The 71277-nt window shown below is 38.5% G+C and overlaps 2 protein-coding genes across 5 annotated transcripts; one reads left to right on the top strand and one right to left on the bottom strand.

Annotated features, from left to right (window-relative positions):
• Positions 1-19557: 19557 nt before the first annotated feature.
• Positions 19558-26287, bottom strand: RPS24 (ribosomal protein S24). Of its 3 annotated transcripts, XM_058840781.1 has the most exons (7): positions 26150-26287; positions 24913-24978; positions 24165-24374; positions 23594-23704; positions 22707-22723; positions 20630-20665; positions 19558-19783 (listed from the first exon to the last, which is right to left on the bottom strand). In XM_058840781.1, the coding sequence occupies exons 1-5, from the start codon at positions 26150-26152 to the stop codon at positions 22718-22720; spliced, it is 396 nt and encodes a 131-aa protein (XP_058696764.1). In that variant the 5' UTR covers positions 26153-26287; the 3' UTR covers positions 19558-19783; positions 20630-20665; positions 22707-22717. The 3 variants fall into 3 exon arrangements, with proteins under 3 accessions (XP_058696764.1, XP_058696765.1, XP_058696763.1); XM_058840782.1 differs by lacking the exon at positions 22707-22723; XM_058840780.1 differs by lacking the exons at positions 19558-19783; positions 20630-20665; positions 22707-22723 and adding an exon at positions 22848-23472.
• A 92-nt stretch (positions 26288-26379) lies between these two features.
• Positions 26380-58116, top strand: POLR3A (RNA polymerase III subunit A). Of its 2 annotated transcripts, XM_058840778.1 has the most exons (32): positions 26380-26970; positions 27845-27980; positions 28501-28638; positions 29154-29325; positions 30519-30673; positions 31666-31905; positions 32818-32980; positions 33177-33313; positions 33832-33935; positions 34553-34694; positions 35204-35344; positions 36476-36545; positions 37285-37412; positions 38120-38258; positions 39435-39599; positions 39864-40036; positions 40644-40755; positions 42095-42213; positions 43525-43662; positions 45135-45305; positions 46084-46197; positions 46892-46927; positions 49996-50082; positions 50168-50250; positions 51674-51844; positions 52419-52512; positions 52623-52715; positions 53151-53315; positions 53980-54144; positions 54484-54615; positions 55828-55960; positions 57949-58116. In XM_058840778.1, the coding sequence occupies exons 1-32, from the start codon at positions 26927-26929 to the stop codon at positions 58095-58097; spliced, it is 4209 nt and encodes a 1402-aa protein (XP_058696761.1). In that variant the 5' UTR covers positions 26380-26926; the 3' UTR covers positions 58098-58116. The 2 variants fall into 2 exon arrangements, with proteins under 2 accessions (XP_058696761.1, XP_058696762.1); XM_058840779.1 differs by lacking the exon at positions 46892-46927.
• The last annotated feature ends 13161 nt before the right edge of the window (positions 58117-71277 follow it).

The following is a 71277-nucleotide window of genomic DNA, read 5'->3' on the forward strand; positions in this document are numbered from 1 at the left end:
GCTGGCTAGATCTCTATGATACAAGAAATTAGGACCAGGGAAATATCACCAATAGCAGCAGCTCTGGGTCTATCTAGCACAGCAGTTCATGACCCAGCCTGTAAAATAAGCCCGCCTTTAAACTCTGAGGTGGCTATAAATAGAACCAGCTCTAGCTTGAAAAACAAGTGCTAAAAGCAAAGCTGGCCTTGCCTCCCCTTCACTACAAGTCTGGTAGCAGAACATACTGCTGTATGTACTCCTTTTGCAAAAGATGAAGACCACTGAGCTTGAATACTTTGAAAATATTATAAAATCTCATTAAAAAGCCTTTAAAAACACATTTTTATTAAGATAATTATGTGGATGCTGCATGGAAAACACCATTAAAACACATTTTCCCATGTGCACACACCTAAATTTCTTTGGTAGATGTGAAATACCAGAAGACATTTGTTATCACAGTACAAAGTACTGTATGATCTTCATTTGTATCCTACAGCAGATGGCAGAGGAGCCAAGCTGCAGGAACACAGAACCACACAGAGTCTGACAGTGCTGGGGAGGGTTTCTCTCATGCCTCACAGCAAACCTGTGAGCAGCAGCTGAGCGAGGCAGAGCCAAGGGACAGCAGAGGAGCTCCAAACAGCTGGTTAATGCACCATCTTCCCCATCCCAGGAGAGCAAAGGACACAGCAGCAAAAGCATCACGATGATAATTGACTGCTGGAGCTTCAGGCATTGGCGTGTTCTGCTCCCACTACTTCAACACCAGCCTGCAGCTGGGAGGCACAAGCCAGCTGGAATGGGGCCTGGGGCAAGGTGAAGGGGCCCCACATGACCTACAGCAACTCTCTCATCTAAAAGAAAGCATATATGACATTTCCAAGTCAGGACCTTTGTTCTGGCACCCAGCCAGGGTTGTAGAAAGAAGCCTGGCATATCAGCTTCCACTGACCAATGGCTACAGGCAAACCCCACTGTCTGAGTCTGCCACGAGGGAGGTGAGCACATGGCTCACACTGTGGGCACCAGTTGTGTGCCCACACACACGGACACACACAGACCCACGCCTCCAACAAATGCCTCCTTCCACAAAGCTAAGCACAGACTAAGTGCAGGGGCACAAACAGCAATTACAGGCTAGCAGAAAGGAAGAAATACTGACTGACAACCCAGTTCTCTGACATGCAAAAACATGGAGGTCTGCTGACATGTAATGAAGCTCATGGGGAATGAAGGTCAAGACAAAATAAGTGGGAATCAAACATCATTGGTCAAAAAGCAGTAATCAATCTTCAACACTTGCTTTCAAAAAAGGTAAGGCTCGATTAATCAGGCTCTTCTAACAAGCAAGGCTGGCTGACCTGCATCCTTCATTTGTATTATTAACAAGGATTAAAGCTCATTATTCCATGTGTTCCCCATCCTGGCAACTAGAGCAATGTTTGCCAAGAGTGATATCAGCCAGCTCATCCTGCATCTTAATCCACAGCAAATACCTTTAAGGCCAGACAAGGCTTTCAGAGTCATGGTCCCTTACCCTGTTACATCTGAGTGAAAATCTAAACCAAATAAAAAGGAAGCTATTCACCAATGAAGAATCCAACCAACCACTCAGGCTCAACGTTAGAAGTGCAAGAATCTTCATTTCATAGTTTACTTCATAGTAAAAGTCACATAGAGTCTTTGGTAAGAGAATATTTCAGTTCAGGTCATCAAGAAAAAAACATGATTCATTCAAATACAAAGTGACAGTAGGAAGTAATTGCAAGAGAAAATTAAGTCCACAGTATTCACAGTTGCATTTGCATACTTGCCATTTCCTTCCATTTTTATTTCCAGAAAGTGAGAATTCTTTTTTGATACTCAATAAAAAAATCTATATAAGTGACTTAATTTGAGTAACACAAATAGAAAACCAACAACAATTACAAAGAAATCATCAAGTGTGAGAACAAGCATTAGTGTTTATGATAGGGATCTTTGGAGAAGACAACTCTTACCAAACTCACTCCCATGAAAGTAATTCCATGGAACAGAACTATACTAATCAAATCCCCTCCTCCTGAATACCACTGTTTAAATGGAGGTAGACATCTAAAAAGCTAAAACAAAAAAAATGCACTGTTCTCCCCACACTCACAAGTTCATTAGAGGGTTTTTAAATGCATTTTATAAATCTCTACCAACTTCTATTATTCTCTTCAGGAATATAATAGCAATACCTCATAGCAGGTAATTAGAAAGCAGCACACACAAAAATATTATATTTGCATGTTTCAGTAACTGGAAACAAAGAAGGTGGGAGAAAGAATTACGATTAACAATTTAGTGTGAAACAAGGTAGCTTTCTCCCCCAAATTACTTGAAAATGCATGACAATATTTGGTTTATGTGGCAAGGCTTTGGTCACAGGGAGACTCCAGAGGTGGCTTCTCTAAGAAGCTGAGAGAAGCTTCCCGTACCTGACGGAACCAAGGCCAGGCAGCTCCAAGACATCACCTGGTAGCACCCCTGAGTTAGCATATCCAAAAATAGAGAGGGGGAAATGGACAATGCAGATGGAAAGGGCAGCGAGAGTACATGAGAAAAACAATTTACTTTAGAGGCAGAGGAAATCAGAGGTAACACTGGGCCCAGGAAGATGACAGGTGAGGGAAGGCATTTGAATATTTAGGTTTTATTTTCTCATTACCCTACTCTGATTGCAATAAGTCAGTTTGCCCCAAGCTGGGTCTGTTTTCTCCATGACAGCAGTCACTGAGTGATTATCCCAACCCATGAACTTCTGTTGTATTTTCTCTCCTTTCCAGCAGAGTAGGGAAGAGAGAGCAGCTTTAGAGGGCATTTGCCATTCAGCCAGGATCGATCCACTACAGTACAAAACAAAGTATTGTTAAAAACCAGACTCTGATTAGCACAGAAGTTACCAATTCTACCATATATACATGAAACCCAATAGGTAATTTCCATTCTTAACAGCAGATTCTGTGGTGCACCTTTTCAAGCTGCTGTTTTTCAGCTCAAAAGCACCTCTGTTATATATGACCCTATTTTCATAATTCTTACAACTTTTTAGAGTTGGACAGCATTATGAAGGGTCTTCTAGTGAGTGTAGTGTCATGAACTTCAGGTAAAGAAATCCTTTTAAATCCTAAACCTTTATTCTGGGCTCTGTTCTAGTATGGGTCCTGAAGATGTCAAACTAACAAGTCCTTGCCCACTTCCTTCATATGCATCATTAACAAGGCTTTTTCATCTGACAGTGAGGACCTGGTAAGCTCAGTACCCAGACTGTGGTTTTTGCCTCCTTTGAGATTCAAGTTGTTCAAGGGACAGAGTTCCCCAAGGACCTGACATTTGGGTCCTGGGAAGGAGGGTTTGGAAAGAGACACAGCTTAGGAAACAGGGCAGGGCCCACCAAGAACTTGTGAACTTGTTCCCAGCTGACATGGAGTTACCTGCAGAAAGCCATTCTGCCTTTCTTTACACCGGTATTTCTGTTCCACATGTACTGACACACACCACACAGAACTATGGGATTGGACAGGGATAACTCACATGCCAGCCAGATAAATGCAATTCAGCAGGTTTTGGTCTTTCAGCATTATCCCTGTCAGAGTGAATATGGCAGGTAAACCCAATAAAGTGAGACAACAGGGATGCTGGCTTTCCAAATCACAGCCAGAAACAGCAATGAAGACAGGCTGAACACGAGGCTTATCCTCTCTTATGAGCGGAACTTTTACTGCAAGCCAATCCTGAAACCTCCCAAGATACGAGTTCCTACAGCACGTTTATTTATTTATTTATTTGCTTTCCCCAACCGGGTCTTTCCATAAGAAAAAAAAAAATAATCTTTCCAGACTCCCTTGTCACAATTTTTTCCCCAGCTTATATATTTTTTTAAGCACACATGAGTTGCAGTGGGTTTACCATTGCAAGCTCACAGTTAATAACTCAGGAAGAAGGCAGAAGCTGATGAAAGGAAGCACATATTGAAGCAGAAAGGATGGGATCTAAATTAAACCATTGGATCAGGCACTAGCTTTTCCTGTGGGCCTTCATAAGCCACAATCTTTTTCTGTCCCTGCTCCCTATCAGCAAGATCATTAGCTGAATAAATGATAGTTAAAAACCCATTAACAAAAGTCAGATTTGCTAGGCTTGATCAATTAAGTTTTCCAAGTGTAAAAGGATCCTAACTCACAAGCCTTATGGAGGAACTTGCTTCTGCCAAATGTATTATGCAATTTTGGGTCACTGCTGCACTTTTCCAATCCCTTCCCCATTGCTTCTTTAAAAGCAGAGATTTGGGGCAGGTAAAGATAATAGGTTGTACTTCCTGATATTCATATCAAAGACTTCCTTTGTTTTCAAGTTTAATTAATTTTATTAATTTGATTTTATTTTTTTTTCCTGATCTCCAAGTCTGAGAAGGGAATGAAAAGCAAGATGGATGCTGCTAGATAAACACAACCTGGTACTCATTCCCAGGGTTCATACCAAGACTGCAGTGGTACTGCTGGCTGTAACCATTCAAGCTCAACAGCCCAGTGGGACCAATTACTGCATTTACAGTAAAACATGCAAGGAAATCTATCTCCCTATCTCCATATAACCAGGTTTACTGAAGGATAACCTACTACATTACACAGATTAATACTTCAGTGAGTAAATTAATCCTCAGAATTTCACTCACTATTTGTGGCTTATAAATTTTAATTGGTTCTAAACTGCCACATGAATTTATGTGAGTGTATATTGATGAAGTAGAAGGGATCAAAAATTACTCTATTAACACACAGAGACAACAAGAAATGTTGGGGCAAATTTATAAACACCTATGAATGTTTACAAAGCAGGATCCAACCTTGGTTTAGAGGTGTATCATCATAGCTGACATAGAACTCCAGGAATACAGCAGAAGTATCATTAGCTGAGAATGAAAGGCACCAAAAGTGAAAATTTCAGAAAGAAAAATGTTCCCATTTTGCCAAAGCCAGATGCAAAGCTGAAGGGTAAGCAGTGCTTATACTATATTTGATTGTACCATTATTGATCCCAGTCAGTCAGTACTACCAGTACAGCAATCAGAGCAGCTTTCCAACGCACTAACATGCTGGCACACCTCAGAAATGAATACTTGTACAAGAATGAAACACAGCACCACATTTTCAAGTATTTCAGAAGTGCCTAACAATATAGACTGTCCTCTTTAGAACATCACACAACTTCACAAAGTTTAATCATCAGGATAAATCCTTCCCTCCCATGTATCTGTTTACAAATGTTCAGTTCACTGTTTGAACTTTCCAACTGTGTCGCATGATAGAATTAGTGCTATGAAACATTATAAGAAAAGTGGGTTTTGGGTTTTTTTATGTTAATCCTGAAGCACAGCAATGACTATTTGAACACCAGTAACAGTATCATATTCCTACCCATAAGCACAGAGGCATTCGGTACATATTTCTTTTCATTTTTGTGAAATACAACAGCAGTTAACAATTTAATGAATCAGATACCTGACTTATAATTAATGTCAGACTTGGTAATATGAAAGGTAATATGAAAGGCCAGGTCTTTCTCCAGTCTCCTGCCCCAAAAAAATAAAATAAATAAATAAAATAACTACCCAAAAGCCAGGAAGCAACAGTGTTACCCAAGGATTATCTCCCATCTTTGCACTTCAGTTGTGCATTTTTTCATTTAATGAATGCAGCACAAACAAGTAATTACGACAATACACAATCAATTTTGTACACAACAAATGTAAATAATATATGAAATTATAAGAGGCTGTTTTTTCTCTCATATCTATTTGTGCATCTACCCAAGGTTTCCAGAAATGTTCCTGAGAAGCTTCACAAATTGCTTTAGCTTCCAGTAGCTCGTTATTTGGGATGGCCCATTCAGCATCATTAGCAGTGATGCTGCTGGAGAGCAGCAAAAGGCCCCAAAGCTAAAATAGCCCATTATGCCCAATTCCTCTTAAGGATGGGTCACTGAATTGCTCCAGCAAATATTTCAATAGGAAAATGTGCAGAGCATCCCTTGCTCAGAACACCTTTCAGGTACACTACCAAGCTCTGTGAACAGATTCTTGTACTTATTATAGGGCCTAACCATAACTTTAGTTCCTATGACCACATCATCTCACTAACAAGAATATCCAATGTCTGTCTTCAGGAATCTTGATATCTTTTATTGTTTGAGTAAATCGGGACCAGAAAGCAATGGAAGTTTTCTTCAAGGCAAACTCCTTAAACCATAAGCACTGATACAGAGCAAACCCTGAGATTTCCCTGGAATTCACAACACTTCTTGAAACACTGAGGAAAAATTAAAAAAGGAAAGAACCAGTAATTTTATAGTCACATGTGCACTAAAACATCAATTCTTACACGTCTTCAGTTTATACCCTACAGCTGTGCAGGGCATCACCAAGTAAAACAACTTGAAAGAAGCAGAGCTATACAGCCTCCAAATTGTGAGATATGCTCACAATTAAATAACAACTTACTAAAGAAATTTTACTAACTCAAATTTTAGTTTTCAATACTGACTGAACCAAGGAAGACCTTTTTATAAAGCCACCTTTTGAGTAAAAAACTAAGGGATGAATAAGTAGAAACAATGACAAAAAAAAGCAGCCTTACTTACAAATATTTTTTCTTAATGTATTTGCTTTACCCATTTAACAGCAAGTCCTTTTTACTTTACTACCTCCTGATTTACTAGTTTTTGACATTGCAAAGGACAACTTGAAGTTTAGAGGCAAGGCAAGCTGCCTCTTTTAATTTAAAAGGAGAGACACTATTGTACTGACACATTTAACTTTTTTTTGCTCTTTCTTTTAAGCATTTCCAACTTCTGAATACAAGCAATGAAGCTCTTGCAGTCTTAAACAGAAATCCCAAAGTTTTACTACATTTGCACTCAAGGATTCTTAGGGCTGCTCACCTTGAATTTCAGGGTAAGTGATCGATCCCCAGAGCACTCAGATCTCAGTTAAGCAGTCACTCTTCCACCTTCTCATCCAGAAGAAGTGAACTGGTGAATGTTCAGCCACCCACTCCTGCTCCTGCTCTTCCTTTGGGCTTGCAGGATCTGAGCAGCCACCGGGGTAGGAAGGCCAGGCCCCCCAGCTGGCAGCAGGAAAAGCTCCCTGTCCCCCTGGCTCTGATGCAAAGCAGCTGAGCTCTCACTGCCCTCCCAAGCCCTGGGGCACAGGGAAGGGGCAGCAGCTGGGCCTGGACAGAACCAGCACCTGCAGCTGCATGGAGTTACCACCCCTCTCCTTAGGGCTGATACTGACCAACCTGTGAGGCTCTTCAGCCTGCTGAGAGGAGGAGGAGGAGGAGGAGGAGGAAGCTTTTGATAAAATACCTACCTTTTCTTTTCATAGAACAAATTGGGAGGGAAAAAAAAGGTGCAATTGAATTTGTTGTTCTACTTGTTAAGAGACAGTATGAGGTACTCTAGTTTCATTATCACAGTTTTTCTCATTGTTTCCATACGCAGAGCATGTGTCTTGATATGAGCTCCTTTTGGTAAGATCTCAGCACTTTCAAGTAGATAATAAATTATACAACTAACATCTATTAAGCATTAATTCTTTTATTCCATTTGGAGAAAGATGAGCATATAGTAAAGCATTTTATGATTCTTGGTATACATTCAATGGTGCTGTCCTCCACTTCTGCTGTTGCATGCCATGTATCATCTGGAAATCAAAAGATGGCTCTATATTTTAGTTTCTCTCTCAGGTGTAATCCAACACATGCAGATTGCCCTACATGAAGGGATTCTGAGTTGTCTGGTTGGGAGTTTAGAAGACTAAGAATATCATCTTTTCTAGGGGAATTTATTGTTTTGACATCCTTTAGGAAAACAGATGCAGAATGTAGCCCATTCTTTATTTTCCAAAAAGTGCTAAGCCAAAATAGAAAAGTTCATCAGAAGAGACTTGGCTAGACACATTGCACAGATAGACCTAGCATGTTACATCAAGGCCAATAAACTAATTAGATAGTAAATATCAGAAGACCTACTTGTTCATTAGACTAATTGAGCTAATACTGTCCAGACATTAAAATATGAGGAATGAAAGCTATATGCAAACAAAACAGCTGTAATGACTTTCTGATAAATACTGCCTGGCTGCATAAGGCTGGGGGATATTACTCAAGGGGAGTAAAAAGATTTCCTTTGCACAGCAGCAATAATCTGTATATCCACAGAGAATTTAAACACATGTTTGAGATCTACAGCACACCATACTCACTGCAGGGATAGAGGTGATGTTGCAGCTAAGCTTGCATTAGAACCAGCATCCCCGAATTTCCATCTCATCTTCACAAAGATATTTTATATTAAATTTTTGGAGAAATCAACAAAGGATGTAGAACTAAAAGGTTGCCAAGAATAAGAAAAAGAATCAGTCATTGGTGTTGTCAAATTTAACTGTTACTGTCTCAACAAAACAGTCCAAAAAAACCAGAAGATTGAGCTTCTGGGTCTTATATACTTAGAAGATTAATGTAACACATGCTTTTAAAGTTCAAATTTTAGAATTATCATAGAATAGTTTGGGTTGGAACGAACTTTAAACATCATCTTATTCCAGCACCCCTGCCATGGAGAGGGACACCTTCCACTAGACCAGGTTGCTTAGATCCCCCACCCAGCCTGGCCTTGAACACTTCCAGTGATGGGACATCCACAACTTCTTTAAGCAACTTGTTTCACTGAGATTGTGTGACTGCCACAAAAGTTTGGTTCAGCTCTCTCAAATTAATATTAAGAATCCACATTCTCAAATGGAATGCATATCTCACAGTGCTTCTTCCTTTTTAACAGTTAGAGAAAGTAATATTTATATCAGTGCCTTCAAACCTCTCAATGGCAATTAACTTACCTGGGCTGAAAGAGAAAACTATTCCAAGGATCATTTTCAAATGGGCTGTCCTGAAGCTGAGGGTTTCTTTTGGTGCTGGCTGTTTATACTCCTCCACCTCTATCCAAGTGATAGAAATTCAATCACTCATTTATGAGATATCCTCTAATTTGATATGAAACTGTAAAAATGTTTTGGGAAATAGATCTTAGCAGAACTTACTGCAGATGCCCTACAAGTCTCTTACAGCAAAATCATTTATCAAATATGTGAGAACCTGTCAGGACTGAGGATTTCTGAACCTTGTCCTAGATTGCTTTTTATATATGGATTAATGAATGAAGTAATAAATCAAGAAAGACTGCTGTGCTCTGATTATTCTCAATTCCTTGTATACAGATTTTTTTTAATGTCCTACCTGCAAGGCAGTGGGGAGAAATAGTACAGAAAAAGACAGGACTGGAGAGAATCAGCTTTTATTTTTCCAGTGATTCTACCTAGTGCAGCTTACCTTTTTGATTGTTTGCTCTGTGATGTCTAAAGCCTGGGTGGGAAACAGAATTCTTACCTCCCTAAAAACACCCATGAGATCTGAGGGAATGGGTTTCCTCATACATAGCATAATAACTGACAGTATTTCAGAAAACAGTATAGGTTTTACAGCATATTTGTTCTTGTCTACAGTAAAGCATGAAAATACATGGAACAAATTTAGACATTATTACATCTTTTAGTCTCACAAAACAGTCAAGTGCAGCCTTACTACAACTGTCAGTTATAGTCCTGAAGGTCAATTATTACAGAAAACAGTGTTGATTTAACTGTCTAATCTAGCTAAGAGAACTTGTTAGAAGTTGATCTGAAAGCAAGTGAGAGCACCAACATGGTGCTGCAACTCTCCACCAATTTATTAATTTTTTCAACTATGTGCCAAATTATTTATTTTTTTAATAATGCCAATTTGCCATATATACAAACCCAAAATGTCTTGGAAATTCATGAACTTTCATAGTCTACACAAGAGAGTTCCTGGCAGGTAGTACACAGCAGGGTCCAAGAGTCACTTCTAAGACTTTCAAAAGCAGATCTTCCTTCTGTAGCTTGTGGAATCTGTCTAGATTTATTTTCTTTCAGGCATTATAAAGTCTTTGGGAAGAAGTGTAAATGAGGAGGAGACATTTCTGGCTCCCAACCGTGGAGGGCTATATGACTTGTAATCACAAGTGTTCTGACAGTGTTTGCTATTCTGTTGCTGGAAAATTCCCCTTGCCTATCCTGAAGCTTTTATTTTCTCCTTATCCCTCATTTGCATTCTCTCTTTCATCCAAACAACAACACAAGTTCAGCATTTTGACAGGTTGTCATCAGTACCATTCCTATCCTGAGGGCTGGATCCATGGTGTACAGTTGTTCTCCATGGCCTCTTTCATCTTTCCTGCCGAGCGCAAAGGAGGATGCAGAAATATTCCAATGTTTTAACATGCAGACTACTGTAGAAAAGGGGGGATAACGCATTTTAGCATTCAAAGGGGTGGGTGCCAGATTAATATGACAAACCTGGAAGAAGCTGGATAGATAGCCAGGAAGAGATGACATAAGGTGCAGGAGGATGAGTTTTAAATTGGTGCTGAAACAAGCCATGTTAGCACTGATGTCATGAAGTCATGGAGTGTTTGCATACCACAGCAAGTGTTTGTTTTCTCCTTAGGGACAGTTTGTGTTTGCTATAGCTGACAAGAAGAAAGGTGAAGAAGAAAGAGCTAGTCTGTTTTAAAGTGTGATAGGAGAAGGGAAAAAAAAAAAAAGGCAAGTCTTTCATATTTTCCTGGTGTTTGGAGAATATTTTGCTCTGCAATTTAAACAGACTGTAACTGGTGAAGGGTGGGAGTCCTTCAAAAGAAGGAACATAGGAAAACAAAATGGGAATTGTCAGTTAAATCCTGAATCTGAATTCACCAGGATGGTGTAGGATAGAGGGGGTCTAGACACTTGAAGTCAAACAGACACTGGCAACTTGGAAAGCCATTTGCTAGTGATTTCAGGCCATGTGTACTTCATGATCCCATGAATATAATATAGAATGGCCCAGACTGTATTCATCTCACAGTGAAAAGGAGCAGATTACCTGACATTTCAACATGCACACATATACCCACCTGCAGTGCAGTTTGGGTCAAAAAATATCCCAGCATTCTGGGGATTTTTTGGTTACCCCTGTGCTCATAGAGGGTTTAGAAGAGAGTAGCTGATGGCAACCACTGAACAGTCCCACTGATGACAAACATGGGACAGTTCATTTCCCTTTGTGGTCCTGGGTTGGCTCCAAAGATATAACAACTCCTGAAATCAGAAAAAACTCTTTCACTACAGTGACTCAATATACCCACTGAATATAAATAGAAAGACTGTATAAGAAAAATATTTAACATATAGATACATTCTAAAAATAAGTGCCTATCCTACTAAGGCTTTCCTTACCATATCAAGTTTTCAAAAGAGAAAGGTATTTTTCTATGTACTTCAAGCTTTAAGAGTTCAGAATTGAGATGCAAAATAAAATCAGTGTTTCAAGGTAGAACGGTGTCTCACTGCTTTTTGTGTAGTAGCCAGAACAGAGTAATTTCCTGTTGAAATTAGAAATTAAATAGAAATTAAAGTATGGTTCATCTCAAAAATTCACATTGTAGACAAGTGATGGTATTGTTAACTCAAATTTTATTTTTTTTTAATCTATGTAGAGATTTCTTTTTCTAATTGGAGATCCCTAACAAATACTCGAAAAGAGACAGGTAAGTGGTGAATTTTTGTGTACAAACATCCCCAGAACAGATTAACTATCTTCAGGTGACATCTCCTTGGACAGGCAATTTCTTGTTTTCTTTTGCACTAATGCTTAACAATCCAGCTCAGAGGACACCTTGGAATTCCTTAGGCCAGGGAAGATGTAACAAATAACAGAATTTTAAAGAATCTGAGAGTTTGTGGATTTGTTTTTCTCATGTAATAGTCTCAGCCTTCATTTAGATTTACAGCATTAGGGAATATTTTTAAGTATTTTATCCATGTATCAATTATTCTCTGAAGAGGGCTTCACTGTATATCTACAATATTGCACTTGTGCAGTAAAAACAAGCATCTGAAGAACCCTCATGAAAATACATAAAAGCCAATTATTGTGATTTGTGTTTACATTCCAGCTGTCTTCTAATGAGATTTTTTCCATGCCACTTAAAAAAGAGGAGAGTGCTGTCAATTTCTGGACTCAGAGATAAAGTTCATGAAAACATTAAAGTATCTATTTCACATTTTGTCTTATTGAGACATTTTCCTGAGAAGATATTAATTTAAACATATCCAGGAGTGCCTTCATGAATTAAAAAATCGATTAAATAGAAGCAAGTAAATGCACAATGAGAGTGAATTCACCACCCATTTATAGCTGTCGCTCCTTCCCAACTCAAAGTAACTGCTCACCTTTGATGATCAATGCCAAATGTATGTCAGGGCAGTCAAAAGGACAGATCTGGCTTCCAGAGGAATTCTTCCAGACTACTGATATTTCTGCTTGACTTTGAGCAGGGGATAGATGATCAAAGGTGAAACCTTGCTACTGCCGGTACGGGAGCTCCACCTTTCACGGAGTGCTCTGGTCAATCTGTCACCCCAGGCATGGAGCCCTTCAGCCCCACAGGGACACCAATGTCCCAGGAAAGCAGCTTGCTGAGGCAGCCCAGCACAGCTCACCATCAGCCCACACCTACAGAAGAAGCTGAATGAACTCCTGTGGGAAGTGGGAGTGGAGTGAGTACGCCACAATAACATACCCAAACTGCAGCTGCTGTAATAGCACAGTGAATGTTCCTGCTTCTCAGAGGCTGCCATGTATATCAAACCATTCTCAGTCTTAATTACAAAACAAAAAATAACATGATCCTCTTACTGTATGTCTTTCTTTACCCTCTCATCTGCTCTGGTATTTTAAATACCCAAGTTTTAGTTAGAAGCAGATGCCTCAGCTTTAGCACCCTCTTGTAATGGTTTAATACTCTAGGTAAGACCAAAGACAGAGGAAAAAGATGCTACGCTGTGCACAACTTCTGAGCAAATGGACTTGAATATTCATTAAACAACATTTAATTTAAACACCCAAACCCTAAAAGCAGCAACATATGGGCCTGTTTTATTTTACATAAGCTGAATAGGAGGTTGTGCCATTAGTTTCTGCAGACATAATGTTCATTACAAATGAAGTATATTTTCCTTTAGGGAATGCACCACCATTTCTGTAGAGTTGTCATTCCCCAAAAGGTTCAGTATACTTACCATATGAAGTACTATTCTTGGCAATGTGCTTCAAAATGTAAACAAAATTCCCATAGATTTTCATCGACAAGGGGAACCTGAGGCAAATTAAATTCCTTAATGAGAAACAAACAATGAAAAGAGCCCTCCCTTTTCAGTATTTTACCATATTTAAGAGACTATCTCGACTACATAGTTTGGTACATGGGTTTTTCCCTTACTCTTTGTGACCGAACATTTTTGCATAACTGTGTGATACGTGGTTCTACAGTCCCCTGCTGGCTAAAGGGTTACTTTGCACCACCTCTTTCAAAATCTAAGATTTTTTTTTTTTTTTGTATGTGCCTGTGCTGAAAAGCAGGGCATTTGCTCTTGAATTTTGTGTAGATTAAAAATGGCTGGATAAAAACATTTTGATTCCTCAGCAAGCCCCATGAAAAAAATTTTACACATGCTCCTGCACTTCATATCTCAAGATAGGTACTTAAGTAAGAAAAGAATTGAAAAAAAGGAAAAGAAAACAAAAAGTCTGGGAGAACTAAGCTGAAGTAAGCAAGAGAAGCTTCACTACATCAGAAATTATTTTTTATCTTTGCTAAAAAATACAGTTAATGTAGGACTGAAGAAGAGTAGTGTCTTGATAGACCTTGATACAGTCTGTCTCCTTTCATCCCCATAACAGCAACACAAAATGCTTTACAAACTTCCCTCAGCCCTGCAGACAGCAGCCTCAGGTTTCTGCTGGGTTTTTCAGCACTTGTACCCACAGACGTTCCAAAGCAGCACTGATGAACCACTAGGAACGACACTGATAATTAAATTGCTTTATATGAGCTTTGTAATTATTATCATTCTTACATGGTCTATGGGAATGTAAAGATAGAAAAAGCACCTGCAAGCAGAACAAATAAAAGAAACAAAAAGCCACTGGGTCCATACGCAGCTTGAACAAAGACAAGATATTCTCTTGGCTAAGCAGGCTTGTGGGTTAAAGAAACCTCAGGAGTCTTTAAGGGAACAGCAAAAGATCAAAGATTGAAGAACTAACTAGCTTCCCCCACTTCTAAACCATTAAAATCAGTAGTAATCACACAAAGCAATTAAAGGACAAGATGTTTATGCTATGGGCCAATGAACTTCACCAATGAACACAGGGATACAAGTTACAAACCTCAGAGAAGAATGCCCCTACTTAGGCTGCCAGATACAGGAACAGCTGAGCTGTGATACTAAAAGGGCACAAAACTATGTTTATCTATCATCACTGACAAAAGTTAATCCCCACACGGTAAGTCTGGACTGTTCCAGCGTTCCCACTTCGCACACAAAGCACAGAAGAATAAAGTAGGAGGATATTTTTTTAAGTGCCTCACTGTTCTAAAGGCATAAGTGCAAATACTCTTCTGTGCAAATACATGGAATAAACTATTTCAGTTGGAAGGGAATTACAATTATCATCTTGTCCAATGATCTGAGTCAGGGCTGGCCTGAAAGCCGGTGTGAAGGGCATTGTCCAGGGAATTGTAAGGTCATCCAATGACATCCTGCCAGGGCTGTAGGAGCGCCTCACCTGTCTTCAGCAGGACAGGTTTTTCTAAGGAGGCTCCCCAAGGTCTGTCTGTGCAGCTCACCATGTTAAAGCTTCTGTAAAAGCATTTTTTAGTCCTACACTGAGGTTTTCACCCAGGTCATCAGACACTTCATACCAACAAAGAATCGCCAGGAGCCAAAACATTGTTGAACCAAAATAAAGGATTTTAGAGCAATCATTCACCATGCTGAGGGGAGATTTATTTTTCTCAAAAGCCCAAGTCAGAAGCACAAAAGGCAACTAACAGACATCAACACACATGAAGATTTTCATGTTTAATGACAATGAAAAAAGACAATGTGCATACTGCACTTACTGTTTAATGATAGATGTTTATTTTTCAGCATTTCTATGACTCTGGACAATTCAATTTCACCCTGTTTTCTGTTGTTTATGCATGAGTACAGCCCTTCTGTGTTTGTTTTTACAAGCACTATGCAGTTCATTGCTAGGAATAATAAATTTTCAGTTTAATTAACTGCTCAAAAAACATATAAGTTAAATATTAGTGTGTGAATAGGAGGCAGTTTCTCCCAGTCCTAGGTCCTTACATCATTCTTTCCTTTTCTAAAGCCCTGATGTAGGGCCTAAATCAACCTCTCTACAATGACCAGAACTGATCAATTAAAACAAGTACTTAAAACATGAAATCTCTCAGTTCTCATATTTTCTAATACCCTATCATTTGCCTAACAAAAAAAAAAAAATAAAAAAATAAAAAAATAAAAAAAAGCTTAATTTCACCTCTTGGCTGCGGCAGGATCCATCACACTATGAAAACAACTGGGAAACAAGCTATGCAAGAACTATTGACCAACATTTTAAAAATTCAACTGCTTCCACTCTTTTAATTTAAAAATATTAAGCTGTTTTGATTGTTATTTTTACATTGGATGTTAAACAAGACAAAAAACATTGAAAAAGCCAAGTGTCAGTCCCAATTTTCTACTTACAGCCAACACTGTGCAGGAGATATGGATCTGAGGTCATCTGTCACAGAAAAGTTTTATTATCAGTGATTGAAACCTGTTATCAAATCAACACAAATGATGCCTGACTTAACAAACAGGCTAGCAAAAATTGACAGAAAATGATAGCAGGGCAGCAGCTCCAGTACAATCAAATCAGATCATCATGAAAGGCAGCGAAGCATGTTTCTCCTAATGGGGGTCAGTGTGCAGCCTGGCCAGCTTCATTAAATAACAGCTGTATTTTAACCCAATGAACACGAGTACAAACTGCTATCATCCACCCCAGTGAAGCACTGCACTCATCACTTCTGCTGCAACATCTACTGTGTTAAGAGAAGGCACAGGTGCTCTGAATCCTCTGCCCCAGCACATTACCTGCCTTTACCTAAGATCTCCCTGTACAAACAGCAGCCACAGAAAGAAGATGGAGCTTTGTTGGAAGTACTGGCTGCCAATGGCCAGCTCTTGGAAATCACAGTTACCTTCTAGCACACAGGATGTCTTTTAGCCACTTCTGCAGCTCTTTCATTAGCCACAGCCTTTACAGAGAGGAATAAATTAAGAGGAAACGTAAGGAATTTGAGATGTGGACAAAATTCCACATATTTTTAGGATGTAACTAGAATTCAAAAATGTTAGCAACAAACCAAATTTTCCATTTAATCCCTTTATAATGAAGGTGTCCAAAGACATGAATGTACTTGGATGTGCCTGCTCCTGTCACTGATTTGTGAAAAGTTCACTTAAATCTTTCCCTTTTACATCTTAGATGCATTACCACAAATATGTTCATAGGAATAATTTAATCCTATTGCTATTCTGTTAGGGACATTGATGAACAAAAGAAACTTTTGCCACCTATATTGGAAAATTCACCTGCTCAGATGAAATTTTGCCAGCATTCATAGAAAAAAATAATTAACTACTCTTATCTTTCTCCTACCAGTATCAAAATACCCATCCAAAAAAAATGGTTTACAAGATCTCGTTTTGCTCAAATAGAAGCACATGAGCAGGAAGCATTCACAGCAGGAGTTTCAAACTTATTGTATGAATCTAATATCATCAACAGCTGCTACTGGACAACATTCTGTGTAAGAAACAACAACATTGAAACTTTTTTTTATAGGAACTGACCAGAATAATATGAACAATTTATTTTGCCTGCTGCAAGCAGATTTTATAGTGACCTACATACTTCAGTCCTTAAATGACACATCTTCTCTCAATAGAAAGAACCCACATTGCCCATTCTGCTGACTGTTGCTCCTGCAGGCTTCTCAAAGCATACTATGCCTCATTTATTTCAAGCCACTGTTGGTATCAGCTTCATTTCTTCCCCCCAATATTTGTTCTCAAACTTCTTACAAGCTGGTCCCTAGACAAAACCACCTCATTGCACTCAGGTGGTGCCAAATTTTGCTGTCTTTCATCTTTATCAAAGCTCTCTTTTTCTGTTCAGCCAGGACAGTAACCTCTGCTCCTCCCACCAGACTCTGCATCACTCCTCTTCCTGGGCTGCTATACAACTTTGAGTCCTTCCTACAGGAAAACACCAACATTTTCTGTGTGTGCAACTCCAATAAGCCGTAGCTATTATAAATGGTGATTAATACAACACTTTCCACATACATAAATTTGAGATTGCTTACCACCAGATTAATTTACAAGTTGTTCTCCAAAATTCCTTCATCTTCTAATCTGGATTCCAGACTTGTGAAATAGATAAAATTTTTAAGATACTGAAATATGAGGGCCAGGCCAAACAGGTAACAAAACTACCTCTAGTTTGGCACTACCTCTATGGGATGTGCCAAGATCAGCAGGAAATAAAAGGGTTCCTTCAGCACACAGAAGGGAAAAAACTGAAGATTCTTGCTCCACTTAATTGTTTTACCTCCCACAGGAAAGGGGATTAACCTAGTGTTCGCAGCACAACGCATGCTTTAAAATGAATTACAGAACACCTGCTACACCTTGCTGAGACGGGAGTGCAGAGGAAAAACATTGGCAGAGCAAACCTTACATGAAGAGCTGTGTACAACTCCCAGCTGCTGAAGCACAAAGATTCCTGTGACAGCTCTTTGGTTGGTTGACATTTTCCAGGTAGAATGATAGGAGAAAAGGACAGCCTTGTCAACACAGAATGCTGCAGAATAGGGGAGAAAAACTCCAGCAGTCTGATGTGATTTGATCAGTTAATTCTGTATCATTTTAACCCCTTCCCTAATTTTAGTGCTTATTGCCTCACATTGCAAGGCCAGAGGACAGCTTATAGATATGAGGTTATAACTCAACCATGCAACAAGAGTCAATTGTTCTTTGGATTTACTACATGTTTTTTGCTGTCAATCTTCAATCAAAATGGGGAATTAAATACCAAAATACAGCACCAAGCTGTGACTGTTTCAATCCATCTGCTTTGCAGTTACTGTACTACCCACATACACAAATCTGTATTAAATAAAATGTAAGACATTACAAAGGCGAAGAAGCTAACCTTCAGTACTCCAATTCCAGAAATAATTTCTTCTAGAGGCAAACCCCCCTGGAACAATGCTGTTTACTGTGGGAACTCAAAACATTAATCCTACACAAGGCACTTTATACCACATACCTTTATGCAAGCACCTGTCTTAGGTCCTTTCTTGATTGCATAGAACTAAGGTAAGGCTTCTGAGAAGAGCAACTAGAATTTGTGCCAACACACTACAGCTTCCAAGCAGTAAACATTTGGAAAACACTAACTCTATGGTCTTCACTGAAACAGATGGTTTCCATTGAATTCAAACCAAGAGTGAAACAAGCATATTACTTCAAGTCTCAGCTTCTTCACACAACTATTTTAAATGCATGTTTTCAAAGAAACTGACCTCTTTGGCAGGGGACAATTTGGCCTCCTTTCAGCCTATTCTATGAAAAATTGCCACATGTCTTCCTTGTATTTGCATTGCTGTGCTCACACCACCCCCTAGTGATTGTTCAATTACACTAAATAGCACCACTCCTCTCTCCTTTTGTGCTGAACATTCCATATGGGAAGGGTTTACCGCAGCTATGAGCTGCACAGCTAACAGTGTGATGCTGCTGAACACAGACAGTTCAAGACTCGAACTGAAGGTACTACAAGAGGCATTAATTGCTTCATCTATACTTAGCAGATCTTGTAAAACGTCCCTTTTGAACCCTTTAACAGCTCTTAGCTGCGGTAGTGCTGGTTTTCTCCCTCAAACACTAGAGGCGCTTTACCTGTTACAATATGCTGCCCAGTGCAAAGGTAGTGCAATTCAGAAACAGTGCATTTAGGTAAAAAAATCAGAGCCTTATTTAACACAGATTTAACTAGATCTGCCGAGTCTGTTTCAGTCCTATTTAAAGTACAGAATTTCTGCTTTCCACACTCCTCAAAACACCTGCAACAGACTGCCCACACTTCTCTTAAATGGCTCCTTTAACACTACCAGATGAAAAATTAGAGATGTGCCACATAGCTTGCAGGCCAGTGACAGACCCCAGAGCCTGTCCTGACAACTCAGGAACCAAAGACAAATCATTCCTAATGCCTTCATTAGTAAAAATCTTAACCGTGGAAGCAGGCAGCTCTAAGTGTCTCTGTCTGCATGTTTTGTTCTCCTTTCTACTGTGTTCTACAGGTCTATATAAAAGAGGCAGCCAAACAAAAGGACTTTCCAAACCACAGTTTGACCAAAAGCATGTTTACCTCCAACACTGCCTGCTTTGAACTGGCTCCTACTACAACGTGTAGGAAGGAGTGGCTCACTTCAAACTGATACTCAAAACAAGACTTGTTTAATTATGAAAAGATTTTAATCCAGTGCAAACAGTACACCTATACTGAATTTCTGAAACTTTACAAAATGTTAGCTTCTGAATCAAAATTAGAAGGCAAACCAGTATTTTATTGACGGAGTTTATTTGATGTTAAATCAAATGACAGATGTTATTTGATGTCAGATGAGCAGCTTCTGCTTTCCAGAGTAATTCATTCTATACTTCTTCATAGAATGATGCTGCCTGTAAAGGAAAAAATAGATCACTGACACACAATTGAAACAATTCTTACACTTGTACTTTTATAAAGCCTGAAAAACTGCTTTCCAAACAAATCAGGTGAACCAAACTACTCTTCTTGTAAGAGCATAAAGTTCAAAACTTCCCAGCATTGCCATAGCAATAAATGAGCCTAAATTATAGCAATTCTGTAGAAGAGATCAACAAGCTACAACTGCTTTGACAGCTTTCTGTTTAAGACACCACACTCACTATATCAGCTCCCAGACAAACTGGTTAAGTTCCTTCCAACTGAGTCACTCAGATCATTTGTAATAAAACCAGTTTTTTCTGGAGCAGTTATAGACCACAACACTTAGGTTTCTGCAGGAAAGATATAAAAATGTAGTCTGACTTGTCTGTAAGAGTATCCTGTTTGTTTGTATTTTACTTGAAATGAGTACCTGTAAAAAAACAACATATGTCCATTCAAAAAACAGGTTTCATGCTACTTTAATCTATTTTAGAGAACAAAACTCAAATGTCTATCCTCTCTTTAGCATACCTATAAATGAAAAATATAAGCTTTGTTTACAGTAAGACTAAACAATCAGCAACTTTAATAACAGTAAATGTGAAGTACCTGATGTATTATTTCAGTCTTACTAATCAGGTATTTCATGCAAGTCAAAGTCCCATAAGCTACCAACTCAGTAGTAAGTGCAAAAGTGATTTGTAAATATTCTTAGCCTCAACTCTTGCACTGGGTTCTATTGTCTGCACCTGAGTCTTTGCATAAATCAACCTCAGATTTGTTATCATGACAGCACTCCTAAATGCCAGCCCTTACAAAGCATTCTGAAGACATACCTGTTATCCGTTTTCCACCCAAAGAATGTTCATTTACTGAAAAAGAGAAAGCATCAATTAGTAAGAATTTTATCTAAATTCTACTACTGTAGAAAATTGAACTTTGAGGGTTTTTACTGACACTACAACTTGCTTTTCTCAATTAACCATACTCAAATGTAATAGGAAACCCTCAAAATTTTGACTACTGAAGAGATTGAAAACTTAGATTTCACTTACTCCTTTAAACTCAACAGCTATTTAGAGCTTAACTAATGTTCAGAATGCAACTGCCTGTTCAATTATACCTACAGGCTACAATGTGCTTATCCATCCACACTTCTGTTTTGACAGCCTCACCTGTCAAAGGCTCTCACAGCTACAGCTGTGACATCAAAAAGGAGGGTGGAGCTTTTTTTGCATTTCAGTATCACTGTTTTGCATGCAAAGACCAGGTGAGGCACATCCACATATACTTGTTTCAAATTTTAGCATGCTCAGCAAGCTCTAGAGCCAAAGAATATATTAAATAACACAAAATATTTTAGAATACTTCTCTTGAAACTGCAGAGAAAAGAATGGGAATTCTAATGGAGTGAGAAATGAAAGGAAGCATCAAAGAAAACAAGACATCTACATAGTTATGTCTGAGTTTTTCGTGACTACGTCACATGTAACTTTCAGAACAACATCCACTTGCCTGAACATTCCTCAGAATCAAGTACTGACTCATTTACAAGACAAAATAACTCTCACAGATTCTGTAGGTGGACTCGAAAACATATTCCAGAGCTCCTATTAAAAATTCCTCCACAGAGCTGTGATAAGGATGATGAACCGTACCACATCATGATCTTTGAACATGGATTTCTGAAGACAAAGCTTAGTGAATTTCACAAATGTTTTTCTATAATGCAGCATAGAATTCTTCTCAAGTTGTTCAGGTAGTGCACAAAAAAATTTATCTTAAGTGACAAGACAAAGTTTAACAGATCTGGTACACAAGTCACATCTAACCCATGCATACTTATCAACTCTAAGATCATTTTAAAAGACATCAAAATATCTCTTATCAAAACCACAGTTCACCTATGATTAATATTGCATATCAGTTTGACAAGCACTTGATACAGAAGTCACGTCTCATACATAATTACCACAGGGCATGATCCTTGCCTTCCATTTCTGAACTGCTGATATGCTTTACGAGAGCTTCTATGAACTGGACATCATTAATAATTCAAGTGAGTCATTTGATCACTTTTCATTAACACTCAACAACAGCTACCTTCAAAGAGTCTTAAAAGGAAGAAGTTCCTCCAAACTACAGGGATTGGTGCAACACGAAATGACTCTGCCACTGACCGAAGAGTGTACATTAGTTGTCACTACTATACCAAATGCTAATTTTGTGCCATAAACCATTGTAGGACTTCATGATTAAAACCACATTAAAGCACAAAGGAAGAAAGCTCCTAATGTTTTCTAGCAGAGCAGTTCCCTGCTCTAGTAACTGTCAGTAACACTGGTTCCTTTCCACCCAGGGATAACAGTAACTTCACCTCCATACTAACTGCAATATTGAGTTTCACTGAGATTTCCTATTCCACTATAATTTGTGTCTTAACTTGGAATACTGCAGGGCAATAATTAAATACAGTTTAATGCTGACAACTGTGCCATTTCCAGGTACCATCTCAAATGCACCAAGTTTGATGTGACTTAGTTTTCATATACACCACTACTTTCACACAATGTTCAAGTTACACATGCAATTGCACTGTACTACTTTGAATCAGATCCTGCAGTGACTGAACCAATGCCATAAGTCAACAACATCGGGTTTCTTGGATTTCTTCTCACTGGCAATTACTTTAAAGTTGATTCACTTGTTTCAAAAAGTCTGGTTTGCTACTAGCCAAATTTTACTTCTAAGTCACACAACTGAAATTCATTATATAATCAAGTGAACCCTCACACGACAGGTCTAAGTTTAAATCAAACATGCATACAAGGTAGTACAGTGCTTCAATTAAAACAATAGACCCATTTCAGTGATGAATAATTCAGGCACCAAATCCATGCTCATTTCCAGTACCTGCAGATACTTCATTTCTGATGGAGAGTTCCAAGAAAGTAGGAAAAAAAGCAAAAGTGAAGATTACTAAAGTTCAAGATATCAAGGTATTTTCACAGCTACAAAAATAAGCATCAAAACCCATTACTCTCTCTCCCCTTGCTAAAACACCTGAAAAAAAAAACCAAAACAAAACACTTACCTGCACAGCTTATTCAATATTTATCACAAGACTGAATACTGTGAAAAAAAGTGCCTGGCTTCCTACCCAACCTATTCCTCAGCTTTGGTTCTGTTTCGTAATAGAGGAAATCTGCCTCCCTCTAACCTGCTTGTATCAAGTCCTAGCTACAGCCCAGGAGGGCTGCATTAGTCTAGCCTCACCACAGAAGGACTCCGCTACCTTGGGCATCAGTCCCTCAAACCCCAAGGCATTCTACCTTATTTCTGTTTACACCCTGTCCTCACTGCCTACACCACACACCCTTAACAAACTTACCTGGGTAAGTAACAGTGTACCAACAGCAACTTGGTGGAGTAAGCATTAGGGGTTTAGGCAGCCTGAGTGACAAGCGTTAAGATTATCTACTGTGTGTATTGCGAGACTGCGTTATGTGATTAGAGCAATACTGTTAGATTTACGAAATTTAACTTTAGTTCGAGTGACACATAGGAAACAGTAATTTAAGAAGCATTGTTTCATGTCATATCAGCTAGGCTGGCAGCAGAGAGGAGCAAAACTAAGCTACTGAGCTGATGACAAGATATACAACACACAGTTTACCTTCTGTTATCCAGTAGAACAGGAAAAAAAATGGAAGAAAAACAACGTTATTCTGATAAAGAATTCCTAATCAACATTTCAAAGGCATATGCTCATTCTAGCTTAAAAGATATTCTCATCCTACCTTCTTGCCAGCACCAACATTTGCCTTGGCTGTGCCCCTGACTTTCTTCATTCTGTTCTTACGCTCTTTTCGCTGCTTCCTGGAAGTCTTTTTCTTTTCATACAAGCCGTGCTATTAAAAACAGTTGAAAGTTGCTTTTAACATTGTTTCCCCCACTAACAACACTTGAATTTAAGTTCTGCCTTTCTGAAATGTTCAAATACAGTTTCAATTTGAAATATTAACTAAGAAGCAAGATCATTAACTAATGAATGATTCAACATAGAACATAAACATTGAAGTAGCACATGAATTAGCCCCATTTCTTATGCTTACTCTAGACTTCTATCAGTGTTTTGTTAAAAGTTACTGCTAAACACCTCTGGTATTATCAGTTTTGCCTTCCCAATTCCCTTGTAATATAGAATAAAAACACACTTAGCCTATTTTGCAAATGCAGAAGTTAACATGCTATCTTAGGAGCTCTCATACAACTGTACTTTCACAAAACTTGAGTTTTTACACATGCAAATCCTGAGTAACTGAACACTTCCAACCTATCCTGCTTTCAAGATACCACAAAACAACATACCCTGGCAAGCCTGTGCTTTGGTTCATTTTTCTTTGCATAGTCCAGGGAATCATAGATCATGCCAAAACCAGTTGTCTTGCCACCACCAAAGTGAGTTCTGAAGCCAAAGACGAAAATTACATCAGGGGTTGTCTTGTACATTTTTGCCAGCTTTTCCCTGATTTCTGTTTTGGGGACTGTGGCCTTCCCAGGATGAAGAACATCAATCACCTAAAGAAGAATTTTAACAAGTTGATAAAAGGTCAATATCCAGTACAAAGCCCCACCAGGTGTCCTGCCATGAGCTCAACACTTAAACTAACCCACTCCAGCTGCAGAAATGACTATTCATCTGATACAAAACCATTCAAAAGTTTCTTGCTTCACTGAGTCATTTAAACTGAAAAATACCTTTAAAATTATTAAATCCAATAGTAAATCAAATCCTGTCTAGTATTTCAATGGCACTAAACCATATATTTTAAATACTGCCAGGAAGAATGACTTAACCACTTCCTAGGGCAGCCTATTCCAATGCTTAATAATGCTTTTGGTGCAGAAATTTTCCCAAAAATCCAGTCTCAAACTGGTACAACTTCACCATGCGGATTTACCTTGAGCATACACCAACACACTTAAACACATACATTCTTACAATTCTTAATTTAATAACCTTGGAGATTTTAATGGTACCATATTTATAGTGGCTAAACATTCTTCCAGCTCAGAACCACCAAACAAATAAAGGCAATTTTCTGTTGTCTTTTACCATCTGCTTACGCTGCAGAAGTCTGTTGGTCATGAACTTCCTGGTTCTGATGGTCACTGTGTCATTCTGCAAGAGAAAACATTAAATAAAACTAAACAATAGCTACAAATGCAACCAAAAGTTAATACATGCATAAATATTGCACAGTAGGTACCGCAACAGCCAGGAGCCTCAGATACTGACAGTGAGCTCATAACCTAAATGGGCTGGTCCTGGACTACAGAAAACACCTTCAGGTAATACAGTGAGAAATTGACAAACTCATTCCCAGCTTCCAACATATACACCTTCACTACCATGAAAAGCTGAAGCAGCTTTTTTAATAAAAGACATGGATCTCAAGTCCAAATACAGTACAACAGAAGTTTCCTTCTAAGCCCTAAATGTTACCACCTCTACAGCCTCCCACCCTCTGAGGACACGGCAGCACCCAAGATTCCTGGATGCTCCTGGTTGAAAGGAAAAACAGCTCAGTGGGTCCACAAAAGCTTACTAAGTCAGTAAATTACACATTTACCATGGTACTCGGTGTGTTAGTACCTGACCTCAGAGTAAGGACACGGCAGCGGGTTGGGGGTAAAGGGGAGGGTGAAAGGGAAGTGAGAATATAATACAGAAGAGAGCAAGTGACCATGCACCGGAACGTTAAAGAAGCTATTTCTACTCTATGTACGAGTAGCATTTCCCGTGCATCAGCCTCTGCTCTTGCCTCGAGTGCTATTGCCTGCCACCATCCTCTGATACTTCCCTTCAAATACTGACAGACACTAGTAAGGTCGTCTTTCTGTCATCTTTTCTGGAGCTGAAAACGTTCAGCCCCCTCGAGCTGCTGGCCATGCTCTTCCTAATGCAATGTGGAAGTTTCTCCTAAAATCCTGCACGCCACTACTTCCACAGCGCTTTCAGCCAGGAGCAGCCGCGATAAAGGTTGGGGTGACCCACGGCAGCCCCCAGAGCCGCACCCTGGTGCCGCACTATCAGAACCCGGCGCTGCTCTGACCAAGCGGGGACACGGTGCAGCCGAACGCACGGCGCGGCCCTCACCCCGCAGCTCGCTGCTATCAGCGGGCACGGACGCGCGGCGGCCCGCCCGCAGGAGCCCGGGCTCGGTACCCGCCATAGTCCCGCGGGTGGGTGCGGCCGGGCCGGGCCGGCAGGATGCGGCGGTGCGGGGGCGCGGCGGGGCCCGGATGGCGGCGGCGCAGGGCGGATGGCGGGGCCCGGGCCCGGCACTCACCATGGCGGCAGCGGCGGCTCCTGCAACCGGAAGAGAAAAGGAGCGGCGCTACCCCGCGGCCAATCATAAAGCGGCGCGGGGTCCTCCCGGGGATGCGGAAAAGGCGGGGTTGTGCGTGGGGCTGTCCTCTCCAGAGCCGGACCTGGCGGCAGGGAGCGGCGGGCGTGGCGTTGTGAGCCCGAGGGGAGCCGGGGCGGGGGCGGCTCCGTGCCGGGGGGAGGCCCGGCTCCGTGTCCTGCCGGGGGAAGGCCCAGCTCCGTGACCGCCGTGCGGCAACACCAGCCCGAGTCAGCCCTGCCGTGTGCTGGCGCCGCCGTGCGCCCTGGGGGTCCCGCCGCGGGTGACCCAGGGCTGCTGTGGGGACACGCAGAGCCACGGACTGAACGTGGCAGCGCTACCCTTGCTGAGGAGTTGCTTTGGGCTCAGCGAGTTGCGCCTTTCAGCCTCGAGAAGAGACGACTGAGAGGGGCCCGCGTTCATGTGCATGGACAGGGAGGGGTGTCACAGAGCGGGGCCAGGCTCGGCTCCGTGAGGCCGGGTAATAGGCCAAGGGGCGATGGGCGGGCGGTGCTCAGGAAGTTCCACCTGCACGTGAGAAGCGAATCCTTTGCTGCGCACTGACGGCGCTCGGGAATAGGCTGCCGGAGAGCGGGGGAGGCTCCTCCGTGCGGGTACCCCCGGAGCCGCGGTGCCGGCAGGGGCGCTGCGGGCGGAGGCCGCGCTCACCGGCCCGGCCCGGGCTCCGCGTGCAGCCGCGCGGGCCCCGCCGCCGCCGCGATGGTGAAGGAGCAGTTCAGGGAGACGGATGTGGCCAAGAAAATGTGAGTGGGGACCGTGCGGTGCCCGCGGGCTGAGGCGGGGAGCAGCAGAATTGCGGCGGGGCAGAACCGCCGGAGCTGGGAGAGTGTTGGCGTGGAGGGCCGCGGTGGGCAGCTCATGGCACGGCTGCTCTGCTTTTAGGAGCGCTGGGACAGGGGTTGTCCTACACGAGTAGCCATGCCTGTGTCCAGCTGTGGGGATGCCCAGGAGGGTTGATAAATCCCTCAGATAAAAGCCACCAACTCACCGTAAAGCAGCTTTATTATTTATAGTTATCTGGAAGAACCGGTTTCAGCAATGTTCTGAATAATTCTAGCCACTTTTGCATTGTTTTCGAGTACTTTGGGGTCCTGAGAAGGGCAACGAAGCTGGTGAAGGGTCTAGGACACAAGCCCGGGGGGGAGGGGGACCGTCTGGGGAAGCTGGGATGTTCAGCTTGGAGAAAATAGGCTCAGGAGAGACCTCACTCTCTAAAACCACCTGAAAGGAGAGTGTAGCTAGCTGGGAATTGATTTCTTCTCACAGGAAGCCAGTGATAAGGTGAGAGGGCATAGCCTTAAGTTGCAGTAGGGAAGGTTTAGGTTGGATATCAGGGAGAATTTCTTCACAGAAAGGGTGGTTAGGTATTGAATGGTCTGCCCAGGGAGATGGTAGAGTCACCGTCCCTTGTTTAAAGAAAAGCTGGATGTAGCATTCAGTGCTAAGGTGGTGTTTGGTCATGGTTTTGGTTCTGTGATCTTCGAGGTCTTTTTCAACCTGATTGGTTGTGTAGTTCTGTGATGCTTGTGTGTATATTTGTGGTTATGCCTATATATCTGTATATATATATATATGTGTATATATGCCCATACATACATCTGAAATTTCCTGTCCTAGAAGCCACATCTGTTTTGGCATGAAATCTCCAGAAGAGATGCGTCAGCAAGCTCACATTCAAGTGGTCAGCAAAAATCTGTATAGTCAGGACAACCATCACTCTCCACTGCAGTATGGAGTGCTGGACCATCGCATGGTGAGAACCTTTCTTTTGTTCTCCAGACGCTTTCTGGGGAGTAGCAGGAGTGGTTAAAAAAAAGTTGGGGTCACTGAAACGTACTGTTTGTCCAAAGTAAGTTCAAATGAGTCTTTACTTGAATTTCATAAACTAATAGCTACAGTGCCAGCTACTTTTTTCATGGTTTTGGAGGGCAGGAATGCATTCTCTTGAGGCAGGAAGTTACTTTTCTGCTAAACTGCTGGGACATGCAGAGACGTGTCACCAAAATGCCACAGTGTAGATTAATGGGCTGTAGATCAGTTGCAAGAGCTGTGTAAGTCCAGGTCACTGGTGTGAGCAGGGGCTGTGTGTAAAAGCCATTTTCCTTAAGGGTCAAAGTGACTGTAATGCCACTGACATGCTTCTGATGCTGGGGAAAAGGAGTGGCTCTGCTAATAGCATTCCTAACTAGCTTATAAACTGTTGTATTTTGTATCCATCCCATCAATTACAGCTGACTTTTTTTCTCTATGTGTGTGTTTTCCTTCTCCCAAAGGGAACCAGTGAAAAAGACCGTCCCTGTGAAACCTGTGGGAAAAGTCTGGCTGATTGTTTAGGGCATTATGGATACATTGACTTAGAACTACCTTGTTTTCATGTTGGGTACTTCAAAGCTGTGATAGGCATCTTGCAGGTAAACATGATTGTGACTTGTTGTCAGTTTCTACTCTAAAAAAGGAAAGGTGATGCTTGAAAGTAATTGAGAAAGCCAAAATAAGATTGCGTTATTAATTATCTTTATGTACACTTTCTTTTGTAAAATACATGTATTTGAAGACCAATTTTAGTGATGTCCTATGTAATTTCAGACCAATAAATTTAATCTATAATTTTTATGCAGTTTGAATTAAATATATGAAGGATAATTTCCCTTGTAGAACACCCCAGTAAGTCAAAGCTCTGTTTGCTCTATATGAATTTTTGAGACCCCGTGGAGCTTAGCTAAAGATTTGCTTCACTGACTGTATTTTTCTTTTCCTCATGTGCTTTTTAGTGTGTATTCTAATATGTGAATTGGTCTTTCAATCAAGACAGTAGTATCTCATTCAAAAAAATTCACTGTGTTGAAGAACTTAAGCTGTAGTTCAAGAGGTTACATCTCTGAATGTGTCCCTCAAACAACTGTGTTTATACATGTTTACATTTAAGATGATCTGTAAAACCTGTTGCCACATCATGCTGTCAGTGGAAGAAAAAAAGCAATTTTTAGATTACCTGAAACGACCTGGCCTGACATATCTTCAGAAGAGAGGGCTAAAAAAGAAAGTGTCTGAGAAGTGCCGAAAAAAAACCACTTGTCCTTACTGTGGGGCCTTTAATGGTGAGTATTGACATGAGCAGTTTGTGAAGTTATCTGCTCTGATGGTTTTTACCTTAATGTCTGTGATAGTAGCCAAATCTTGAATATGCTCATTCATTGTACTGCTAATGGGTATTCTCTCTGACCTTTGTTAAAGAAACAGGTAATTGCATTTTTAGGGCCAGACATGCGCCTGTTCACATCTCAATTGTGTGGATATAGATATTTTCCTAGTTGCTTGTTTCATGGTAGTAACCAATATTTGATACTTGAATAATGATAAAGAAAAACCCTTTTAACCTGTTTTTGAAAATAATATGACCTATTGGCAGTGATCAATACGTTCACATAAAAGCACTGATAGCATTCGTAATTTTGAGTGAGCGTAATTTTTCATCATTGTATTAGACTACCTTTCTTAAGATTATTCTTTCTTCAGGGCATAGTATTTTTGTAAGAGTTTGTATCTGGTTTTCAAAAGATGTCTTGGTGTTTTTTCATCTGCAGAGATCATGAGTTACTGCTGTTTAAGGACTTGGAGTATTGCAAATTTATAGTGGATGATTAATCCATAACTTAACACTTGTAACTCATGGAAATTGTGGGTTCTTTGTTGAAATGGTCAACAACTCAATAAAAGGAGAGCTTCTTTATCATAAGTGCCCTATCTACACATAGGGGGCATTTAGAAAAGTTACATGATGGGTCAGAATACTTCAGTAAAAAAAATTGAGCATTTGGACTAGCCTATGGAAGTTTCATGAATAATGTTACCTGCATGACATGAAAATATTTATCAGATTTTTCTGATAATTCACTTCCAAAATTACTTCAAAAGATACTGCTTTGATTCACAAATGGCGCTCCTTAGTCCTGTTTTTAGTGTAGGAACTTCTACTTTAGAAATATCTGCTGTGAATGAGGGGAAGCTGAATTAACGTGTGGGCTAAACCACCTACTTTCAGCCTCCATCATGTAGATACACCAAGCCATCCATATAAAAAAGTATAACTTGATGGTCCTTTTGTTCTTCTATGAGTTTAGGAAATTGGTTAATAAAGCTGATAAAGTTTTATTTTATTCTTGTGTTCACTGAAGGTTTAGCTTGTTTTGAAGCTGTAACTTGCTTAAAGTTTGGTGGTGTTTTGTTTTGTTTGGTGTTTTTGTTATTTTGAAATAAAATCCCAAGATAATCAATATTTAATTCCTTGCAGGAACTGTGAAGAAGTGTGGTTTGTTGAAAATAATACATGAAAAGTACAAGACAAATAAGAAAGTCGTAGATCCAATAGTATCTACTTTTCTCCAGTCCTTCGAAACTGCCATTGAATATAACAAAGAAGTAGAACCCTTACTGGGAAGAGCTCAGGTGAATTTTGTTATAACCTAAACTTTTTGCTAGTTTTTGTGCATGAAATAAAACTCCTTAAACATTTGCAATGTATCAGTTAAAGTCTTGTGGTGATCCAAGAATTTTGTATACCAAAAGATACATGAAGAATGTTTGTATCCAATGCAATAGTGTTAACTGAGAAAATTAGTATATTACCATGTTCTGATACACCATTACCTGCTTGTAAAGAAAGGGATGTTCTTGGTGTGTTATGCTTCAGTAAACTAGACAAGGAAGAAGAAACACAGGTTCATATAAAGTTTGAATGTATATATAGATTCCCTGTAACTCTGGTATTAATTCCAATACACAGGTTTTTTTTTCTTCAGAAGTTCTTAATGTTGAGAAGGAGAGAGGAAGCTTAATTTGCTAACTTTTTTGTTTCATTAGTTTTCAATTGTATGCAGTTTTGTTTCTGTCTGTTCTTTGCAAGCTGGAAAGATCTCCAGGTACTACTTGGATAGAAAAAACAGTGAATACAGCAGTAGCTGTACTAAGACGAGAGAAATTAAGTTTTGAAAAATATCTAGGAAGTACTGTAATACTTCCTAGAGTATTGATACTTTCTAAAGTACTGATCTTTTACTAATAAAATGAAAACTTTGTTTCATTTTACATTTCAAAAAAATGCACTTTGTAAGTTTGTTGTAGGATGTTAATTGAGTTGCTTTGTCTATTAATAATGAAATACTCTCCATTAACTCTTGAGGCAAGAGAGAAACATGATAAGAAGTAAACACACATATATAGGGAGAAAATTGAGGAAAAGAATGTATAGCAGGTTAACATTTGAAATACCAAAAGCATTGGTTCAGAATAAATAAACCAAAACATAGTTTTGTTTGCATGAACAGTTCTCTATTTGCTGTTGAAAAAGGCTATTTCTGAACTTCAGTAAAGGGGAGGAGGGAAGCATTGCAACTTGACATGATGGCTTCTTCTCCCCATTTTCCCAATGGATTTTGTAGGAAAACTTGAATCCTTTGGTAGTATTGAACCTCTTTAAAAGAATCCCAGTGCAAGACATCCCTCTACTTCTAATGAACCCACAAGCAGGTAAACCTTCAGATTTGATCCTCACACGACTCCTGGTGCCTCCACTGTGTATCAGACCCTCTGTTGTGAGCGATTTGAAGTCTGGCACCAATGAGGACGATTTGACAATGAAGCTGACAGAGATAATTTTCCTCAATGACGTAATAAAAAAGGTGAGTCAGCCTTCACACTCTGAGACTGTTGCCTTCAGAAAGATTTGTGTAGAATTGAATGTAGCAAGTGGGCTTAGTGCTTACAGTCTGGTGCTGTATTTCTGTGTCATTGGACATTTGACTGAAATACAGGAGAAGCTCACTTCAGATGGAGCTGGATGACTGGCTGCTTGCAGTGTAGGACCTGCTGAAGGTCTGCTGGGATTCTTATGGGAAATGTTTTTTCATTTCAGCTCTGGTCTGTTAACTTTTTATTTTTCTTTTTTTCTCCTCTCCCATGACTGTCATACCTTTTGAGTAGTCACTTACAATGAAAATATTACATCCTTTTTTGTCTTGTAGACTTTACTCTTTTTTTGCACCTTTGTGCTTTATTTGTTCCACCATCTTGAGAAATGAGGTTTCATTTAACTTTAGTCATCAAATTGAGACTAAAAGATGATTTGACATTTTATCATTTGTTTATATTTCTACCAGAATAATACTTTTTCACGCTTTTCAAAACTGTTTCTTTGTCAGGCAGACAAAATGAATTGAGTACTAACTCTTCGATGATTGAAAAATTATTAACTACTGTTTTTCCTGTCTGTTAAGTTATATTAGCTTAAGTGTATTGGGAAAAATGTAATTTAAATAAATACCTAATATTGGAGCATTTGTTCAAAGCCCATATTAGTCAAAAGGTTTGGTTTTTTTGTTTTTTTTTTTTTTGCTGGGTTCCCTTGTGATGGGCCTTATGCTATAGCAATATGCATCCAGTTAGAAAGTAATTTTCCCTTTTTCATTCCAATCAATGGAAGTTTGATGATATTATTTACAAAGGTAGAGTTGCACTCATAACACTAAAATTCTTGGCTAGTTAAATATGTGTTGTTATATTTATTTTCTGAATTGGATGACTATTTTGTTTAGCATAGGATATCAGGAGCCAAAACACAGATGATTATGGAGGACTGGGATTTTCTTCAACTGCAGTGTGCCCTGTACATTAATAGTGAGCTCTCTGGAATACCCCTCAACATGGCACCTAAAAAGTGGACCAGAGGTTTTGTTCAGAGACTTAAGGGAAAGCAAGGTTTGTCTAAAAAGTTGCTTAAATTATTTTTTTTGTAACTGAACCACAAATCTTTGCTATTGCCAAGTGTCTCTCTGCTACCGTTGTGTTGCACTTCAGTGCTGTACCTTGAAAGATGTTCTAATGTGCTGTCTTAACACTATTAACACTAAAAACTATTTTTATTTAAAGAGTTTTAACTGATTTGTTTTGTTAGGTCGGTTCAGAGGCAATCTGTCTGGAAAGAGAGTGGATTTTTCTGGCAGAACAGTCATTTCACCTGATCCTAACTTAAGAATAGATGAAGTAGCAGTGCCTATTCATGTTGCTAAAATATTGACCTTTCCTGAAAAGGTAAGTAGCATAGGACTCAAAAGCTTTTTCTACTCTTTTTTTTTTCCCCAAGTCAGACCTCAGTGTTGTTTCTTTACTCACTCTAAAAAGGAATGAATGTATTGCATTGTGTTTGAAATACCGTTTAGTGATGCTATGCCAGTTGCTGCTGGCAAATAAAGATCTGTAGTGTTGGATATAGGCAAGTACTGACAGGATATGGTGTAAGGAGTGACATCTCTGGAACTAAGAGTTTTGCTTCATATTTTTTCAACTCATTCATAGATTTGTATGAAGGAGTGGTTGGGTATTTTTATTTCGAAGTTTCCCTCCCAGATTTTTAATTTAATTTCCCTCTGATATTCTGATAGGCTGACATTTTCCTCCTCTGTTCCTTCCTGTGAGTTCCCCTCAGCAGCTAGAGGCTGTGTAGGAGGATTGTCACTTGAGCCTAAAATTTGAGAGCACAAAAGCCACCAGTAAAAACAAGATCCTGAAACATGTTCTATTTGTTTCTGATTTAAGTCTTTATGCAACAGGTGAACAAAGCAAATATTAATTTTATGAGGAAACTTGTCTGTAATGGTCCTGATGTTCATCCTGGAGCAAACTTCATACAGCAAAGGCACACCCAGATGAAAAGGTATTGTGCTTATCTGTAATTCACTTTTCATTTCTCCCCATCTACTTGTTCTTTTTACTATGTGAAGGCAGTTATATCTGCAGAATCTTTCATAAGGAGCAGTAGAAAAAGAACTGTCTTTCTGTTCACATGTATAGTGTACAGGTTTTTTTAAGTAGTCTTTTGCAATTAAACTAATGTGCACATACTAATGATGTTGAACTGCAATTAGATTTATATTCTTTAATGACTGAGTCTATCTTAGTTGAAAGAGAAGGTGTAGTACAGACATGAGTGAAAACAGATGGTTTTGGGCAAGTTGTACTGGCTGTTTTCATGTAAACCTAATCTGCAGTCAGTTTATGGGTAGGGAGAAGGGGTTATACGTGAGTGAAACTTGCTGTACTGATACAATTGAAGTAAATTCTGTGTATTTACAAATGGACTTTTTTCTTATTTAATGTTCTAATCACTGTAGCTTTGTTGACTTATGTCAAAATACATTCTAGTTATTGTAATACAAGTACTCCAGCATTTAATGGAAAAGTTGTCATTATAAAATCAGAAAGGATTTTTAGTTGTCTTTCTGTCTGCTGTCTGTGTATCTTCTGACTGCATTATTACTTCTTCCCATGAAGATTTTTGAAATACGGGAACCGAGAGAAGATGGCCCAGGAGCTGAAATTTGGTGATATTGTGGAGCGACATCTGATAGATGGCGACATTGTCCTGTTCAACCGGCAGCCCTCTCTGCACAAGCTGAGCATCATGGCTCACATTGTGAGTGCACACAGGCTGGCACTGGCAGTACAGCCTGGAATATTAGGCACTTGACCTCTATGGTGTTTCTGTCTCACACAAGCAAAAATAAACGGCTCCTGCTGAAGCAGTGTGTGGAGCAAGGATGAATGCAGTGCAGTTGTGCCTGTGCATGGGAATTGATGTGTATCCAGGCAGGATGCTGTGTGCACACTTCTGCCAAGAGCCATAATTGACCTCGCTATCTCTTGTGTGAGCATTTCATTTTTGTGAAGTTGATGTGATCTCTACAGAGCACGTTGTCTTCTGGGCTTTTTATAAATTCTTCATAATGAAAATTATTAGCTGCATTTCTATAAAAGAATGTGAGTGCAATTTCTGTCAGTTCCTGGTTAAATCCTATAATCAGGAATTTTGACTCATGTTTGTAATATAAAAAGGAAGTCTTCAAGGAAGCACTTGGGCATGGCTTTTTTTTAGTCATGCTTGACTGTGTGTGCATTAATTTATTTATTTATTTCCTCTTCCAGGCCAGAGTAAAACCACATAGGACATTCAGGTTCAATGAATGTGTCTGTACACCATACAATGCAGACTTTGATGGAGATGAGATGAACCTGCACCTTCCTCAGACAGAAGAAGCAAAAGCAGAAGCACTTGTTTTAATGGGGGTGGGTAGATAAAATGCTCATGTTGGGATTTTGCTGGTCACAAATGGGCTGAGCCCTTTTGTTCTTAACTTGCTTGTGAAATCTGAAATACTATTGAGATTACTGGGTGCGGATAATTTATAACTTTGCAAAAAGGACTTCAGAATAAATTCGGACTGTTACATCCTGGTAATCTAATAGCCTGAGGTTTAACAGCTGGAGAAAATGCAGTGTAAGTAGATGGCACCAATAGGTCTCTGCCTGACTGTCCTTAGAGATTGCTACCAGACTAGGGTGGCTCTGTTACCAGCAGATCCATCTATTTTTTTCTGCCCTGACAGCCTGGGAATTGCAGATGGACCAGCTGGAAATGAGGTGGCAGTCCTGGGCTTGTACTGGAGAAGGCAGCTTCCCAAAGATGGCAGGAGAGAATAGGCTCATAAGGGAGGGTCAGAAAGGGAGAAGGGAGGGTAGATAAATAGGGACCTGATGGTTGCAAGCTTTATCTGTGGTGTGAGTCAGTAGCACCAAGGTGAGGGTTTACCAATCCATTGCTCCTTTAGGGCTGCCTAAAGGTAACTCCTGCTTCAGAAGTGCCCATACAATTGTTGGCTGCAGCCTGTAGGAGCTCACTGAACTGGCTTGTGAGCTTAAAAAGAGCACCCCCAGTGTTTGATTTAGGTCTGTGTGGGAATGGGTTCAGGCAAAACCGCTCCACAGGCGGGGGTGATTAACTGGAGCAGTAGTTTGAGTAGAACATAAGATCATGGTGCCAGAGGTAGCTTGATTGTTACCCCTCAGAAGAGACCACACAACTTGTATTCCAGTACATCCCTATAGTTGTCTTTGTTCCCTGTCCTACCAAAACATGTCAAGTTGTTTGCCACTTCTGCTTTGGAAGCAGAATATGTAAATTGTAATTTCTGGTAATTTTTCTCAGACTGTTCTTTAGCTGTCAATATATACGCATGGACTGAAGTGAACTGAAACTTCTGGCTTATTTTTTCTGTCTTTTTGAAGAAAGCTGTAGTTCAATTTAGAATAAGCTTTGACCATTTCACCGTAAAATACATTTCTTAAATGGTAGGTTCCATTTTGAATAGCAAGTGGAATATCAGTGTCTTCAAATGCATATCTTTTTGTGTCACGCAGACTAAAGCAAACTTGGTAACACCAAGAAATGGAGAACCTCTTATTGCTGCTATTCAAGATTTCCTCACAGGTGTGTATGAGCTTATTTCAGAGCTATGTGATCTAACAGTTGTTCTTTCAGAATCACTTTGTTTTTCCAGAATTTTTCTATATTAATTAAAAACGTTCTCTTTTCACAAGTTGAAGTGACTTATTAAATTATTAAATTAATGATTAAAATTAATTATTAAATACAAAATAAATATTAATTATTAAAAAGGCCCTTTTTTCCCTGAAGTGTAAGGATGCTCTCAGAGTAATTTCTGATGCTCTCTACCTTTGTAGCTGCAGTTATTATTACCTTTGAGTGTATTTTGCCGTTTTTCTGCAAATGAGTGTTTGAGATCTTTGTGTTCAGTAGACAATGTAAACTGTTTATGATTATGGTAGAGGAGTTGATTTCAGTCAATAAACATTAGCTTTGACCTACAGTATGTACCTTCAATGTCTTTAATTCTTTGGGAAATGTGCGATGAACATAAGAAAGAAAGCGTACAAAAACAAATGCCAAGGCTTTATTTCATTTATGAAATCGAGTCTGAGAGCAAGAGAATAAGTTATAGAAATAGACTGTTGCTAATTTTTAGATATTTAGTGTGGAGCAATTAAAAAAAATTCTGGAAAGGCTTTACGGCTTAAGCTTTCAAACTATTGTAGTTTTGTATAGTAAGTAGCTGATTAGTATTAGAATGAAATAATTGACATTGAGTATGCAATAGCTTTTAAATTGAATCTAAATTTAGTCTGTCGTGCTACTTTTTTCATTCCAGGTGCCTATCTTCTAACATTGAAAGACACCTTTTTTGATCGAGCCAAAGCCTGTCAAATTATTGCTTCTATCCTGGTTGGCAAGGATGAAAAGATCAAAGTTCGTCTTCCACCCCCAGCAATTCTGAAGGTGTGTCAACTATTTTTTTCATGTTACTAAGACTTTCTCTATTGTGTGATCTTGACCCATGGTGATGCTACATTATGGATGCTAAATGCAAGCAGGGAGCACAGTATCTGTGGAAAAGCAAGTCACATATCTTTCTCAGACTAGCCTGAGAAAGTGGCCTGGGAAATCATAAGGAGGAATCAAAATAATCCTTAGAGATAGAAGACAGCCTTGCAGGTGTTGTTTGTCAGTTTCTTGTTTTCTTGCAAGAGAAGGTCAAGGGGTGGTGTACCCCACTGACCAATGATAGTGATGTGTTAGTTCACTGACCAGTAAGGGTTTTACCTTTCCAGACCCTCATGTATTTGTCTATAAAAGAAGATCTGGGGTAATAAACCTTGCTCTCCTGTTCAACTCACAAGAGAATCCATGTCGTGCTTCTTGCTGTTCCCAATATAGTGCAACATTACATCAATCTTTAAGCTCCTAAAGTTTTAAATCAAAGGTACTTCATAAAGAAATAATTGTGAAGGATAACCATTCAGCACTCAGGGGGTTTAAATCTATGAAAGTGGATAATATTTTTCAAAGGAATGCTGCTATGCATTTCTACAGGTATGAATCTCTGCAGACATGTTCTGTATATAAAGCAATTTTACAATGCTTGCTTGCTCTTTTTCTGTAACTGTAGCATAAAATTGTAATCTTTATTCTTCTGTTTCTCTCAGCCTGTAACACTCTGGACAGGAAAACAGGTTTTCAGCCTCATTCTCAAACCCAGTGATGATTGTCCTGTAAAAGCCAACCTACGAACAAAGGGCAAGCAGTATTGTGGCAAAGGAGAGGACCTGTGTTACAATGATTCCTGTAAGTGACACTTCTAAAGCCATGTTTTGGAAGTCTTCGAAGAAGTCATAGAAATTATTGAGCTCACTGTAGGCATTGAAGCAGTACTTGACATAAGTGTTCTTGAAATGAAAAATAAAATCTTGCAGTTTTTCTTGAGAGTTGAAGTCATGCTAAACAGGTTTTCTTAAACTGAAATGTCTTTTGTATGATGCTCAGCTTGTCATGATGCTAACTTAGTGTTTGAAGGTGAGAGAGAAGAAAGCAAAGCTTAGGAAGTGGTTGTTCAGAGGGCAAATGGAAAAATTTAGTCTACTGATGGGGCATAGTAATGCAGGAATTACAAGTCAAACACTGAAAAGAGTTAGAATGTGCAGAGAAGATGAATCCCTAGGATATCAAGCTATCCATGTCCTTCCAGTTAGGGACATCAGTGGCAGATGGAATGCAAAGCCCCGTGGTTGAAAAGGCTGTAGGAGATGAGCAAGACTCAGCTCAGAATTAATTGATCATTCATGTGGTGACTGCTGGGAAGGAACGGGCAAGGTTAGGCTCGTTCCTTGCTGCTCACAAGTTTAAGTTGAGGAGCCATTGATTTACACTAATACTGCAATGTTGCCATGAGAAAAAATATCCTAGTTGGCCCTCAAGTCCTCTCTACAGATAAGAGTGATTTCTGTAGAGGAAAATAACACTCTGTGCTATGAAGTTGGTTGTAAACATGGTGGAACAATATTTTTCAGCTTCTAAATACTGTAGGATAAAAGGTCACAAAGCAATCCTGCTCACACTCCTGTGAACGTAAGATATCTTTATTTCACAGTCTATGAATTTTAGAAAATATGGGAAGAGTTTCCTTTTTCTGAGTTTAACAGGAGCACATTATATGGAAAACTTACAGATTTTGTTGACTGTGTTCAGTTCTCTGAAAAAAAGTCATATCTGAAGGCATAGTGATTCTCTTCAGAAAGTTCTGTGCAAATTCTTAATAGTCTCAAGAAAACCCAATATCATGTTTTCATTCGATATAAGTGATAGAGCAGGGATTTGTGCTTCAAGAAGATGATACCTAAATGCACATTGAAAATATTGAGCATGGACAAAGCTTTTATTTCAAAATTCTCTCCGTAAGTGATTAGTAGTGCGTAGTGAATGTTTTAGGAAACTGGTGAATTCTTTCTGCCTTTCCATTTCTAGATGTCACAATTCAAAACAGTGAGTTAATGAGCGGCAGTATGGACAAAGGAACACTGGGCTCAGGATCCAAGAACAACATCTTCTACATCTTGCTGAGGGACTGGGGCCAGGTGGAAGCTGCGGATGCCATGTCACGTCTGGCCAGACTTGCTCCAGTCTATCTTTGTAAGTACGTTTCCTTGTAAAATAGTACTTTAATGCTGAAATAAAGAGCAAGCCAGATTTTTGCTTTGAATACGACATGTTGTGCTTTTAAAAAAATAAGCTTGTTTTGAAGCTGATAGACAGGGAATTTATTGTGGGTATGAAGTGCTTGTGGTGGTCACATGGTGGGAGGCAAAATTGAAAGTTGCCAATAATATTTCCTGGGTTTGTTTTCTCTATATGAGATTGAGCTATCAAAATAATTTATTTTCTTTTTAATAATAGCTAATCGTGGCTTTTCAATTGGGATTGGTGATGTAACCCCTGGGCAGGGCCTGCTAAAAGCTAAGTATGAGCTCCTGAATGCTGGCTATAAGAAATGTGACGAGTATATTGAAGCTCTGAACACTGGCAAGCTGCAGCAGCAGCCTGGTTGTACTGCAGAAGAGACACTAGAGGTAAAATTTTAAAATTAATTCACTATCCACTTGGAGTAGAGGCTTCACAAATACATTCTTGTACATTTCAAAGTCTAAAGTTGTCTTCTGAAACTTAAAAATACAAGCATATACAGTCCCTAGGCGTGTGACTTGAGCTGAGTCTGTATAGACTTAAGATGTTTGTGTGCATCTAAAAATGTTAGCTAAACACAGAACAACTGAAATCCTCCAGGGTGGAATGGGGTGATACAAGAGAATAGAATTACACAGTTAATTGTAATGGAGTTGATTGCATTGATCAAGATTTTCATGGTTATCTTCCGTGTAGCACAGTGTGACTTAGCATTTAGTGCAATGCTCAATTTAGCTGATGTTTTTGATGCTGATGAGATTGTCATGTTCCTGGATCCCCCTGTCTTACCCCAGCAGAGACATCTTCTTCAGCAAACTGGAAGTTAGGCAAGCTGAAATTTAAAACAGTTTCACTTGTAGCAAAAACTGGGTTTCTTTGTCTTTACTGTATTTTAAATTCCCTGTGACTACTGAAGGTGTTGCTGGGAGTAATAGAATGGTTTGTGTTAGTGTTTTTTAGCAAATTCTGAACCTCTGAAATATTGTATTTCAGGCCTTAATCCTTAAGGAACTATCTGTTATCAGAGATCATGCTGGCAGTGCCTGTCTTAGAGAACTGGACAAGAGCAACAGTCCCCTGATCATGGCTCTCTGTGGTTCTAAAGGTAGGGACAGCTGAACTTGGCATGTAGGTTGTTCACACCTTCACTTATATGAAAGTTACTTGTTCCATCCTTATAGCTTGTTCTATACTGTCAGTTGTGCAAGTTCATGTCATAGCTGCTTTAAGTGGCTCAATAAGTACAGGTTGGGTATAGTTAGTTAGAATCAAGCTGATGTTCTGATATTCTTGTGTCTTAATTTTAGTAACAATTGCAAAACATCTTGTTGGAACTTTAGATGTTCGTAGGACTTGAACTAATTAGTCAGTAAAAAGTTTTCAGTTATGTTTCTATTTCAAGTATTTATATCACATAGAAAAATCAAATGTAAATGTAAATGATACATTCAGAATTGGACCTAACATTTCCTAGAATTGTGGAATTATTTGCAAGGGACTTTAAAGATCATCTAGTTCCAACCCCCCTGCTATAGGTTGGGACACCTTCTATCATACCAGGATGGGGCATGCACAGCTTCTCTGAGCAGCCTGTTAGAGAGTCTGAGCACCTTCATAATAAAGAGTTTCTTCCTGATGTCTAATCTGAAACTGCCCTCTGACAGTTTTAAGTCATTCCCCGTGTTCTATCACTACATGCCCTTGTGTAAAGTCCCTCTCTGACTTTCATGTAGCCCCTCTTTAGGTACTGGAAGTTGCTATGAGGTCCCTCAAATTCTTGAGGGAGTTTTCATTTGTTCTTCAAGAATTTGAATAAATCACTTTTGCATTTTTTAGCTGTCTAATAAATTGTGGAAAGCCTTATAAGTGACATGTTGTGTTCTAAAGAAATACTGAAATCTAAAATGAGGAATATATTAGGTGTATAATTTTTGTGGGTGTGATGGGGAGGCATTGCTTGCCAACATACTCAGCAAATAAACCTTCTGAATTAGTGACTTCATTCTCTGGGACTTAGTTTGTTCTAGGAGTCCTGGTAGACACTGAAAGCTTTATGAAAAATATTGTTGGAAGTATGTTTATTGAAGAAATTGTGAAGCAAAATACATAGGTTAGGATCATGGACTGTGTAAAACACAATCTGTAATACAACCCAGGATAATATAAGGACTAAAGCCAAATAATGGCATGAGTGTCTTTGACCCAAATTTTTAAAAAGTTAAATATTGTTGGCTGTATCATAAACTTAATTGCCAGTCTTTGCATAAATGCTGAAATGAGCAGGAGGAGTTACAGAAAAACTTCTCTAACTCTTGCAGTTCTGTTTTGTTGAGCAGTTATGAGGCTAAGTAACTGATTTTCATGGAAGTGAATATAGCTCATCAGGGAAGCAGCATATCCCTCATTTGTGAGTGAGGGGCTTTCTTTTCTTTTCTGTCTTTCAGGCTCCTTCATTAACATATCCCAGATGATTGCTTGTGTGGGGCAGCAGGCTATCAGTGGGTCCCGTGTTCCCGATGGGTTTGAGAACAGGTCCTTGCCTCACTTTGAGAAGCATTCTAAGGTAATTCTGGATGTTTACAACGGACTGTGAAGGGAAGTGAAACAAGTTTGCTTAAGCCATTTTGAGAAGAAAGCATGATAAAATGTGTTGTCATGACATGCTGAAGGAAAAGGATCATATATGGTCAATATAAAGTGTTTTGTGTGATTTGAGAGCTAACAACAGTGTTCTGAATTGCTGTAGGATATCTACTTAGCTTGACTTTTTACAGCTAAGCCTTGCTTTGACCTTTCTAATTTAGTAAAATTAAAGTGAGGTGATGATACATTTTTGGTTCTCTTGAGATTCCTAAAAATAATTTGTTCAAATTTCTTGCTGGTGTTATATTTGACTGCACTAATACTTTCCAGGAAAACTGCTGAATGTGTGTTGGTGTCTTTATAAATAGGTGAGACATGCTAGATAAACCATTCTGGTTTTTCTCCTTTTCCACCAGAATAGGTACAGAGGGTTATTCTCTGTGTTTCATGTCTCAGTTCGGTTCCACATGAAGCAATAATGACTCTCATGCACTTATATGTAGAATTCAGTGAGATTAATTTCTTTTAAAGTGCTATTTGAAATCTAATGAACACTACAAAGGTTCTAGGTATGAGCCCATAGTCTAGCTAGTGTGTTAGCTAATTGTCAGATGGTAGCTATGACGCTTGCATATGTGATTAAATGTCTAAATTCAGCTTCTGAGTTCTGTAACATACTGAATAAGTAGAAAAAGAAACAATATTTAATGGATAAAATAAAAAGAAAAAAATTAGCTCTAGCTTTTTTTCTGATTTAGAAAGCATTACTTGTTAAATAACAACAAAAAGTGATTTTTGACTTAAAGAGATGCCTGTATAAATTTCACTGGCAAGAACTATCCTCATGTGTGAGGGCAAACCATTCCAAAAAATTAATTATATACATATTCCTAGTTATATTTTTCCTGGATTCCTTAGTCTTCAGCAAATACCTTTGAACCACCATAGCAAAATGAGCATTCCTACTTGTGTTTTCAGTTTTTTCAAGTTTAATGGAATGTTGGTATAGTGTTAGGGAAGGAATAGCTGGAAGTGTGACCAAGTTTGTAGGAGGAAGGAGAAACTATTAAATTAGTTTGGAAGAACTAGGCAAGGGTTTCTGAAACCTTTATTCAGATCTAAAATACAAATATGGAACTTGAGAGCTAAGCAGAGCTGAGATCATTGTCCTGTGTTGGTGAGGGTATTGGCTAACCTTGGGATAGAATTTCGATGACATGCACTATGTCCTTCTGTAACATACAGAACGTTTGTTGCATTTTAACTGTGTTTTTCCCACTCTTCCCTGCAGCTCCCTGCAGCAAAAGGCTTTGTTGCAAACAGCTTCTACTCTGGGTTGACTCCCACTGAATTTTTTTTCCACACAATGGCTGGTCGAGAAGGTCTGGTTGATACAGCTGTAAAAACAGCTGAAACTGGGTATATGCAGGTAACTGTCAGCAGAGTGAGGGTTTTATCAGTCTTGAAAAATGTGGCTATTTCTCATGTGCATGTCAAGGTGATGGATCAGGGAGAAGTGCAAACATTGTGTGTTTTCAGTGTAACAGAAAAATTTATACTGTGAAATACATGGCTTGGTCTGTTCTTCAGGTGTGGAGTTTGTGAGACCTCAGCCAGTGGTACAATAGCATGCTTGTATTAAGCTATTTCCTCTTGGATATGGGTTGTAAAAGTCCTTGTTCTGTGCAGCTGTTGAGGACTGCTTTCTGTGTAGTGTGTTCCTAAACCTGATGGAGTGATTACAGAAATACAGCTGAAGCTCCCTTTCAATATCTGTTCTCTCTTGGTAAGAGGCACCTTGGCCGTATAGACTCTAGACTGGTTCTGTAAGACTTTAGTGTCTCTGGCTGTAAATAAATGTCCCTCCAACAAAACTTCTTGCTGTTATGTGCAGTCTCAAGATTTCTGTTCCAACATTTAAGTAGTACTTAAATTATAGCCCACTTCCCAATGTAACAGTCAATAGAAAAGCCAAGATAATTTGGGGCTGGGAACACATTCCAAGATAAACAAGTAACTGTTACAAAGACAGAAAAAAACCACCTTTTGGGGTGGGTGACTAATTAGACCATTTGTCTCCAAAACTAATGGAGTAATCTTGGCATGTGTGCAAGTATTTACAGATGTATATAAATATGATAAGCAACCTGCAAAATACTTTTCCTCTTCAACTTTCTTCCAATATCAATGAATTTTAACACTTGGACTTTGAAATTTAAAAAAAAATCTTGGCATTTATTTTATTTTTTCTCATGCTTGAGAAAAGAAATACCAATTTATAGTCTACTTTAGGTGATCTAATTTACTTTCAAGGAACAATGAAGTCCATATTTCAAGTAAAAATGTTTTTAACCTAAAATGTTTCATAGTATGCTTTCTTTTTGGGAATGCAAAGGAATATGGTAGTTAAGGGACTTCCCAATATAAGGAGTTAATGTAGGAGAGGCAAATAACTCAGATAGAAAAATGGCTTTGGCAGGTGACCTCTTTGGTCTTTCTCAGTGAAAACAAGTAGTTCTGCTTTCATATACAAAGAGTATTGTATCCCTTGAGAAATAAATCTGCTTGGAAGAATATGAATGTTATGTCAGAAGAACCCACCCAAATAAATCCCTTGAACTACAATAGGTTTTTGCAGCTTAGCATTAGGTTTTCTATATACTGTAATTCTAAATGTGGAGTATTGTATTGTTGCGTGAAATTTTGTTGACTTTCATGTTCTGTGCAGTGTACAATAAATCCTGAGGGGTGTAATGCATGATTTTAAATAGGTTTTCATGCCTGCTCATCACTGTCAGATTTATTTCCTGAGTCCAGTTCCTGTACTTCTTGTATTGCAAATCAACCGTTATATTTAAAAAGATACATTTTACTTTCCTTGTATTTTTTTTTTCCTTTCAGAGACGTCTGGTGAAATCCCTTGAAGATCTTTGCTCACAGTATGATTTAACAGTAAGAAGTTCTACTGGTGACATTATACAGTTTATTTATGGAGGAGATGGCTTGGATCCTGCAGCTATGGAAGGGAAGGATGAACCACTGGAATTCAAGCGAGTTCTAGACAATATCAGGGTAAGGATTACTGAAATCCTTTTTGAAAGTGTGAAAATACTGTTAAGCATGGAGAAGAAAGTAGTAAATTATGGGGAAAACTGCTTCAGGCAGTATTTATTTTCAAATTGCCTTTTTGAATGGTCTTGGTTAGTCTTTCAGCATGTGTGTTCTAAGAGTAGTAGATACTTTTTCCAGTTTGTGTACAGAGACCAAACCATGTATAAGCTGTGAAAAGTAAAATTTCTTTCTGTGCTTGAACATAGTTTTAGGGCCTAATGTCTAACTCACTAGATAAATTGCTACTGGCTTATTTGTGTACTAGTTTGGTACACAGCATAGATTAATTCTCTATTAAATTGAGATGTGGATGTTGAGTTGAACTGGCTGGTGGTTCTTCAGTAATATTGTGATGTTTGAAGACTTGTATTGTTCAGTTTTAGTTTTGTGGTTGGTTGGTGTGTTGTGATCCCTTCCCCCCAGAGAAAAGCCTTTTGCTAAGATAACTGTTTAGATTTCTGTAATATGAGTGTAACAAATGGGTAGAACTAGAAATGGTGTGTACTTTCAGATTTGCAGAATAAGTAGGAGTGGATGTGGCTCTTCTTTACACAGTAGTCTAATATAGTTTAGTAAACCAAAACCAACCAAAAAAATATCTCCATTAAGCAAACTACAAAAAGACACAACCAGAAATAAAGAATGCTGTTATTCAGTTTTACATATGTGTTCCGTGTCTTTGCAATGGAGTTTTTGTGCATGTGCTGTCTGTGAAGAAGTTGTGTTTTTTCCTGTGAAGGCTGTCTATCCATGCCGAAGTGAACCAGCCCTTAGCAAAAATGAATTGGTGTTAACATCCGAGTCCATCATGAAGAAGAATGAATTTCTTTGCTGCCAAGAAAGTTTTCTGCAGGTAATTATCTAACTTCCTTATCACACTGTCATTAACTTTTCCTTATGAATTAAGGACAGGACTTTAGCCTGTCTTGGAGACTACTTGGGTTTTAAGGGTGAGTGAAGGTTCACATGACTGCTTGCACTTTGAATTGTAAAATTCAATTTGTTTGAAAGAGTATTGGGCAATTTTAATATTTATGAGAGCAGCCACTCTCAAGATTTCCTTGAGAATCACTGATCAAAACTGTAGAATTAACCTGCCTGTAGAATTAACCTTACCTCCATATAAATCTGTTATCTTTATGAACCTTCTGATTACTGGCAGTGATGAGAACAGGAAGAATTTAATAACCTGTGTTTGAAGAGTTTCTTTTTAATAGATCAGAGTGCTTCAGAGTACAAGGTAAACCTGAATTGCATTTCCATTGATAGAGTCAAGTTGAAAAAATAGTTATACCCATATTTGAAATATGCTGTAAATCTTAAATGCAAGGAAAAGAAATCAAATAATTTAATATCAGAGTTTGGGGATAAAGCTGTTATTTGAGGTATGCATCTTCTAAGTCATATCATGAAAGTTTAAATAAATGTTATTAATTTCAGAAACAGAGATATGGCTACCTCACCTTAGTGATAATTAGATTAAGATTTTTAAGTTTTAGATAGTTACAGTTTCTTCTTTTCTTTTTCTTTTCTGTTCATCCTTGAAGGCTTTAACTGAGACAGGTTATGAAAAATATAATGAGGTAATTGTAGCATGTGTGTGCATTGTGTGAGCATTAATGTTAGTGCTTTTTAGCTAAAGATGTGTGTATAGTGCTAAAGTAATTGATTAGCATATATACATTACTGCTTGTTTAATTACGACATAGGTGTTCATCACAATTATTTAACTTTCTTAATGTGGAAACTGTGATACGTGAATTGATACCCATTGCTAAATTCAAGGATTTTGAGGAAGCTTTCTTTCAGTACTTGATACTTCTTTCTAGAAGTCGTTCCTTCAGTCTCTAGGGATATGACCATGTTTATCTGGTGTTTACCTTTCCTTCCTCCACTTTCCCATTCCAGAACAGAGATGCTTTTTAGTGCTGTTATTTTAGTAGGAGGTTCCTATAATGGGCTTATCTAGTCAGAACATAGTATGTTCTACATATGTAAAATAGCTTACACATGTCTAAATAGCCTCGTCCAAACAGGCAGCACTCTTTCTTCCTGCAGTCTGCCCTTGCTGGAGGAAATTTAGCTGATGAGAAAGCAGACTATTGCTGCCACAGTTAATTATAGTAATATTTTAACATATTCGAGTATATTAAGGTATAGGTGAAGGGAATTTTTTTTTCTTCAGATTGGAATTGGGGAAATCCTTAAAAGCCCTCACAATTAAAAAAATCAGTCATTTTTCTGTGCTTTTTTTGAGATGATGGAATGGGAGTGCTGGGAGTGTGGTGCAAACACAGAAAAAGCTCAGCACACAGCCAGTCAGTGCTGCCATATGCAGAGTTGGCCTATTGGATCTGCCTGAACTGGAGCAGCTTTTGGCTGAATCTCGTGGCATTGTCTGTGCCACTGTGCATTCCAGTAGTTTCTTCACTGCAAGGACTGCAATGTGAGCAGTGCTCTGGTGTGTAAATGATCCCACTAAGCTGGCTGCTGGGACACCTGATGCAAGCCCTGCGAGCACGAGGTTTGCACCCTGAACTGTCCTTTTGGCTAAACAGCAGCTCTGTAGGAGCTGACAAGGCCTGTATTGAACCACATCTTACTGAACCCCTGTGGTGCCTTTTTGTTAATCTGGTCCAGACAAAGACTTCATGGATTTGGAAGTTGTGAAAAAAAACAATGTTTTTTTGAATCCACTCTGGAAGTTAAATAGCTGTGCTCATAGAGTACAGTGTTGCACTAAAGATTATAAATCCATAGAGAGAGAGAGGCTCAGCAAAGATGAGCTATTTTCATTCCATTTGTAGCAAAAAATCCATAGTTTAGATGCCAGAAATCCAAGAAGAATAAGTAATTTCCTCTTTTAGGTGTTCTGCATGAATAAAAATGTGTCAATGAAATATAAGTCTTCATAGATTTATCTTCCACCTTTTCTGACTCTGGTGTATGGAAATAACATCTAATTTGAGTACTTCATTCAGAATTGCATATAATGATGGATTTATTGTGTTGGAGATGTTTGGATTTTTTTTAAAGGACTTTGGAACTCGAGCACTGTCAAAGGGGAAAAGTCTTCTGCAAGTTCTGCAACATTCCTTTTTCTATGCACCTGTAATAAAAAGATAAACTTCTCTAATACCATATTATTGCCTAAACACTTATTTTAGGAAATAAATAACATTATCAATTTTTGCAAATATTTTGGGGTCAAAAGCTTTAAAAATGTCCAAATATAATTATTTGTGAATAATGCTACTTACTGCAGGGCAAAAGCATAAGTATTCATCCTGTCATCCAAGTGAGGAAGCAACTTTGAAGCATCCATTCCAACAGCACTTCGATTGTCTGTTCTTTCTTTTGAACTCAGTTCTGGTATTCACAGAAAACAATGTACTCTCTGGAAAGACCTTGAATGCCAGTAAGAATGTTGTTATTTTGAGTGAGAATTCTGTTAGAATGTAATAGAAGTGTTTTCATAACGATTCTATGAACTCTGCTGTGAAGAAAAATAAAAAGGCAGTCCCTCAGATACTTAGTTTTGCAAGTAGTTGTCAGCGCTCATCTGACTGTGGTGGTTGCAAGGAGTCCGGTACCTAGTGCAGAAGAGGTGATACTGTGTAACCATCACTCTGTTTGTTAACTAGAAGTAATGGGGTAGAAAGGGTTTTAAAAGACTCTAAAAAAATCAGTGTTTGTTTCTCAATGGAGGTTTTCCTAAATCACGGTTGAAATAGATGGGAATGACTTCCTTTTGCTTTTTGTTTATATTTTGGTTTTGATGACCTTGTGTTATGGTAATGACTTGCATTGAGTCTACGCTTGTGAAGGAGTTTAATCACAGCTCTCATATTTCATGACTTCTTGTGTCATGAAATGTATAGATGTCTATATCCCAAGTGGAATGACTGAATGATCTTTTGTAGAATAAATGTTGGATAATTTTTAACAGTGTTGTTTCAGTGTTGTTATGTTCCAGTAAAGACCGTTAGAACTTATTTTGGGTAAGCCTGGTAAGATAGTGAAAGGTCTGTGTACTATGATGTGTTAAATGCAATTATCTGCAGGACCACTCCACAGCATAGAGAAGTTATTTGAATTATATTAGGTAAAGACTGACATGTTTATGATAGTTTTGAGGTTTTTTCTCACAAATAAAGTGCATCTCAAATCTATCCAGCAGATATACTTTGTATACTTCCTCTCTAACCACAGTCTTTCCATTTCAACTATTTTGAATACTGAGAAATGAGTAAGAATGTGTTTGTGTCAGTATTGCCAAAAAAATAAGAATTTTGAGTTGGGTTTTTTTTAAGTTTTTAAATCACTTTCAGTAAGTGGTGGGTAGGAAGGAAGGATCAGCCCAGGTATCAGGTCAGGTATCTTCAACTGTCAGTGTGTGCTTAGGAAGGATGCTTTTTATTCAGCATGGACCATAGTCCTCATGTACTACTACTGATTTGTGGCTACATGAAAGTTGATCTGGTTTGCTAAATTCTAATGTATGTGTTTGTCTAAATTTTGATGTTCCTCTCTTCATATTGTGCATTATTAATTTATTGTAAATATTTGGAGGGTTAAGTAAATAATTTACTGTTGACGACTTCAAATGGGGGTAATATCTTTGCTTACTGTGTTTTTAATGTGATTTCAGGAAATTAAAAAATTCATCAAAGGTGTTTCTGAGAAGATTAAAAAAACTAGGGACAAGTATGGAATTAATGACAATGGCACAACAGAGGTAAAGAGTTTCAATGGGGTAATGATGTACTTCTTTTCAGTCTTCATAAGGTGTTACTTTTCCAACTATTCCATTTTCTTTTCAGCCAAGAGTTTTATATCAGTTGGATAGGATTACTCCAACACAACTAGAGAAGTTTCTAGAGACTTGTAGAGACAAATACATGAGGTGAGTGTTTGCCCTGCAGTGTTCTCAGTGCTGCTGTTCTGCTGGTGACTTACGGGTGTATTTTGCGATTTTTACTGTATGAGTGTTGGTTCTGTTGTGAATGCAGTACAAAGACTTAGAAACAATTGGCTCCAATGGCATAAACATTACAAGACAAAGGTAGGATTAAAAAAAAAATCACTCTCTTTGAGTGAATTTATAACACTGTCTACAGATGTGCTTGTTAAGGCAGAGTTGAGTCTTGTAAGTCTTGTACAAAAGTTCTAGAGGTCTAACAGGTGGAGTTCCTACATTTGTCTTGAATCAAAATCAGATCCTTTCATTAACAGACTTTGGTGTCCTTTTATACTGTAAAAAATGCTTTGTTTTATTTTATATTTCTTGAGCATGCAAAGCTATCTGCTTGTGTTTAAGCACCTTCCTTCTGAAGTAATAGTAATCATACCAACAAGCACAGTTTCAGCCTTTAGCTGCTCGTTACTTGTATCCACAGACTGTGTTTTGACAGCAGATTCTGGTAAAAGCCAAAAGTGGTAAGATTCAGAGTAAGGGAGGATATTGTTTAAACACTTCACAATCTTACACCCACTGCCAGACATGTTTCCTTCCTTCCCCTTTTGCAGAAGGTTTTTGAAAACCTTCAATAAGTCCATCCAGAACAAAGTCTGAATAGATGAGTTTCAAATTCATATGAGCCTTGATAGCTATTCTTATCTACGCAGTCTGAGGAGTTATATTGCTCTTTGTTCTAAAATGTTCTTTGATCTGTTAGGCACTCAGAGGATCCTTTGTTTGCTATTCTTGGTTTTTACCAGGATAATGCTAGTGTGGATGTTCTAGTCTCTTTATCCATTGAGATTTATTTCATTTACTTAGACTTCTCGGATTTGGACATTCACATGCAGCCATGAGTGATCTCTTCTTTGTGGTCTACCTGCATCAATTGTTTCCTAATGTTTTATTCTTCTAGAAAATTCATGAATGTGTTAGATTCTTTACTATTTTAAAGCAATTACCAGGTTTTTGCTTTACCTTATTAGGAGTACTTGTTTACATTTGTCCTAAATGTTTTTTAGATGTGAATCATCATTTTTACTGTAATAAGTAAATGTTAGCATATGGGGTTTCCCTGAAGGGAGAATCCTGGATCTAGTGATTGATGCTTAGGAGGAAGAGGACAAGCATTTTGTAATTTGTTATGGGAGTTATACTGCATCTGTGGAATGCTTCTATAACAGGGCATCTTCTTGCTTTGCATGAGATCAGCCTTAAAGTATTGGTGACCTTTCAACCTCTCTCTCATATGTTTACTGAAATAATGTATTAACAAGCTTCTCATGTATCTACCAGAATAGTTTGTTATTGTTTGCTTAGGATCTTATACCTTATTCAGTTCTATATCTCTTTCTATATTTTTTATCAGGGCACAGATGGAGCCTGGTTCTGCAGTAGGAGCACTCTGTGCACAGAGTATTGGTGAGCCTGGCACACAGATGACTCTGAAGACTTTCCATTTTGCTGGTGTTGCTTCAATGAACATTACTTTGGGTGTGCCAAGGATCAAAGAAATCATTAATGCTTCTAAGGCTATTAGGTACTAACATTATTTTGATTTGTTTGGGTTTTTTTTTTCCTTTGCCCAAATTAAACCTGATGGATAAATTTGCAATACATGATAACATTTCCCTGTCCTCAGCAATCTACTAGGCATCATTCAGTGCAGATACTCAAACAAGAAAAATCTGATGTCTGCCCAACTGTGATACTTAAGCCCAGAGAGAAAAGCAAATAAAGGAAAGTGATTATTCATTAAGTATAATATTTCCTTAGATGTCTCATCTGTTGTGAAGGGCTCTGGTGCTTAGCAGTACTTGAAGCATACCTATTTCTAGGAATGCATGAAGCCATGCTTAAATAATACTAGAATAATATATGCCATGGAAACAATTGCTAGTACTTTTGTGTTTGCTTGTTTTTACCAGCCTGAAGTACCTGAACAGTAATTTTTCTTATATATACCTGGGGAAGCTGAAGATCTCTTTATCTTACTGAATACTGCTCTAGATAAGAGAGAAACTCCATAAGGCAGACTGTAATTCAAATTGCCATCTGTACTCCAGCTGAGCAATTTCTTAGCTGGGTTTTTGTGTGTGTGTTTATTCTTGTAGCACCCCTATTATAACAGCACAGTTGGACAAAGATGATGATCCTGATTTTGCCCGTCTGGTTAAAGGAAGAATTGAGAAAACTTTGTTAGGAGAGGTAAAAAAAATTGTATTATTGCTAATGCTTTAAATATAAGCATTAGCCAATTGCCATGGGGTATTTTAGCCATTTTTGCATGCTAACTGTTTTGTCCTTGTCTTTTAAAGATTTCTGAATATATTGAGGAAGTGTTTCTTCCGGATGACTGTTTCATCCTGGTGAAGCTGTCTTTAGAGCGGATTAGACTACTGAGATTAGAGGTGAGTTGTTCAGTTCTTACACAGATTCTACTTTTAATATGTTATGAAGGGTCTCTTAATCCTGTGTCGGTAATCACACCAGGGGAAGCTAGAAAAAAGGCAGTAAATGATGCATGTTGTGTGGCTACATTACATCTTTTTTTTTTCCTTCCAAGGTGGATAATTTCCCCTTTATTTGGAAATGAGAGAACATACATTTATGTCTTGCTAAACACAGGGATGCCATTTCCATCCATTGGTTAATGTACAGGCTGGTACCCTCAGCATAGGATACTATTTCATGCAATTTATAAGACTAATTTAGAAGGGAGTATTTGGGGATTTTTTTTACTGTCTTTTTCCTTCTATAATCTGTTGATAGATTTCTGCATTTATTTGAGCACATTGATATCTGCTGTGATAACTCTGATGTTTGCTGGTTGCCTTTTGCCACAGGTGAATGCAGAGACTGTGCGCTACTCGATTTGCATCTCTAAACTCAGAGTGAAGCCTGGGGATGTTGCTGTCCATGGAGAAGCAGTTGTGTGTGTGACCCCTCGTGAAAATAGCAAGAGTTCCATGTATTATGTATTGCAGTCCCTCAAGGAAGAGCTACCTAAGGTAAAAGCAAAGGCTCTTTCATGCTTTTGTGGGAGGTAATCAGTAGTAATAATTTGTCCCATGGTGGCAAGATGAAAAAATTCTTGTCAGTATTGACAGTGAAGACAGGCTGGGTCAGTAACTCTTAGATTGTAGTGGTATTGCCTTGCTGTTGGAACCAACCCATCATTTACTAATACTTGCAGATGAAATGGTAGCTTTGATGTTTCCCTTACAACAAGCATTCCAAGTGCAGCAGTTGTATGAATGAAATAGTTACATCTGCTTCTAGCTACACCTAGAATTGGACCACATGACAGTATCTGGCATTTTTTCAGCTTTCTGTGAGGAGACTGTCTACTCTGGACTTGAAAAACAGAGATGAGTGAATCTTTTGTTAGCAGCTTGCCTTTTTATTTGTATGGGTCTGCCACCATTCAGACACCCAACCTGAGTGTGGGAATATCTGACATAAAATATAAAATGTAGATAGTGAGTAAGGTTTATAGTACAGTGTCAGTTTTGCACTAGTGTATTTAAGAGCAAGAAGTCTTACTCATATCTGTTTTGAGTGAGCCTTTACTCCACATACTAGACCTTCTCCACCGGTTTAAATGCTGGTGTTAACTTTTTATATTGTGTTACTGTATACATCAAAGTTACTAGGGTTTTTTGTTTTGTGAAGGTTGTAGTGCAAGGCATACCAGAGGTTTCCCGAGCTGTCATTCATGTTGATGAGCAAAGTGGAAAGGAAAAATACAAACTTCTGGTTGAAGGTGATAATCTACGAGCTGTTATGGCTACTCATGGAGTGAAAGGAACAAAAACATCCTCTAACAACACTTATGAGGTAATGTCTAAATGGGTGCTGTGGGGTTTTCCCCATAGCATCTGTAATACAAGTGCTTGTTTATGCTCAGATGCAGCAGTTGTTATGGAATGAAGCCTGATTTCACTAATACGTGTCAGAATGAATTAACACAAGAGAATAAATCACTGGCAGCACTGTTCACTTCAAATAAGCTGTTTCTATAAATATTTTTCAAATGGAGAACTTTAACAGGGTAGTCAAAGATATGGAATATCAATATGCTATCAGATGGTATTTATTCCAGGAATATGCTTGCTCCACGCTCTTGGTTCTTCATTCATGTAGCATGCAACAATCATGTAACAATCTCTTGTGTAGGTGGAGAAAACTCTGGGAATTGAAGCTGCTCGAACTACTATTATCAATGAGATTCAATATACAATGGTGAACCATGGCATGAGCATTGACAGGAGACACGTTATGTTATTGTCTGATCTAATGACTTACAAGGTTTGTACTGTGTTTTTTCTAAGTGCTACATTAGTCTGTTTATAAAAATTAATTTTATCATGTTTGAGAAGGGTGGGTGAGCTCAGGAGATGGAAATTAATTCTGGACTTAATGAATTCAAAGTTGTACTAACCTAATACTGTTATCTGTATTTTATGCAAAATGCTTAATTACTCTAATTCTTTCGGGGAGGAGGATCTATTTTGACTGAAAACAAATTGATATAATGACTAGAGAAAGATAATTTCATGTTGAAAATAGGAATCCTAAAAATGATGGTGTGAAAAACAACTGTCTGGGTAGCCATGCATGCAGTTCAAGGTTTGCTGTGCAGAAAACCCCACGGGGAGTGGTTTGTAACAGCTGCACCATATGTGAGAGGCAAGGGATACAGACATTATGAATAGAATCAGCTGATATGAACAGTCTTATACAACGTGTTAGTACAAAATCATATCTGGTCTTTACTGATTGATGTCCTTTGAAGTTCAGTGAACTTAGTGAAGTAAGATTTTGCAATTTCCCTGGCAGAGTGCAAAGGTTTAATTTGGGTGAAATGGATGGAGTTCTGATTTGTGCCAAAACTGCAGAGCTTTGTTGTACTGAGCTGCACCAGTCACAAGAGCTGACCCTGTGAAGCTGCAGCACAGCAATAGAAAAGGGCATCAGAGTGCTATGTTTCAAACTTGGTGGGCTCCTACATGCATTCTTTTGCCTGTACTTCTGACTTAGGCTTCAGTGTGCAATCTGGTATAATCAGAATGTTTCTAGCAAACATAGGCACAAATAAGTCAAATTAGTTCAAAAAACTAATTACCTTTTTTTCTGGAGAGTGAAAAAATGAAGATTCAGCATCTTCTGTAATCTGGCAGATGAGGTCAGATTTACCTGTAGATAATAGGCAGTAGATTCAGCATAGTGCTCTCAGATCCTGCTGAAGTTTGTTGCTCAGCAGCCAGTTATAATTGTGGCAGTTTGCCATGTTTCTTTTGATTTTTTCAGTACTCGAGATCTATTCAAGATCTATTAACCATTTATATCAGCTTATGTTTTATATGAATAATGACTTATGTTTTATGTAAATATTGATTATTACCAAACTATTAACCTTCCAGATGTTTATCTTTGAATCAGTGTATTATGGCAATACTATACTGTAGATAGTATATTTGTTTACTCAGGCTTACTCTTTTGGTTTTTCCATCAATCAAGGGTGAAGTGCTGGGCATTACCAGGTTTGGTCTAGCAAAAATGAAGGAAAGTGTGTTGATGCTGGCTTCTTTTGAAAAGACTGCAGACCATCTCTTTGATGCTGCCTACTTTGGACAGAAGGATTCTGTTTGTGGTAGGTATTGCAAAGTCTGTTTCACTTTGTGATCTTTAGCTAGCATCTGTAACACCTCTTCAAAGCATTGAAGTTTTGCCTTTGTTAAGCTTCCTGTTCAGCTGGTATGTCTTCATACTTCAAAAAACTTCAGGTTTGAAGCTAATTCATCCTAGAAGTTTGTGTGTTCCTCTACTTCTAATCTCTGACTGAGGTCTTGATGTCAGTTGGATATTTGTTTGATGTTTCTTAAAGTAGACTTTGAGTAATTTGATTTTACTTCTCACCTTACACCTCAGTGAAATGCTGGGAAATTTGTCCCACTATCAATAGTTCTGTTTTTTCAATTGTGAAAGTTTGTGTATCTTCAACACCAAGAGCTGTTGAATAGATCTAGTACCTCACTCAGTATTCAGGTTTCATTTTCATTCCTGCTAAGTAGAAAGACAGGTACCTCTCAGCCTAGCTGAAGATTATCAACATGACACTCTTACCTGATTGCTTAGGGCACTTGTACCTAGAAATAAAGGCCAAGTTCTTCATGTCTTCATTTAGTTCTAATCTAAACAGATTAAAATTGTGGGTCTTTTTTTTAATTAGAAGCCTTGTTTATCCATATTCAGTTTGTTAACAGCAGACAGGATACCTATTGTCATAAATTTCTTTTTAAGTGTATCTGTTGTTGAGTTTTAAATTTAAGTGCATTAGCAGCATAATCATCTTACTGAGTTCATGAAAGAACCTGTTAAATTTTGAAAATATATGGCTACATATGCACAAGTGTATGCATGTCCATATACATACAGCAAACAGAAAGCTCAGTAAATGAGTCCTGGCATTCTGTTTGTCTCTTTATTTTGTATTTTAGCCATGTGTTCTAATATTTGGAATTGAAATAATTTTGGGATTTTTTTTAGTGCCTTTGGCCCCATTCATTTCATATTTTCTTCTCTTTTAAGCTACATATATTTTGGGACTGAATTGTTAAAAAATCTAATAGATTAAACGGAGAAAATAAGTAAAGCAGGTTTCACCCTTTTCAAGATGTGTTTATGCAGTGGCTACCCTCCTGGAGTTGGAATTGCTCATTGGGAGTTTCTGGGTGCTAATGAAATACAGAAATATGCATGTGTTATGTTAAAGTTAACTAGTTTGTGTGTGTGTCAAGGTGACCTTAGTGTAGCCAGTTTTAAACAGTACTTTGTGCACAGTATTTTCTGAATCTTCATTCGTACACATTCAAATCGTGAATCAAGTAAGAATTTTAAGCAAATTGATTTCATCCTTTGTGCATTCAAAGGTACAGCTATTTATTGTTACCTTCTTAAACATTTATGTGAAGGACAATCTAGTTATACTCCTGAGAATGTGCAAAAATGTATGCTGAGAAATACTGGTATCTGAGATCTTGATTTGTGTGTGGAACATTCTTTGGAAAAGTTGTTCACCTTGGTAGATCTGGAATGCAAAAATGCCAGCACATTGGAGTGAAAATGTTATAACTATCAAAATTCATTGGGAGAGACTCAATATTTCACTTCAAAATGAGCACTTTTTGAGTGGTGAAAATGCCAGGAGTGTTACAGCTCAAGTAGTTCTGTGCCTTTCTCACTGGGAACTTGGAGAGGTTTCAAGGGAACCCTGCCAGGTTTGACTGAAGCCTTAGTACTGAGTCAGAGAATGAACATGAAGTAAGTTTGCCTTGCATCTTCTATGCTATGGGCACTGCAGAGAACATGTCTTCTCTAAAAACAAACCTTCTGAAGGTCTTTCATTACTGGAGAAGATGTTTAGGTTAGGTGGAGTTTTTGCTGTAGAATTTAACACTGTTTAAGTAACTTACTGGTTGGATGGCCATAACATTTAACTTTGTCTAGTAAACAGGCTTTGGTCCTTACATGTGAAGTTCAACATTTTGTAGGCAACACAAAACAGAATGGGTAAATGAAAATAGTTTTGTAAATCCTTACTGTTCAAATGTTCATCGTGTTTGTTTGACTTTTTCCTAGGTGTTTCTGAGTGCATCATCATGGGAATTCCAATGAATATTGGAACAGGACTTTTTAAACTGTTACACAAAGCGGACAAAGAATCAACCCCTCCCAAGCGGCCTCTGATATTTGATCATAATGAATTTCATATTCCCATTGTTACGTAGAACTTGGACATAAAACAAGATAGCAAAACAAGAAATAGTAAGCAAACATAATTTAAATTAAACAGAGTGTATTATCAGTTCTGTGTGTATCAATAGGAGTGAATTGGTAGGTGAGATAATATGAAAAGAATTCCCCCAATTGTTCACCACCTGTTGTTAGTACAGACCCTTGAAAGGAGAGTGCGCCAGAGAGTGGAAACAAATTTCCAGTGGATTTCACCTGATAACATTTTCTATTTTGTGTGATAATTTTCACTTTTTCTGTTACTGTTAATGGATGGAAGCTGTTTTTAACTCAGTATTTATTACACATGTATTCAGATTTTATTAAAAAATTAAATTAAATTAAAGAAAAATTGCAAGAGTTCTGTGAGTTTTCCCAGACTGCTCTTGGAAATGTCTTCTCAACAGGAGCTGCAGAGGTCTGGAGCTGTTAAGAAAAGGAACTTCAGAAAGCTGGAACTGAGCCTGTGATTAATTCATAGTGAATTCAGGAGTGCTGTTCAAAGTGTTTGAAATATTTGCTCTTGGCTTTTGGTTGTTTTAATTGGTTTTTCTTTATCCCAAGTTATTATCCAGTAAATTATTTTCTTCCCTGGGATTCTGTTTTGGGACCATATCTACAAGAAACTGTACATTGTGGACGCTGCTAAATTCTGAGAAGACTATTGTAAGAATATTGCAAATTATAGATAGCTTTTCGTATGACAGCAACTATCTAACTGCTGGAATCAGTAACTGACAGCAGTTATAGTTTTGGGAAGGTTTTATAACTGAGCAGGATCATCTGAACAACCTAGTTTTATTTTATTATATAAAGTAGAAATTGAAGGGGATGCTGGTTTTATGCATTCCATGAAATAAGTTGGTAGCAGCTTTAGCTGTAGTCCATTAAAGCAGTTTCCAGAATGAATATAGATTTCAAATAATTTCAGTGTAGTACATTTCAATTTCTTGTGGTGCTGTGGAGGGAAAGTGTCTCAGTGTTTAGTTTGTAATGTTTGGATGTGTGCTCATGACATGGTTGGAGAGAAATGGAGTAGAGAAAAAAGCTGCAGTTGTGCCCTCATGAAGTAGAAGCAGGCTGCTGAGTATTCGAGCATTTGAAGATGAACAAGTTTGTGCTGCAGTTTGTCTTTATGTCCACCAAAAGTGTAAGGCTACATTCAGAGACTGTGAATCTATTGGTTTAAGTCTTAAGGTGCCACTGTGTCTGTTTTTTAATTCATCCTCCATGCAGACAACATCTCATGTCAAATTCAGCACGGCTATTCTCAAATTATTTTGTATTTTCAGTGTGATGCTAAGATTTATGTCTGCCTAGATTTTGACAGGGTGAAGGTGGAGAATCTAGTGCATTTATTATCTGTCATAAAAGCTACATATATTTTGCTATCTGTTTTAGCAATAGAAATTTCAGAATAAATTAAAGTTTTCTTTGTGATCTCAATGAGATTACCACTTACTGATTTGTCTATTTGTTTTTCAAGATGCACATTTAACATGGGTAGGGGCTTCATGGAGAGAAAGCCCATGAGCCTTTCCTGTGGTTAAGTACTTTGTTTTATCATGGGAAATCCTACTGATAGTGCTTGACATTTTTGTGAATAAAGATTCTTCTCATGGTCCAAATGGGTGAAGTTTGTATTGGAACAAATAACCATGTCTTTCCTTTTCCTTTTGTTGGTTGGTTGGGTTTTTTATTTGGTTGTTCAGTTTGGGGGTTTTTTTTTTGGTTGGTTTGGTTTTGTTTTTTTGTAAATCTAGAAAAATTACCTGTTTAAAAGCTGGGTTCACTCTTGTATGTTTTAGAATTAAGAATAAAATTACATCTTTTATCATTGTCTTAATTAAAACAATAAAAAGAGGCAGAGGTAAAGAATATGTGAACCTTGTGTTTATTTATGGGTTTATCATATTTCTGCATAATTAATTCATGGATGAGCTAACCTCCATTTCTTTTATTTGCTTAGTTAGTAACAGTAGAGAATTATTGAGCTTAAATCTCAGGTATTTACAACATAAGTGAATAAGTTATATAAAACCTATATTGCTTAAAGTCACTATGTAGTGTCCTCATAGCATGCTCTGAGCCTCTTGAGTGTTTCAACCAAAAATAGATTGTTTACAAGAGCAGCCTGAATTAGTAATTATTGTTTGAGCTCCCTGTACAGTCAGTAAACAAATTAGCTGTTGGATTTCACTCATAAGCAGCTTTTTTTAAGGGTCAGTTTTAACAGTCAAGAAATGGAATTCTTGAATATTAAAATTAATGTTTTTATTAATTTTTTTAGCTTTAGCTTGGGTTTAATTTTTTTAATAAACACTGTTCTTCACATTTTTCTGTTTTCTAATTGGTGTGCTAATTGAAATTAATTAAGTGGAAATTTTCAAGAAGTAAGTTAGTTTTCAAATATTTTCCATATCCTGCTTTCTCATCATTTTTTTTCCTTCTGTTTTAAAACAAATTCAAACTTCTCATTAAATGAAATACTTTGTTGGTGTGTTTATGAGGAAACTACTTCCCACATCTCTCATCTGCCGAGAGAGAAGAAAACGGCTGCATGTGCTATATAGGTTTCCTGTTATGACTACAGAAAGTTGGAAGTAAATCCAGAATAGTGCTGCTTTGGTCTGTAAGTTAAAAAAATTTAGTAGAGAGGGCTATTCCTCTTTTTGCTTATCTGTTCTTAAAGAAAAAGTGAAAGGCATATGAGTGCTGTGCTTTATAAATTAACTACAAGTTGGATAAAATTGGGCTGTATCAGGACAGATAATCCTTGATGTCTGACCATTTGTCACTGTTTCAGTAGAAGCTAAAGGAACCACTTCAACAGGAATTCCTCAATTTTGTATCACTGTGCTTGTAGACAGGAATGTCTTTAGAAACCCATAGCAAACAGGATACACATTTTCATATTTGCAGTATTTGCATATTTGCCTAAGTTATTCTGTGCAGGTAGCTAATCTATCTTTGAAATGGTTGGCTAAGCTTTATATTCAGACCTAGGAAAGTCTGTTGGTAATTAAATACGTTGGAAGAAAAAAAAAGAAAAAATTTGTCTATTATAATATTGTCTAAGAACTCAAAAACTAAAAGGGACCAAATTCTAAGGTATGTTAATATTTTAATGCACCAATACTTGGCAAGTTATTTGCATGGGAGTATGGTGCTGATTTAAATGCATAGCAAGTTTATCTTGAAGAATGAATACCAAAATCTCACAGGCCAATCTGAAAGACTCATAGAAAACAAACCTGCTACTTTTGTGTTTCAGTGCTTGTGAAAATGAATCAATGTTTCTTGTAACTGATAAAATGAAAATTTTATACCATTCCTTTTAATTCGAATGGAATTAGAACATATTGTCATCTTCCACTAGAGAGCAGCGTTTTCTTTTGAGAAAAGAGGTATTGGGCTTTTTTTTTTTTTAATTAAAAATGGGGTTTTTGCAGTATCAGGACTGAAATGTAACTATGAGAGGGAAAGTTACCTGTTAAAATTACATACATGAGGAAGGAGATAAAGGGACTGTATTTTCTTAGGAGAAAGCAGAGTCCACGTATGCTTTTTCATTAATTGTCAGAATAATTTTCAAATTTTTTAAGAATAATAAAGTACTGGAATGGTCTGCCCCTCCACTGAGAGATAGTGGAGTCACCATCCCTGGACGTGTTTAAAAAATGACAGTGTGGCACTCAGTGCCATGATCTAGTTGTGGTCTTAGGGCATGGGTTGGACTTAATGATCTTGGAGGTCTCTTCCAACCTAGTCATTCTGTTGTTAAATTCCATCATTAATTAGTAAAATTTTCACTTGCATATCTTTTGTCTATCTGGCTTTAAAACAAACAAACAAACAAAAAGCAGTACTTAAGCAAAGGCTATAGTAATCTCTAAAAGAATGTCATGAGTTGCTCCTGGAAAGTGATAGAACAGCAAATCTGCAGTGAGTGGGGACATGTCTTCTGCATTTTCCATGCAGTCGAGATTGTTCCAATCTGCATTCAGTCTCTCCAGCTGAAATCCAGCTCTGAGAGCTGCTCTGAAGCGTGAAGTTCTGGCAGCTGGCTCAGGAGTGTCTCACATCCTTCAGCTGCTAGAGAACTCCAAGACAAGGCTGCATTGAAAACATTTGAAGGTGATGCTGATCGATGCAAGAGACCAAGGGTTAGGACTGGAAATAATATGAAACAGCTGGTCTTTGTGTATAGACAGCTGAAACCAGCAAGGTTTATGAAAGATGACTTCCACTTGAATGTCTGAAAGCTACAGGGTGTCTGTGGTTAGTTCCTGTTGGATTTGTGATTCAGTTCACAGTGGTGAGAACCTGGCATTGGCTGACTGTGCTTAGGGGTTCTGTGGGCCTTGAGCTGCTCTGACACTGCATTGCCTTAACCACCACTGTTATTTCTGTGTCACGTGGTAAAAGGTGATGGTTCTTCATCCAAACAGTCTGTCCTGTGAGTCCAAGCCTTCAGGATCAGGAATAATTGCATGCTTTTTTGGAAGCAAGGACAGCAGATAGGCCTGATCTTGTGCAGGAATATGATGGTTTCTGCAGGTGTTGAGGATAAAGGGAAGAAGGCTGAAAAGACAGGAAATGAAGAAATAAGCAAATGTGTTTGGAAGCAGAGGAGAAATTCAGATCTGCTTGGAGAAGAAGCAGAGATGGCAGCTGAGTAAAGTGACACAGATAAACATAATCTCTTTAAGGAGTCCTAGTGAAGTAATGGAAATAGCTGGGGAAAGAATAGGTATTCATTTATTCCTGAGAACTAAGATTTTGTCATTTTATCCTGGGGATTGCTCTTAGTGGCTGTGACAAATGATAGTTAAATCATTATTCATTTTGTAGATGACTGTTAATAATGAGCAATAACTCTGAATTAATTCCTTCAGGTATTGTATCTGTTTAGTTATAAAGCTCTTTCAACCAACTGTGCATAATTACAGCTGCTGAGCTACAGTGATTGTTACTGTTAAGTGTAAAAACTGCTGTTCCTGATGGGTTCTGGTACCGCTCATGTGGAAGATTGTAGCAATAATTAGCAGGCAAGTAGGAATCCTTTAAAAAGTCTTGATGCCTGCAGTTAGATCAGAAATACTCCTAGAAAATCCTTACCAGAGGTGGTTTTAATAATATGTAAGTCATGCTACTGGGAGAAGAGACAGAAATTACATCCAGTACATTCCTTTCGTTGTGTCTCTTCCCAGAAGAGGTGACAACATCTATGAAGAGCAGACCGATAATTCAATGAAGTCTGGGAACAAAAGCTATTCTATGCAGGTTTTTCTGATGTTGCTGTTGATGGTAGCACTGTGCTGGCAGATACTCATTGCAAACTGTCTTAATTTTTATGTTGATTATGGAACCAGAGAGTGCAGAGGAATCTTAGTCCATGGGAAAAAGAGGACATGCAGGTGCCTCTCTCACTGTGGCTTTCAGGGTCCACAGAAAGCAAGGGTACCCCTCAAGATTTCATACCAAGTTGTCCTTCATGATAGAGGTGTTTTGTCAAGTGGACACAGTGTTGGCCAGAAATGAATCTGTTGGAAAAGGAGCAGGTACCTGGATTATTAATCACAGGCATGTTACTCCCTTTTTTGTGAAAGTGTAGGTTGGTTGCTTAATCTTTTGACACTTACGATAATTTTCTCAGTGGGCATCCCTTTTAAATGTTAAATTCTGTAGATTTTTAAAAGCAAAATTAAGAAAATTAACTGCCAAAAAATGCAAAAGCAATAGTGAAATTGTGCTGCTAAACTTCAGGAGTCCCAGAAAATGTCAGAATCAGTTGTGAGACTTTACTTTTTTCCTGATTTACTATTTCAGGATCTGTTGGTTTCTGGGAATTGATTAGTGTGGTGTGATTCATCCTGATGTGTCACAGGCAGGGGATTTTTTGGCTCAGGTTGATTGACAGCACCCCCATGGTAAACTGCTGATGCTGGTGTTTGGAGTGATGAGGAGTGATGAGGATGGCTCTGGCCCTGTCATGGTGCAGGCTTGAAGCAGGGGCAGTGTGTGCCTCATTTCTGTAGGGCACAGTGAGTAGGGAATCTCTTTCACGGGATGGAAGGACACACCTCACCCCTTACTCTGCTCTGATCCCTGCACTTTTCCAATTCAATGATGCTAAAATGTCTGCTGTGTATGTAGGCACCTTGACAAGCCCCCAGAGTAACTTGCTCCCTTTCCATTATGCCATTCTTCCAGATTTTCCACTCCTGCAGGTATTTTCCAGTTACAAACTTTTATTTTTCAGAAGATACATAGTTCTTCTGACTTATACTACTGCTGTGCATTTTCTAGTTCCCTTTGCATTTATTTCTGTCTCCTTGTCCTTGTTTCTCCCAGATTCCTCCCTTCTGGACCCGTAGTGACTGTCACTGCTGGTGACACTGCTTCCCTGCAGCAGTGCTGTGTCAACCATACTGTGCCACTGGCTGGACTCAGCTCAGCCATGCAAGGTTACCGTGAACACTTGCCTGGAGGATAATTAAACCACTCAAGGAAGAAACATCTCCTCAGCACATCTGGATGTGGAAATATACTGCCATCAAAATTACAGCTATGGTCAAATAACTTTTGAAAAAAAATGACCTTGTTATATAAGGTAATATATTTGTACTTTAAACTGAAATGAAAGGCATCCCTGTTTCATGTGGCTCTTTGCAAGCACTAAAACTGTATTCAGGCCTTTAGATCTCCACTTACTTTTGTCTTTAGCCTGTTTCTGCTTTCTTCTTCAGCCTTCCTACTTAGCTGGTGCAAATGTCTTCTCCCTTCCTTATCTATTCTGTTGAAAATAAGCGTGGGGAAGGATGAGCAGCACAGCAGCTTGGGAGGTAGCTGGCAAATGTAGAATCAGTTAACTGTTGCTGCCACAGACTTACAAGATCTGGGGAAATCTTTACACTCTCTGTATTTTAGATTCTCTTAAAGACTTTGAAATTAGAATAGTCTCTCCTGAGCAGTATGGTTATGAAAGTTGATAGCATCATCAAGGTGAGTGAAGGAATTATGCTTGTGGAATCATACATGTAAGGAGTACTTAGCAAACAACATTGCCAGGATGTGGGGATTAAAGAATGTGATTAGCATCTGATGTGTATAGTTCTTTTCGTTCTTTCATCTTCCAAAGAAAAGCCAAAAAGGCTAGTAGTTGGTGCCCTTGAAGTCAGCTGCAAGACAGACACTGAGTTCAGCTGGAAAAGGAGAGGGTAAAGAAGTGAAGCTCTTGGCTGCCATTAACGATCTTGGAAGGGAAGGGTGGCAGCTCTGAAAGTGAGTTAAGGGAAAAAAATTCTAAAAGTACAAATAGCCCATGGTAAAAAGGATAATATTTGGCTTGCCTTGCTGATGAAGTGTATTTATCCTTCATGGAATATCCCTAGCAGATTTGGAGACTTTATTTTGGTTATTCTTTTGCACAGTCTTTTTATTACCAAACTGGGGCTTAATCCAAATCCCCTGGAAACCAATTAGAGAACTCAGCAGAACTGGATGAGCTTTGATATATGCATTATATTAAATATTTCTATCCATCAGACTCCCACCAGTTACTGCATCTTTATAAGTTTCAAACAGTTGAACAACTCTTTTCTAAATATCATTGCTGTAGACTTGACTTGACTTCCATGCCATTCAGGACTTTGTCTCAGATGTTTCTCCTTATTCTGGGCCGTGCTGGATATGCTCTTTTCCATATAGTATCGAGGTGGGGATTTTCTATTTGTTTTGGGAGTTGTTTGTTTGTTGTTCAATTCTGACAAATCTTGGAATTTATAAAAATTTAAGTTCTAAATTATTTTAGTGCTATTTTTCTTGTAAAAATACTAACTTGAACTGTTGAATGTTTAATTTTTACATTTGTGTTACATGGGGGAAAAATACAGATAAGTTGAAGATCTGTAGTCCATTTTAAACTGGATGATCAAACCTTGTGGAAGCTGGTAATGCAGCTGTGACTGTGCCAAGCTGAGACATTATTTCATTCTGGAACTCTCTGATGGCTTTCCCATCCCTCCAAGGCATGTAGGCTGAAGCAGAGACTGTGGTACTTTTGCCTTTCAAATGAGAGTATAATTTAGGAGTTACTTCATTTCACATTTGTTATTGTTAACAGAACTGATTTCAGTTAAGTCCAGTATTTTTGTCATTTTAAACACCCCTCAGTTTTATGTTTCATCTTGGTCCATGGTCTGCTTTGTCTGAGCAAGTTGACTACAGCAAGTTGTACAAGGGTTTCTCTTTGGCTTTGTTCTTACTGTCATCCCAGTGCTGTGTTTTCTTCCTACAAAAATAATTTTTCTCTCCTGTCCAAGGAATATCCTGCAATATTAAAAGTAAAAATTTCTCCTCCAATCAGAAGCATATCAAATTTATGCAATATTTATGTAAACAGAAATCCATGTATCACTGTCAAGTAGCAGTTCAAGTCTTAGCTATGACACACAATTTGCTCCAAGTCCAGCATATTTTTTCAATGTTCTGACCATCTACCTTTATCTGGTTTTCACAGGCATTTGTAAAACTTTGCAAAATTTATGAAAGTACACTAGGAATGCTTCTCCTGTATCATAATCTAGATGAATTCAGAATGCTGGAGCATTTATTATGAAGCAATAATAATCCCCTCCAGCTCCCTACAATACTGTTTATCTTTTTCCATGCATGAGGAGCTTTTCCAGTCCAACCACATCTGAGTATTGGTCTGGTCTCAAATATGGATCTGCTGGGTTCTGGGGCTTTTTAGGAAATGGGCTGCCACCTCTGTTATCCCCTTGGCTTAAACATTGCAAAATAGATGAACTGTGGGATAAGCTTTTCACTGGTGTTGTTTGGTATCTAGAGAAACAGAGAGAAGCACACTTGCATGCACACCTGTCTCCATTTCTTCAGGGAGCTTTTTGGGCTTGGACTAGAGATATTTGGACTGCCCTGGAATTTTTGAGGAATATGGACTTTTCTGGAGCCATTTTGTTTGAGTTCAGCTGTGCCACGATGAAAGCACTGCCCCTGGAATCCCTGGAAAACTTACCTTGTACTTGACATGGATTCAACTCTTAAACCCTTGTATGGCAGTGGGCAGGGGAACTACTTGATGTTAAGAGTGCGTATGTAATTCTTAGCAGAGCTGAGAGATAGAACATAACGAAATACCTCAGCTTCTTCAAGAGCCTTTAAATTCAAATCTGGTTTGAAAAATACTCATTGCTAGCAGAAAACCAATGAAGCTGGTGAAAATGTGCTGAGGCATTCTCTGGAGTCTTTACTATTATATTTGTCTATCTTCTTCAACTGTAGTTTGGGTTTTCTTCTTACAATCTCCCTGTTTGTGCATGGCTTGTTTATAGAAGTTGCCCGTGGATGTTTAGGGCACCCATTTGCTTTTATCTCCCCATTACATTAGCGCTAAAAGAAGTAAAAGCAAATGATTGGTGTAAATAATCTCTTGCCTTGACTTGAAAAGTGACCTAGAAACTGAACCAATAAGAAACTGCAAGCAACAGCTTTGAAAGGGGCTGTTTAACATCTGCTTGCTTATAGAAGTTAACCACATCACAAGCCAGCCCAGTCTCCCAAAGAAAATTAAATCACGCCCCTAGTCTGTTCTATGCATATGAGTACTTGGGGTTTGCTTGCAGCGTCTTCACTACAAAAGCTCAAATTCTTATACCCCTGCAGAACCACCACCAATGTGCCTCCATAGGGTTTCTGGTTTTCTTTTGCTGCCTGTTTTTGGAAGCAGTTGTCTGAGAAGCAGAAGTGATTGTGTGTATTCCTAGCTCCAGAAGGAGAGATTTACCTACCCTTTTCTTCTCCCCCTCCTCACCCCAAACAAACAAACAAACAAACAAACAAACAAACACCCTTCCTGCCAGCTATTCTGCCCTTAAGGAAGGATTTTTCCTTCTCTTTTAACAAGTAAAACAAAATTTTTATTTGCTTTTTGAACAGCCTGGGGTGGAGGGGGAGAATCTAAAAACTTCTGCAGAAGAGTTTTTTTTCCCTTGAAGCTTGTTGAAGCTGACTGAAATAACTGTCTCCATTTTAATTTGCCCAGAGTGGGAAAAGACCATAATAATTTTTATCTGAAAACTGCCTAGTGCAGTACAAGATGAAGTGGCTAGTAGGTTTTATGGCTACATAAAAAAAAAAAAAAAAAGAAAAAAAAAAAAAGGCAAAAAGTGGCAATATAATCCTCTGGTCTGCTTTCCCTCATACAGCATGTCTCAGAAGTTCAGTGAAGAAAGAGCTAAACCATTTCCTGAAGTTCACTGTTACACATATTTTGGAAGACAAATTATCCTAGTACTTCTGTGAGTGTCCAATGGCAGCTCCCTCAGTCTGCAGCTTCAGCAGGAGCTCTGAGGATTTCAGAATTTATGGGCATAGCCCATACCTGGGTACGATACTGCCAGGTGAAATATTTTCTCTGGGCACAGCCCAGACTGCTCACATTATGGTTTTGGGGTTTTTTAATGGCTAAATGAGATCCTTTGATCTGCTGGAACATTAAACCAGCACCTTCCTATCCTGCAAGTGCTAATTAATTGTCTATCAGTTACATTAATGTGAAAAAATGAGCTGCTCTTGAGAACAGCTTAGCTGCTAGTGCTTTGTGTTACACCTATGACAAAGTCCTTGTGGTGTTCATGCTGTACCTAAAGAGCTCTAATCTTAACTTGGTGCTGACTTGTATTTTTCATATGCCTGTCTTGGAGATTGCATAACCTTCCTTCCATTAACTTATGGTAAATCTCTCAATATTTTTCTCTAAACCACAGTTGTTTGATTCATATGATTACATGAGAAGCGTAGCTTTTGTTACAACACCATTTCTAGGCTACATGACTGCCACTGGAGTCTGAAAACCTGTATCCTAAGGGCTCCAATACCAAAAAGCAAAATGTCTCCCATATGTTTAAAATTAATTTTAAAAATATTTTAATCTTAAAGAAAATCCTCTACTTTTGGCCATTAGAATCTGGTTCAAACTGAAGATTTTGAGGAGGGGATTTACCAGGAAACCTACAGCAGCAGAGCTGCTGCTGCAACTTGGGCAGCAATAAGCAGGCAGGTGCAGAGGAGTGACAACTACTTTTGCACAAAAGACTATTGTCCAATAAGAAGTTTCATTAAAATGAGTTTAAGAAGCCTGCTTTAAAGCCTAGATATGTCTAAAAGGTGTCTTATCAGAAAATATCATTCTGAGGTACTGCAGTGATCTGAATTTGGGTCACTGTATAAAAGTTTGGCATAATGAATTTTCATCCATTTCATAATTTGAGTCTTCAAAGTACACCTATGTCTTATGATGATTTTCCCTGCACTTGCTAGAGAAGGTCTGCACTGAGTTAAGTAACTGAGGTAACAGCAATGTCCCTCTCTTAGACAGGCAAGGGTCTGACAGCTGGACCCATGGAAGAGACATTTGTGCAATGAGAAATTTGAATTTTTCTGAGAGCAGACTTGCTATTTGCAAGACAAATGGAGTGTTAGAGACTCAGATATGACAAAAAGGTAGAAACCACATTGCCAGAAAGGAACCTGGTACAACAGGGATTGCTACCAATCAACCTGCTACCTGGCACTGCCTGAGAAGGGCAGCAGGCAATGTGGATCTGCAGGCAAAAGGTGGAGCAGGCATGAAGAGAAGATGAACGTTTCGTTTTGAAGAGAAGGCAAAGGACTAAGTCTCACCTCTGGGAGAGGTGGGAGTAGAGCACCTAAAGCAAACACTTCCCTCTAGATTTTCAAATGAGACTTGAGATAGTCAGGTTATGCCCTGCCTGGACGATGCCATTCCTGTGTTACTGCAACCCCTGCTGAAAGGTGCACTTCAGTGCTCAATCAGGCAGAAGACAGAAACCAAGATTGTCTTTATTATTTCAAACAGCAGAGAACTGCTGCATCGACCTAAAGGAGAGCTCTTAACATAATTCCTCATAATGAAATTTGATGGCATGTTTCCTTTCCTTTACAGGAAACTGTTTAAGCACATACACAATAAAATAATGTTGTTAAAGGAGATTAGCTGAGATTAGAAAGCCTTTAAAAAAAGGACGTATTTGAATAACTTGTGCAATCTTTCTTCAGTCTTCCTGTGCATGTGCCTTCCAAAAGCTTTCCATTGCACATTGCATTGCATTGTCCTGTGGCAGGCACAGAGGGACCTGCCTTGGCACTGGCCAAGGGCGCTCTGCTCGAGTGGGTGATGCCAGGCAGCTTTCACCTCTTACCCGTGCTGTGAAGCCAACAATTAATGCACACTGGTTAACTAGTACTTGCGGAATGTACAATTACTTGACCAGCTAAGCTGCCCAACTTACTAGAGAGAAATAGGCAGATTTTCTGATAAATTCAAATAGACTAGAACTAACATAATTTGCAGGAATTTGTAACATTAGTAATTAGACAATAAAGGTGATCTCCGTGTATTTTGTATAGCAAAGAAAGTTGTTGAAAAAAACATGGATACAAAATTAGAATTAGTCTACAAGAATATTAAATAAAAATGAATGGACCAACTGTGAAAATACTTGATTCAAAATCACCCCATAGTTCCAAGTATTGTTGTAAATAATGACTTAAGGTTGAGAATAGTCCCTAACTCCTCTTATTCTCTATCTGCCTTCACCAGAAGTAGAATGCATAGCACAATTATGCATGTAACCCAAAGTGTTTTCACATGCAAGAAATCACCATCTACTGCGCTACATGAAGTAGCTTGAAACTCAGTCCAGGACCTGAGTTCTCCCAATGGGTGTGTTAACAGGAAATTTTAAGGAGCAAAGGCTTTCCCTTGTACCTTACTGAGTCCAGATCTCTAGACACTAAATAAAGAACCACGGAGTTGGTTCAACCGGAGACTGTCAGATAATTGGGGTTCCTTCTTGGTTAACACCACTACCAGTAAAACCCTTTCAGTGTAATTGAAACGTATGAAATGTGAATTTAAGATTTATTAAAAATTTATAAAATTTAATAGAACTACTTGTGGCCTTTGTGCAGTCTGCAAATTAAGGTAACATTTGGTGCAAGTGATGTCGGCAGCCCATTTACTTTCAGACAGAAAAGTTGTAACTCCTATTTCTTTGCTGAACAATTGCGTCCTCCTGCTACGGCTGAGTACGGATACATCTGTACTGTATTTGTAAATCACCTGGT

Source organism: Poecile atricapillus, chromosome 6 (assembly GCF_030490865.1).
Source record: "Poecile atricapillus isolate bPoeAtr1 chromosome 6, bPoeAtr1.hap1, whole genome shotgun sequence".
NCBI lineage: Eukaryota > Metazoa > Chordata > Aves > Passeriformes > Paridae > Poecile > Poecile atricapillus.

Excerpts from the sequence above, each read along its gene's own strand:
- POLR3A (XM_058840778.1), top strand. The coding sequence starts at position 26,927 with ATGGTGAAGGAGCAGTTCAGGGAGACGGATGTGGCCAAGAAAAT. Across the intron at positions 31,906-32,817 it reads TCAATGACGTAATAAAAAAG|CATAGGATATCAGGAGCCAA; the intron begins GTGAGTCAGCCT and ends TATTTTGTTTAG. Across the intron at positions 34,695-35,203 it reads TGAGCATCATGGCTCACATT|GCCAGAGTAAAACCACATAG; the intron begins GTGAGTGCACAC and ends TTCCTCTTCCAG.
- RPS24 (XM_058840780.1), bottom strand. Across the intron at positions 24,375-24,912 it reads TTCTGCAGCGTAAGCAGATG|GTGATTGATGTTCTTCATCC; the intron begins GTAAAAGACAAC and ends ATTCTTCTTTAG. Across the intron at positions 23,473-23,593 it reads ATGTTGGTGCTGGCAAGAAG|AAGGTAAACTGTGTGTTGTA; the intron begins GTAGGATGAGAA and ends ACTGGATAACAG.